The sequence below is a fragment of the Micromesistius poutassou genome (genome assembly GCF_964030765.1).
Source record: "Micromesistius poutassou genome assembly, chromosome: 7".
NCBI classification, from domain to species: domain Eukaryota; kingdom Metazoa; phylum Chordata; class Actinopteri; order Gadiformes; family Gadidae; genus Micromesistius; species Micromesistius poutassou.
The window spans coordinates 6,799,318-6,868,707 of record NC_140277.1 but is presented as its reverse complement, the minus strand read 5'-3'; the positions used below and the strand labels follow the sequence as shown (position 1 = coordinate 6,868,707).

General features: G+C 43.9%; 8 protein-coding genes across 13 annotated transcripts in view; 2 read left to right on the top strand and 6 right to left on the bottom strand.

Annotated features, from left to right (window-relative positions):
• marchf8 (membrane-associated ring finger (C3HC4) 8) overlaps positions 1 to 5,917 on the bottom strand; it is a 64,918-nt gene extending 59,001 nt beyond the window's left edge. For both annotated transcript variants that reach the window (XM_084470089.1, XM_084470088.1), the window contains exon 1: positions 5,817 to 5,917. The gene's annotated coding sequence lies outside the window, so the exon portion shown is untranslated. The remainder of the gene's footprint in view (positions 1 to 5,816) is intronic.
• A 7,385-nt stretch (positions 5,918 to 13,302) lies between these two features.
• Positions 13,303 to 24,841, bottom strand: zfand4 (zinc finger, AN1-type domain 4). 4 transcript variants are annotated; one of them, XM_084470261.1, is made up of 10 exons: positions 24,629 to 24,841; positions 22,886 to 23,236; positions 21,540 to 21,615; positions 20,796 to 20,863; positions 19,680 to 19,872; positions 19,246 to 19,396; positions 17,612 to 18,844; positions 17,310 to 17,364; positions 16,159 to 16,276; positions 13,303 to 14,505 (listed from the first exon to the last, which is right to left on the bottom strand). In XM_084470261.1, exons 2-10 carry the CDS (start codon positions 23,067 to 23,069, stop codon positions 14,370 to 14,372), a joined length of 2,214 nt encoding a protein of 737 aa, XP_084326387.1. In that variant the 5' UTR covers positions 23,070 to 23,236; positions 24,629 to 24,841; the 3' UTR covers positions 13,303 to 14,369. The 4 variants fall into 4 exon arrangements, with proteins under 4 accessions (XP_084326387.1, XP_084326389.1, XP_084326388.1 ...); XM_084470263.1 differs by having other exon boundaries at positions 17,612 to 18,841; XM_084470262.1 differs by having other exon boundaries at positions 22,886 to 23,088.
• Positions 24,842 to 25,198: 357 nt separating this feature from the next.
• Positions 25,199 to 37,045, bottom strand: washc2c (WASH complex subunit 2C). 2 transcript variants are annotated; one of them, XM_084470864.1, is made up of 31 exons: positions 36,927 to 37,045; positions 36,397 to 36,540; positions 35,772 to 35,936; positions 35,517 to 35,585; positions 35,208 to 35,381; positions 34,937 to 35,030; positions 34,789 to 34,850; positions 34,547 to 34,597; positions 34,341 to 34,448; positions 34,131 to 34,215; positions 33,871 to 33,933; positions 33,583 to 33,722; positions 33,409 to 33,481; positions 33,220 to 33,273; positions 32,937 to 33,134; positions 32,678 to 32,847; positions 32,406 to 32,516; positions 32,033 to 32,134; positions 31,836 to 31,928; positions 31,630 to 31,731; positions 31,070 to 31,239; positions 30,647 to 30,758; positions 29,806 to 30,279; positions 29,595 to 29,723; positions 29,352 to 29,450; positions 29,125 to 29,211; positions 28,865 to 28,924; positions 28,073 to 28,303; positions 26,448 to 27,155; positions 26,162 to 26,336; positions 25,199 to 25,921 (listed from the first exon to the last, which is right to left on the bottom strand). In XM_084470864.1, the coding sequence occupies exons 2-31, from the start codon at positions 36,538 to 36,540 to the stop codon at positions 25,776 to 25,778; spliced, it is 4,449 nt and encodes a 1,482-aa protein (XP_084326990.1). In that variant the 5' UTR covers positions 36,927 to 37,045; the 3' UTR covers positions 25,199 to 25,775. The 2 variants fall into 2 exon arrangements, with proteins under 2 accessions (XP_084326990.1, XP_084326991.1); XM_084470865.1 differs by lacking the exon at positions 28,865 to 28,924.
• Positions 37,046 to 38,180: 1,135 nt separating this feature from the next.
• slf2 (SMC5/6 complex localization factor 2) lies at positions 38,181 to 52,776 on the bottom strand. The gene is made up of 20 exons (XM_084470325.1): positions 52,650 to 52,776; positions 52,124 to 52,158; positions 48,590 to 48,813; positions 48,387 to 48,450; positions 46,479 to 47,989; positions 46,049 to 46,128; positions 45,829 to 45,942; positions 44,046 to 44,213; positions 43,484 to 43,586; positions 42,882 to 42,969; positions 42,216 to 42,357; positions 42,028 to 42,115; positions 41,550 to 41,726; positions 40,942 to 41,036; positions 40,729 to 40,816; positions 40,465 to 40,587; positions 40,086 to 40,163; positions 39,527 to 39,613; positions 39,041 to 39,109; positions 38,181 to 38,730 (listed from the first exon to the last, which is right to left on the bottom strand). Exons 1-20 carry the CDS (start codon positions 52,673 to 52,675, stop codon positions 38,533 to 38,535), a joined length of 3,558 nt encoding a protein of 1,185 aa, XP_084326451.1. The 5' UTR covers positions 52,676 to 52,776; the 3' UTR covers positions 38,181 to 38,532.
• Positions 52,777 to 53,212: 436 nt separating this feature from the next.
• On the bottom strand, positions 53,213 to 56,053 carry LOC311350375 (phosphoglycerate mutase 1). Its single transcript, XM_084470383.1, has 4 exons — positions 55,794 to 56,053; positions 55,149 to 55,423; positions 54,031 to 54,211; positions 53,213 to 53,762 (listed from the first exon to the last, which is right to left on the bottom strand). The coding sequence occupies exons 1-4, from the start codon at positions 55,930 to 55,932 to the stop codon at positions 53,593 to 53,595; spliced, it is 765 nt and encodes a 254-aa protein (XP_084326509.1). The 5' UTR covers positions 55,933 to 56,053; the 3' UTR covers positions 53,213 to 53,592.
• A 658-nt stretch (positions 56,054 to 56,711) lies between these two features.
• LOC311350869 (phosphatidylinositol 4-kinase type 2-alpha-like) lies at positions 56,712 to 61,532 on the top strand. The gene is made up of 9 exons (XM_084470961.1): positions 56,712 to 57,146; positions 58,002 to 58,202; positions 58,317 to 58,448; positions 58,795 to 58,948; positions 59,047 to 59,108; positions 59,309 to 59,408; positions 59,915 to 60,048; positions 60,187 to 60,246; positions 60,336 to 61,532. The coding sequence occupies exons 1-9, from the start codon at positions 56,805 to 56,807 to the stop codon at positions 60,495 to 60,497; spliced, it is 1,347 nt and encodes a 448-aa protein (XP_084327087.1). The 5' UTR covers positions 56,712 to 56,804; the 3' UTR covers positions 60,498 to 61,532.
• Positions 61,533 to 65,047: 3,515 nt separating this feature from the next.
• Positions 65,048 to 66,457, bottom strand: marveld1 (MARVEL domain containing 1). The gene has a single exon (XM_084470062.1). The coding sequence runs from the start codon at positions 66,174 to 66,176 to the stop codon at positions 65,676 to 65,678; it is 501 nt and encodes a 166-aa protein (XP_084326188.1). The 5' UTR covers positions 66,177 to 66,457; the 3' UTR covers positions 65,048 to 65,675.
• A 1,009-nt stretch (positions 66,458 to 67,466) lies between these two features.
• avpi1 (arginine vasopressin induced 1) overlaps positions 67,467 to 69,390 on the top strand; it is a 3,121-nt gene continuing 1,197 nt past the window's right edge. Inside the window, exons 1-3 of the mRNA XM_084470270.1 lie at positions 67,467 to 67,613; positions 68,655 to 69,020; positions 69,272 to 69,390. The exon at positions 69,272 to 69,390 is cut by the window's right edge and continues 1,197 nt beyond it. Of these exons, the coding sequence (XP_084326396.1) occupies positions 68,695 to 69,020; positions 69,272 to 69,390 (445 nt within the window). The 5' untranslated portion in view covers positions 67,467 to 67,613; positions 68,655 to 68,694. The remainder of the gene's footprint in view (positions 67,614 to 68,654; positions 69,021 to 69,271) is intronic.

Here is a 69,390-nt window from a genome sequence, read left to right as displayed (position 1 = left end):
TACAACATATATTTCCCAAATAACGATTAATACACGTTCATTCTGCAGACATCCTAGCCTAGAGAAATGGATTTCAGGGTGATACGTCACTGTCAGATAGGTCAGAGAAAACATTTGTACCACAGTGCTTTTCAACAACAGTAGTAAACAATAAGGAGCTAGTAATAACAATAGAAAACAACAAGTAGTTTCCAACTAGTATAAATTGTTTATTTTGTAGACTATATTATTTTGCTATGTTCATTGTTTAGTAATTAATTGTTGAATGGTCTGCAAGTATTACAGCAGTAGAAAACAATAAATAGTTTCCAACTACAGCAGTAGAAAATAATAACAAGTTTACTTCTACTTCAAGTAGTAATACTTCTACTACCAAAGTAGAAGTACAGATACATTTAATTAAATAAAAACAGGAGTGCTGAATAACATGTTAATGATTGAGCGAGGGGCATTCCTCAATCATGAGCGCACGCATACCTATGCGTTTATGTGGAGATACCTGCATGATGAATACAAATTTGTTTCCAAGTAACCTTCTGGTGTTGTCATATAAATACAAACAGGTGGAGCTACACATTTAGCAGAAATGAACACATGAAATGTAGAATAGTCTTTTCCAGTCCTAGTACTTTAGGACTGTCGACAAGGCCAAGAAACTGAAATCCTTTTTATTTCTTATTGACCTCACACCTCCAGCAGACACAATCCCAATATTGGTCCACTTGTTTGTCTACTTCCAACAGATGGCTCGCAGACCAGCATGCAGTAAAGTGTGTGTGTGTGTGTGTGTGTGTGTGTGTGTGTGTGTGTGTGTGTGTGTGTGTGTGTGTGTGTGTGTGTGTGTGTGTGTGTGAGTCTGTGGTTGTGTGTGTACACACACATAAATCTGTACACACACATGTGTACATATTAACCATTAACTAACAGTAGTTAATGTTATAGGTATAAATTACTAATGGTTAACTTGTTTACTTATGGTGTTAGGGTTAGGGTTATGATGTTAATAAAGACATTCATGTATACATTATTTAATAGTGAATGGGATAACTCTGAGCCACCAACCCTAACCCCAAAGCTAATGCTATATAGTAATGCTTATTATTGCATTAACTAATGCTAATTAATGTACCATTAATTGAAAGTGTTACCTTGTAATCTGATGCGGTTTGTTAAAGGATCACTAATTTAATTGTGACCACTAGAGGGCAGAAAGTACGCTCAGAAGAGCAAAAATAAACAACCGCATAGATGAGCTACTACACGCATTTTACTCCATTATACATACGGCCATCAAACCGTTTCTGTTGTCAAATTGTGCCAAAAAACAAAAAGGGGCTTACAGTACCATGATGAAATGGGTTCAGTTCACTATGGTTGCAAAATTGAATGAAATATATATAAAAAAATACACAATAGTATGCAAGACAGCAGAAGCTCAGTTTTTACTTTAATCAGAAATCCCAAATATCATTGCAGTTGTTCTTCCTTAGGATGAGAACAGAAAAATACTGAGCAGCCCAGCTTTTGTAAAATCAATTTTGGTCGGTTGCAATGACACAAAAAACGTTGTGAATATATCAATGCTTCGGGTGTTTTCTATGACGTGTGTATGCATATCATTAGATTGCATGATGTATTATCTGTATTATGTGGGTATACAGAATATGTGTACAAATGATCCTGTTATATTCATGATATTTGGTGGCATAAAAAAAACTAGCCAACCCTAACCCAAAATGCCAAGCAATGCAACACAATGTAAAACAATATGAATGATTATAAAAACAACATAACGTACCACACATTTCAATTGATAGATTGCAACAAAGGCCATGTGCAGTCTCATGTTGACTTCACAGTAAAATGTTTGCCAGAAGTTACTTTTTTAAAGAAGTAAAGTTGTGGACCCCTAGTGTTAATGATCCCCCTGCCAGGAGCCGACAAGAGCCTTGAGGGGTGATGACAGCACTAACGACAACATCAACCATTGGTGGACACTGCTGCTCTACGGCAACACTCCCTCATTTGGCGTTTCCGCTGAGCCCGCACTTCTCCCGGGTTGAATTATATGAACTGCCAAATGCTGTACCTTTATTGTTCATAAATTACAGTCTACTATATAGGTCAGCCGTTGCATACACACCTCCACGCACAAACAATCGCACGCTCCAACTTGCGCGCACATTCTCACACACACACACACACACACACACACACACACACACACACACACACACACACACTAACACACCCTTTCCTGCCCTGCACACACACACACACACACACACACACACACACACACAAGCACTAACAATAACCCCCCCCCCACTGGGGGTCAGGGGACTGGGTCATTTCAGATCCATAACAATACATACATCTGATCCAAGCGATGCACTATAATATCCTGTTTCACTTCCTGGAACTCTTCACTTACTCTTCATTATAATGTATGAATCGAAGCCCTCTGCCCTTCCCTGACATGCTGGATGGTACCACAGTAAACGATAGCGCCGACGGAACACAGGACAGTACAGCCATGTGGTGGGAGTATGACATCATCCGGGGGATGTGGCAGTGGGATAACAGCGGTTTATCGATGTGCTGCTTCCTCTGGAGCCGCCGGAGAGCACAGAGAGAGACGAGAGGGACGAGAGGGAGGTATACCAGGCAGGGTACCCAGCCTGGTACCGGCGGGGCAGGGCAGGGTAACATATAAGGTTACAGCACAGTGGTGAAAGCCAAGCCGCACACAGTCGGTTACTTTCTACCCTTTAATTGTGTGATTGTATTACAGCGCACGCCAGACACCGGCGCGACTGAACTGAACTGAAGCGGCGCGGCGGTTGGAATGCGTTCCAAGCATCATAGTCGAGGGTGAGATGACATCATGGAGCCCGAGCTGACGCTCCTAAGGGACTTGTAATAGTACTTGGAACATAGGACTGGTGCAGTCTTGTCTGGATAGACAGAGAAGACTGTGGTAAATGTACTTTTAATGAGCGGATGATTGGCGTCAATTGAACAAAAATTATTAAATTTATAATGCTGGACTCCCACTGGTGGATTAAGAGGTAACGACAGACATTTGAATGGCTTCTCTGCCGTCAACGGAGTGGAGAACAGAAAGCTATACACATTCCACACGCAGGCACACACACAAATACACACACACACACACACACACACACACACACACACACACACACACACACACACACACACACACACACACACACACACACACACACACAATATTAGTTAGTTGGATTATAGAGCACACTTTTTTTCAGGCTAGTTTCACTTCCTGTCCTCATGAGAAGAATGATTATACTGTTCCACAGTTAGCAATTAGACCAGATTGAGTGACAGATGGGAGAAGGTCAAAGGAAAAGTAGCACTTTTAGGACACATTTCATGACCCTCGTTAACTTTATTAATTCCAGTCTGTAGTTAATTAACGAGAAGAGAACACACCTGTGCTTATTTGAGTCTGGCAAGAGATTGATGTTTCTCAGGATGTATGGGTTTGTGTTTTTTATCAAGATGGTTTAAAGAATGGGTGTTTTCAGAGATACTGAAAATACTAGTCAGCTGTGGTCTATTGTGTGGCAGAATTGACAGCAGCTAATTGGTGGTTGTTCCTAAGTCTTCAGTATAATGATCATATTCTCTTCTCCCCTCCTAACTTATCTCCAAAAACTAAAGTACACAGTAATTTTCCAAACACACAACGATGAAGTCCATGAAGACTCAAAGCCCTTTGATTTTCTATGGTCCCATCTCTGTCAGCCTGCTTGGAATCATAGTCTTAAATTGTGATTTTCCCTTGTCTATGTCACTCTATCTATATAAAGGAGCAACCACCTATAGGAGCATCCACCAATTAGCTGCTGTCAAATATTGTGTGTGTGTGTGTGTGTGTGTGTGTGTGTGGTGTGTGTGGTGTGTGGTGTGTGTGTGTGTGTGTGTGTGTGTCTCCAGAAGGTATGGACATTGCGGTGGAAAGTAAAAAGTCTTTGTGTGAGTGATTCACTTATTGTCAGACGGTAACTTATTTCTTTACACTGCCAAGGGCAATTGTTGGTGGGAGATTACAATGCATGAAGGGGAATCACAAATTATGGTACTACAAAATCTTGAGCCTAATGCTCAAATGCTAATGCAATAAATATGAGTTACTTAAACATCCATAATCCATACTGAATGTATTACATTATATATTCTGTATAGTGTTATATATTAAACACTGGGATTAGCCTGTCTCTGTATGCATGCATTCTTTAAAGGTTATCAATGGGAGCTCCAGTGTCTCCTCTCTGAGTGTGAAAGAGACGTTCAAAGAAAGACATGTTGCAATCCTATGTGGGGAGGAGGAGGCATAGGGTGAGCTACAGACTACACACATTGTTATCTGACATTTTATACACGCATAGTAGGCAGATAGCCCACCGGCCACACAACTTGACAATGAGTCTTCTTATCCTAACGTTAGCGTGAGAGATAAGAGTAAGAGGCTGCGATGACTTAACACTGGTGTGAAGTACAGTAGTTGGTTCTTGCTCATACGTCATCAGTCATTGGTCGTAGGGAAATAGTATGAGATTTGAATAATGGGACAAATCCCATTATTACAACGTTATTGTGAAATAATGGGATTTGTCCCATTGTGGATGAGGTGCAGGTTAATGTGAAAGAGCAAATAAGTTTAAACAAATTCATGCACCTGTAATTTACTTTTATCGCCGCTTCCAATTAACGACATGTGATAGATCTGTCAAACGGTTGCTTGAGCATTAGATGGAATAGTAGAATCAATTATTCGTCTCTAAATCAAATACATGACTTTGTGCGAGCATCTTAATTGAATTTAAATGGTTTTACTTGAAGTTATGCTTTACCGTGTGATTAAGGGAATGCATTGTGCGCATCGTGATGTTTACACTGTGCGTCGATGGAGTGTGAAGTGGAATGTGCTGTAGAGTATCTAGTTACGCGGTGCCCCCCCAGCCCCCCGACTAATTATCTCAGCAACATGTTTATTGTCAGGCAGTAGCCTACTGCTATTATATTTGGTAGGTCATAATCATAATCCATCATACCACAACAACAACCACCTTGCAAATATATCCAACCTTCCTGACCCCCACACAGACCGATATCTGATTTAATCATGAAATAACACAGATTTGTATGCCAAGTAGCCTATTAGGACTGTTTACTGATTATGGTTACAATGTTGGGGGGTCGGGGTGGGACAATCACCTACCTATATATATATATATATATTTTTTTTCATTAACGAAATACAACAGCTCGATTATCAGACGCGGTGAAACCAATGTTCATTCATTACATTGCTTTACAGATAAGCTACAACCTAATCAGAACATATATACAGGTTAGACATATATGAACCTCTTGGTTCCGGAGGATAAGAAAACCAAAAATGGACAGAGAAGGGAGGCATCTCATCATCTCCCATCCGAGGACAATACCAGAGCGTTTCACGGGCTGAATCGCTGCCACGCTCCAACCACACAACGTCCAGTTAAACCATCAAAACTACCAAACCACATCCTATAGTGAAATACAGCGAGGGATTTTAGACCATGCATATCAAATACAAATAACAATAAAATAATGTCATCAATGATAGGCTACCACAACAATCCACACGCGCATCGCCGCCCGGAGCCAACCCAGCGATGGTGCAGCGGGTGATGAACAGCCCCAGTCTAAATAGATGGAAAGGACAGCCGGGGAAAATTCAATGATTATACAATTCTTACTGGCGTGAATAAACGGCTGACACTTACCGCTGTCTCGAGGGCCAAATGGGGACGACGACGTTCCGTTTGATTTTATGTCATAGCGCTGCTCCTCGGCCGTCAGATATAAGACTACAGTCGCCCTATGCGCCACACAGACTTCCGTGTTCAGATAAAATGGGGTGAAAACATGCAAGGATAACAACGACACTAGAGGGCCAGGCGGCGTATGCGAGCTGAAATAAATAAATAAATAAATAGATCAATAATAAATAAATATATATCCAAAAATATATATGTAGACCTACCCTCTTTCATCACTAGTCTTTCTCTGTTCTGCATTCTTGCACATCCCTGGACGAATGGTGGTTGGTGTTTATGTATATATACAGTAGGCTATATATATGCTTTTGGGGTTTTGTTAAAACGTTGAACATAATGCAAATAAAGTAGGATTGCCTATATGACGATGAATGAAAAGTAGGACCATATATTACAGAATCATCCTTTATTAAAATAAAATGGTGTTGGGTGAGGGGGGGATTTAAGATCATGGAAGTCTAAACTGTCCCATAATGGGACTCTGCAGAATCCAATGGACCTCATTCGGCTAATTCTATTGCCAAGAGTCAGAAATGTATTCACTGTGTGTCTGTGTTGGGAAGACTTCACCGACATGAAGAAAAAGAGAGAGAGAGAGAGAGAGAGAGAGAGAGAGAGAGAGAGAGAGAGAGAGAGAGAGAGAGAGAGAGAGAGAGAGAGAGAGAAGCCCCTCTCTCACTGGAGGCCAGGCTCTCTCTATCTCTGTGAAACATGTCATTGTATCTGGGCTTATTACTGATGCACAGTCTGCCACCGTGTCCTTGGGGGTGGAGGACAACGGCTCTTCTGTCTGGGCAGAGAGGGCACCTCTCAGGGACTCGTAGGCCAGATTTACATACATGATGGGTCTGGAACACAGGCTAGCTCCTACCCGGTCTTCCACGGCCCCCCGGATAGTATGAATGGAAAATCAAAGCCCCCTATATACTTTTTTTTTTATGAAGGATTCCACTTTGATGTAGTGCTACAAGCGAAGCAGTGAGAAGAGAAGACCCCAAAACTGAGATATGATACATAGGACTGCTCTTCCGAAGAAGAATGTAGTGTGTGTGTGTGTGTGTGTGTGTGTGTGTGTGTGTGTGTGTGTGTGTGTGTGTGTGTGTGTGTGTGTCGCTAACCTGCAGGGCGGCTTAAGGCATGTCTCTCAAGGCAGATCCGATCCTAAAGTGTCTATGGTATGCAGCAATACATACCAGCCCACTGTAACAATCCGTGTGTGTGCGTGTGTGTGTGTGTGCAATGATTGCATGTGCATGTGTAGGATGTTATGAGAGAGAGACATCTGTATACATGGTGATGTATGACTGCTGCAGTACTTATTTAGAAATAAATATTTACTTATTTCTATTTTTATTACTTTTAACATTGTATACTTATGCACTTTTTACCCTTGAAGGATGGGTTGACTGTAAACTGAATTACCCCTCAGGGACTGTTAAAAGTAATCTTAATCTGAATCTGAATCTGTGAGGGGATAGTCCTATATATGATATATGTGCTTTATTAATGACAGATTGGAAAAAAAAATAAAGAAAGTAATACACATTTTAAAAATGTATTGATAAGAAATGTTTTATTTTGTAACTTTTTTTGGAAGAAAAATGTAGGTAATGGGATGAAAAAAGCTGAGGGAAAACAGATTTCACTTTGTTTGGATCCTCTTTTTATCAAGATGTGTGCAAAGACACAAGATCTGAGGGTGCCCTGAAAGATCTGACCTGAACTTTGATGTCCCTCAGGCTTTATTTTGAAACTACGGTAAAACATGTGATCTATCCAAAATATCCTTTGGGAAAAAGTAAATCTTCAATATCAGCATACACTGAGCAAACAATGGGTCCATTGAAATCAGATGGCGTCCTGTGGGCCCACCACCTGCAGGGAGACCCGCTGGGGTCGGGTGCGCTGCCACATGGGTGGCAGTGAAAGTCGTGGGTCCCGACGGACCAGACCCGAGCGGCAGAAGCTGGCTCTGGGGACGTGGAACGTCACGTCACTGTGGGGAAAGGAACCGGAGCTTGTGAGGGAGATGGAGCGCTACCAGTTAGATCTGGTGGGGCTTACCTCTACGCACAGTCTCAGCTCTGGTACCGTACTCCTGGATAGGGGTTGGACTCTATTCTTCTCTGGAGTTGCCCAGGGCGTGAGGCGCCGGGCGGGTGTGGGGATAATCATAAATCCCCGGCTGAGCGCCGCGGAGTTTACCCCGGTGGACGAGAGGGTCGCCTCCCTACGCCTAAGGGTGGTGGGGGGGAAAACTCTGACTGTTGTTTGTGCGTATGCACCGAACAGCAGTTCAGAGTACTCGGCCTTCTTGGAGACCCTGAATGGAGTCCTGTATGGGGCTCCGGTAGGGGACTCCGTAGTTCTGCTGGGAGACTTCAACGCCCACGTGGGCAACGATGGAGACACCTGGAGAGGCGTGGTGGGGAGGAACGGCCTCCCTGATCTAAACCCGAGTGGTCGTTTGTTACTGGACTTCTGTGCTAGTCATGGATTGTCCATAACGAACACCATGTTTGAACATAAGGGTGCTCATAAGTGTACCTGGTACCAGAGTACCCTAGGTCGAAGATCGATGATCAATTTCGTGATCGTGTCAGCTCATCTGAGGCCTTAGGTTTTGGACACTCGGGTGAAGAGAGGGGCGAAACTGTCAACCGACCACCATCTGGTGGTGAGTTGGATGAGGGAATGGGGGAAGATTCTGGACAGACCTGGTAAGCCCAAACGGGTAGTGCGGGTGAATTGGGAACATCTGGAGGAGGCCCCCGTCCTAGACATCTTCAACTCTGGTTTCCGCTCTGGTCATTCTACCGAAACTGCCTTAATTACAGTGACTAATGACCTGCTACTGACAATGGATTCCGGACAAACTTCACTACTGTTACTTCTTGATTTAAGCGCAGCATTTGATACAATAGATCACAACATACTACTAAGCCGCTTACAACAAAACATTGGTATACAGGGCTCTGCACTTTCATGGTTCCATTCATATCTCACTAACAGACTTCAGTATGTGACCTACAATGATGCTACATCTAGGCCTGCGGAGGTAAGATTTGGGGTGCCACAGGGGTCAGTACTGGGCCCCATCTTGTTCTGCATTTATCTACTCCCACTTGGTAACGTACTACGTAGTTTTAATATAAGGTTTCACTGCTATGCTGATGACACCCAGCTCTATGTGCCTATACAAACAAATGACTCCACTCAACTCAACAACTTAGAGGCTTGTATATCAGACATAAAGAGATGGATGTCTAGAAACTTTTTACTGTTAAACACAGACAAAACAGAGCTGTTAGTTATACGTCCACGGAGGACAAAGCATGCTGAGGATTTTAGAGTCTGCGTCGATGACTGTTTTATAACAGAGAGCAAAACTGTTAAAAGTCTGGGTGTCACCTTCGATGAATTTTTAACATATAGGCCTCACATAAGAAATATTTCCAAAATTGCCTTTTATCACCTAAGCAACATCGCAAAAATCAGGCCTATGCTATCCCTAAAAGATGCTGAAACTCTAGTCCATGCATTTGTTTCATCTAGGCTAGATTATTGTAATGCATTACTTTCTGGCCTACCTGCATGCACTTTAAGAACCCTACAGCTAATTCAAAATACAGCAGCCAGAATTTTAACAAAAACACGGAGAAGTTCACACATAACACCTGTTTTAATCTCATTACACTGGCTACCCATTCCTGCACGAGCAGATTTTAAAATTCTTCTTTTAGCCTATAAAGCACTAAATGGACTTGCACCTTCATATGCGTCAGATCTGGTATCCCCCTACACCCCCTCGCGCCCTTTGCGATCTCTGGACGCTGGCCTGCTGACAATTCCCAGGGTAAAAACAAAATCTGCAGGCCAGTGCTCCTTTGCTTTCAGAGCTCCATATCTGTGGAATAGTCTTCCGTCGCATGTTAGGGGAGCCAGTTCCACAAATATTTTTAAAAGCAAACTAAAAACCTTCCTCTTCTCAAAACATTATGGCCTACCCTATAACCCATGAATTTGTTATTTTATAATGGTTTTCATTTGTTTTACATCTGTTTTATATCTGTTTTATATTTGTTTTATTGAAATCATTTCTTCATTTTAATGTATTACTCTTATTTCTATGTACGGTGTTTTGAGACCATGCTTATGGTGATACTGCACTTTAAATATCAATAAACTTAAACTTAAACTCACACCTCCGGCGGAGCTTTTCTAGCATCCCTGTGGAGGTTGGGGGCATTGAGCCGGAGTGGGCGGTGTTCAAAGCCTCCATTGCTGAAGCTGCGGCGGTGAGCTGTGGCCTCAGGGTCTTAGGTTCCTCAAGGGGCAGTAACCCTCGGACACCGTGGTGGACACCGGTGGTCAGGGAAGCCGTCCGACTGAAGAAGGAGGCCTTCCGGGGTATGGTATCCCGGAGGACTCCTGACGCAGTTGCAGGGTACCGGCGGGCTCGAAGGGCTACAGCCGCTGCCGTGTCGGAGGCTAAGCAGCGAGTGTGGGAGAAGTTCGGAGAGGACATGGAGAAGGACTTTCGGTCGGCACCAAAGTGTTTCTGGAAGACCATCCGACACCTCAGAAGGGGGAAACGGGGAAACATCCAAGCTGTGTACAGTAAGGGTGGGACTCTGTTGACCTCGACTGAGGAGGTAGTCTAACGTTGGAAGGAACACTTTGAGGAACTCCTGAATCCGACTAACACGCCCTCTATGATGGAGACAGAGCTTGAGGTTGATGGTGGTTCGTTGTCAATTTCCCTGGTGGAAGTCACTGAGGTAGTTAAACATCTCCGCAGTGGCAAAGCCCCAGGGATTGATGAGATCCAGCCAGAAATGCTAAAAGCTCTGGGTGTTGAGGGGCTGTCATGGTTGACATGCCTATTCAACATTGCGTGGGAGTCTGGTACAGTGCCAAAGGAGTGGCAAACCGGGGTGGTGGTTCCCCTGTTCAAAAAGGGGGACTAGAGAGTGTGTGCCAATTACCGGGGTATCACACTTCTCAGCCTCCCTGGGAAAGTCTACTCTAAGGTGCTGGAAAGGAGGGTTCGGCCGATTGTCAAACCTCAGATTGAAGAGGAACAATGTGGTTTCCGCCCTGGACGTGGAACTACGGACCAGCTCTTCACTCTTGCAAGGATCCTGGAGGGGGCCTGGGAGTATGCCCATCCGGTCTACATGTGTTTTGTGGATTTGGAGAAGGCATATGACCGGGTCCCCCGGGAGAAACTGTGGGAGGTGCTGCGGGAGTACAGGGTAAGGGGTTCACTCCTCAGGGCCATCCGATCTCTGTACTCCCAAAGCGAGAGCTGTGTCCGCGTTCTCGGCAGCCAGTCAGTTCCATTCCCGGTGGGTGTTGGCCTCCGCCAGGGCTGCGCTTTGTCACCAATCCTGTTTGTGATATTCATGGACAGGATATCGAGGCGTAGTCGTGGTGGGGAGGGGTTGCAGTTCGGTGATCTGGGGATCTCAACACTGCTCTTTGCAGATGATGTGGTCCTGATGGCATCATCGGCCTGTGACCTTCAGCACTCACTGGATCGGCTGGCAGCCGAGTGTTAAGCGGCTGGGATGAGGATCAGCACCACTAAATCTGAGGCCATGCAGGAAACCGGTGGATTGCCTTCTCCGACTTCTCATGAGTCCTTAGCCCAGGTGAAGGAGTTCAAGTACCTCGGGGTCTTGTTCGCGAGTGAGGGTACGATGGAGCGAGAGATTGGCCGGAGAATCGGAGCAGCGGGGTCGGTATTGCGTTCGCTTTACCGCACTGTTGTGACGAAAAGAGAGCTGAGCCGCAAGGCAAAGCTCTCGATCTACCGGTCTATCTTCGTTCCTATCCTCACCTATGGTCATGAGGGTTGGGTGATGACTGAAAGGACGAGATCGCGGCCGAGATGAGTTTTCTCAGGAGGGTGGCTGGCTTCTCCCTTAGGGATAGGGTGAGAAGTTCAGTCATCCGGGAGGAACTCGGATTAGAGCCGCTGCTCCTTTGCTTAGAAAGGAGTCAGTTGAGGTGGTTCGGGCATCTGGTAAGGACGCCTCCCTTGGGAGGTGTTCCAGGCACGACCAGTGGGGAGGAGACCCCGGGGAAGACCCAGGACTAGGTGGAGAGATTATATCTCAACACTGGCCTGGGAACGCCTCGGGATCCCCCCGTCAGAGCTGGTCAATGTGGCCCGGGAAAGGGAAGTCTGAGGCCCCCTGCTTGAGCTGCTGCCCCCGCGACCCGACCCTGGATAAGCGGATGACGATGAGATGAGATAAGTTGAGAAATCAGATGGTTTGTTTTATTTTTTTGTGGGAGAGGTTGAGAGAGAGAGAGAGATCTTCATTCCTATCCCTGTTGTGTGAATTGAAGCTGGCAGGTACAGGTAGTGGTTGTTACTTGGGGTGCCTTGTCAGTAACACAGGAGTCAAACAGAATATCTCTAGATTTGAGTGACAGAGAAGGCCGTTATTGAAGTTATATGGACCTGTAAAGCTATTGAAGAGAACCTTCTGTAGCCCATTTAAAAAATACATGAAGCCGAGGAAATGGGATTTGGTTGGATTGCCAAAATGAATGCGTCTTTTATACTCACCTTGAGTTGTTAATACAAGAATACGTTATAGAGAAGTATAGAGAACATTTTACTCTTAATCATCTCTGAAGCAATTCAATCCGCTGTTGAATGAGCTGTTATATACAGAAATGTTACACACAATGGGAACAAATAGTTTAAGTGTTTTTTTCCCCACAAAGGCATTTGAATGGTACACATGGCATTTTTCTTCCCTACTCAATCATGTTCTCTATCAAAGCCAGATAAGGAGAAGATACATTGAAATGCAACACTGTTTTGTTTGGCTTCCTGGAAAAATATTCAATAACAGGAATAAAAATCTGTATTCACTTGTTGGCAGTATTAAACGAATACCGCCGCATTCAAGAAATCTGTCTCCACTAACCTTTCATGAAAAATAAGAAGTAATTTCCTAACTGTAGACGTGTAGACTTTTCTATTCCTTTTCCTATTCCTATTCCTTTCTCCATGTGTCTACAACCAATGCTTAAGAAACTCTGATCCACACGACAAAAGTCTGTAAGGGCAGTCGTAGACTTCAGTAAAGCGCTGCATCACTGTCTCAGAAACCAAAGGGGTTGAGGGGGGAGGTGAGGGAAGGGGTAAAACCTGCAGACTGACATTACAAGTGTCACAATTCTAGAATAATGAACAGTAAGCGAGGTCTGTATTAGAGAGGAGATATTTAATACAGCAGAAACCCTTTGTTTTGTAGCCCCCGGATTCCTACAAGCTAGAACCTTTGGGACCATACCCTCAGCCATGGCCTTTATGCTTTTGTGAATCAATAAATGGATACAGACAGACACGTACACATGTTTAAATATAAATCACTGAAAAGCGTCCATGGAAACAAACTTAATTTATTAGATCAAACTTCTGTACTTACTGTAAATAGAACAGCACTTAGATTTTGCAACAAAAGCTGCACAATAATAATAATAAAACAAACAAATTACAAAAGATATTATGGCAACCACCTTACTGAAGATACATAATAAATACCTAAAGCTCATCCTCTCATCCAAGAATCGTCTTCCTCGTTAGATAAAAACACATTACAGTTGACGTTCACAACTACATAGATTGCATAATTGCCATTTAAAAACAGATCTTGATAAATAAGTATGGTGTGTTGAAGTGAAAGCTGGAATAGCAAGTATGTGTGTACGCTTTTATGTGCCTGTATAATAAAGAGGGGAAAAGGAGATCCGATTATAAAATTCTCGATGAAATATAATATTAACACTTCATAACAAAGACAAACACGTAAATGTAGGAGCGATCCCCACAATAAGGATAAATGGTTTGTATAAATATAATTCTAAAGTGCATCTCTCAAAGACCGCATGAAAAGGAAACCACAGTCCTAGTCAGAAAAATAATTGAAACAGTCCGAACAAACAAAACCAGAAAAGGATATACACATCTACATATATGTATAAATATATATACACACACACACACACACACACACACACACACACACACACACACACACACACACACACACACACACACACACACACACACACACACACACACACACACTTCTTTTCCAAAACAAACTATATGTACATGCACACATCTGTTTTTGTTTAGGTGTTTTTTTTGCTACTGATAAAGTTCAGGGTGGAAGGGGAGAAAGTAAATACATTTTCTTTCACATCATTCACAGGTGATATCTAATAGTTCTGTGCCCTTAAGAAAATTATTTGTAGTTTTCATACTTGGCTGATCAAAAAGACCACTTGTTTTCTCGTTGACCTTTAAAGCAAACTTAGGTGATGTAAGCACACGGCGGTGATCCAGTTCATTTTGTCCTCTCAATCCTTTAAATTGTTTTCCTTTTAAACTCCTTCTCATTCTCCTTTTGTTGCGTTTGTTTTTCGTCACCTGTGGGTTTGTCCTGGGGGTCGGCCCGTGTCTCTGAGCTAGATCTTGGGCAGCTTGGGCGCGCTGACGATGGGGTGGGTGTCCTGCAGGAAGCGGCGCCCCGCGCCCTTGTAGTCGTAGGTGCAGTCGTGGGCCTCGGCGTAGCGATGCGTTGCGCAGAAGTTGTTGCCGCACCTGAGACGGGACGCAAAGGACAAGTTCCAAGCATGTTATGCTAGGACTCCTGCGCAGGGAGCCAGGGGTTTGTTTCCGGCTCGTTGTACATTATCATGCTTATTATACGGCTACTTGAAAAGGGAAATCAATCGTTTGACACAAAATATAATTAGTTGATACAGTTGGAGAACTGGGTCCATTGCAACGGTTTGTTAATCATAGTCAGTGTTCTGCTTCTGCAAAGCCGTGTAACCAGTGTGGCACAAACCATGACTGGGCGGCCCCTCTGGTAGGCCGCATCACCACCGGGGGTCAATTTTCAACAAAGGCACTGCTCAGAGTGGTTTATCGCACTTACACCACAGTTACCAACAATGATAAGACAGGGGCTACTTCATCTACAAACAACATTGTTTCTCATCTACTTTAAATCAGCTGAAAGGAAAATGTTGTTCTGTGGTGATTTGAGCATGTTTTCTTTTGTATGGTCGGTAGCTGAAGTTCACCGTTGCTGTTAATGTTGGATTTGTATCAGTGCATTGATTCAGAAGTTGAACTGTTAAAGGGAAGAGGTGTCCCATTCTTAAAGTGGGTAGGGGTAGCGCATCATTCTCCAGTATGGATGTGGTGGGAATCATACCCAGGAAACCTTGCAGGTCGAACACCCCAACCACTAGAGCATCCCACTCGAGAGACCCGTCACAGCCCTGCGTACAGTACCCCTTTCATCCATAAACGTTGACCATGAGTCTCATAAGAAAACAACAAGGAAAGGCGGATTTGAGTTACTTCGTAATATCAAATTACTTCGTCTACTACTGCCTCGAGGCGGAGGAATCATGGAGGGATTCCCTCTTTACCCCGCTCCATTAGGTACCAGTGTGACATTAAATACTATTTGCTGTGAAACTGGTAAGCAGAGCCATATAGCAGGACACACACACACACACACACACACACACACACACACACACACACACACAGTTTTAAACTGGAAAAACAATAAAAGTATGTTATGTCAATAATGACCCTGTGTGGCGCACCTATCGTAGAACGAAATATCAGAGTGGCAGCACGGTATCCAAAGCATTCCATCACCAGGTAAACAAGGATTTTGAGCAGAATAAAAACCAAGGAACTTTGCCATATACAGTACAAATGAAAGATCTTCATGTTTCTTTCTTTCTTCTATCAAAGGAACATAACGCTCAGTTGGTACAGGATCTACATTGATAGAAGTCTTACGGTCTTCAGATGACAGCTTTGCATTTCCTGCCCCACTGGATATCCCACAATCTCAACCTACAGGCTTAGATCACGGCAGGCAAGTCAAAGTGGTCTGTTTAGGTGGATTAGTCACACTGGAGCACTGGTCGCATCAGACAGCACTGTGGAGGCCCAAATAAACACTAGCAAGAGGAAGGAACCGTTTAGACTCGAATCAAGCAGGGTATCCTCAGAGAGAGAGAGAATTATTATATATATATATATATATATATATGGTATTTCCCACTCTGTATTTTGATCAGCATTCCATTTGAAACGGAAGCGACAAACAAATTTCCCTCGGGATGAATAAAGTGCTTGAAATCTACTTTGTGAATAAATACGCACAGGGTACGCATGAGGGTCGCAGCCACAGAGCCAGAGAACACACTAAAGTCTGAGTACCTGCACTCATAGCTGCTCGCCAGGCCAGTCTTCTTGCCACAGAGGAGGCAGTGCTTGGAGCTCTTCTTCTTGCTGCCTGTGGGGGCCTTGACTGGAGGTAGGTGGTATGTTGGAGTACCTGATTGAAAAGAGAAAAATAACAGTTTAATTTGCTTTCAGCAGCCTGCGCACACTGGTCCGTTGTGGTAAATAATAATTTAAAAAGGAAGGGAATTACCATTCCTCAAACTTGTGCAGCCAACAACAAAAATCACATAAACCTGTCATTTTTGTGTACACTCTCAGTGAGAAATATTCAGATGACGCATTTAAGGGGGAAAAAAAAAAAAAGTATTTCGGACTAGAGGCAGCCACCCGTGTCCAGCGTGATGTGTTTGTGTCATACACACACACACACAAAAAGCAGAACTTGGTGGTAGACGGGCGTAAACGGCGTAGATAAATCTGCCAGTGGCTGTGATGAAGCGCTCTGCCGTCGGGTGGCGGGCCATGAGATTGGATTTTGAGTTGTGTTTTCCCCACACGCTCGCTTTCATCCGCTACAACAACGGGGCACACACACAAGTTCTGCAGTAAGTCCTGCAGACCACCCGGGGAACTGGTTTGAGGAGAATCGGAGCGGGATTTATTATGCATGAGAAACCCAAGGCCAGGATGTGGAGGAGATCCGTGGGTTCTAAGAGACACCGAGCAGGGATCACCGCGGTACCACTGTTGTCATCGTCGGGTATTTAAACTCGCTGTCCCGTGTACGAGGGAGACATGGCCCAATGAGGCCTACACTATGAATATGATCCATCTGGGATTACTGTCACGCAGACACCACCGCACCAAGTTGTGGCGTGTTAAATTACTATACCGTATATGTATAAAAAAAATGTCTAAAGTCGAATGTGTGTATGTGTATGTGTGTAAAATAAAGAGGGGGAGGAAATCTGGTTGGAACACAATCATAACAGAGACAAACATGGAAATGTAGGAGCCTTCCACACAATAAGGTGCGTGTTTGCCCTTTTCTTCGCTTGTGAATACTATGACTCAAAGCTTAACAGTGATCATCTGTTCTCCATCACCGATACAACTAGGTATGGAGCCAGCTCATGACAGTAAACTGACATTTGCCGTCTTGATTGACGTGTGACTGGACTTACCGAGTCTCCGAATGGACGTGGTAGCCCCGCCCGCTGAGCCAAGACTGTTGGATGCCTGAATAATTGACAATCACAGCCGTCAGACAACAGCCAACGAACACAGCAATTATGGAGCACTACAATTAAATACATGATCACCATTTCCTGGCCTCGACAAGATTTTTTATTTTTTTTAACCCACTGATAGAGTGACAGTACAAAGAAAACAAATAGCCACTTATTTTCTATGGTTCAAACTGCAGCAAATTCACATGCTACAGTCAACTCTGCTTGTATACAGGGGTCAGCAAGAGCAGGCTCACCATGTGTGCTGCGGCTCTGTGCATGGGTGAGATTTGTCTCAGAAGGTCATCCTGAAAGAGCTGCATGCTGGTCGCCATGGCAGGGGGCTTGGACCCCAGGCCTGCCTGTCTGGAGTTGGGAGGAAGCCCCGACGGACGTCTGTCCACCGGGCTCTGACCCGCCGCCTCCCCGCGGCCCCCGGAGGCCCTGGAGGCTGCCAGCGAAGCCAGGAGCTGGGAGTTGCTCAGCGTCCCCAGGGGCTCCTTGCAGGCGTGGTTGGCCAACTTGGTGATGCCCCTGGCCTCCTTCTTGGAGATGATCTCGGGCCTCTTGCCCGGCGTGTCCACCTTGATGCCCCGCAAGCGCAGCGGGCGGGGAGGGGGGACGCCGGCGGAGGACGGCTGGGGAGGTGACGGGCTGCTGGGCTCCATCAAGGCGGCCAGTTGTGCTTGAGGGTTGCAGTCGGAGTAGGAGTAGGAGGAGGAGGGGGTGGGGGAGGGGGAGCCTGTGAACTGAAAGGGCTGAGGCAGCGCCCTGTCCGAGGGGAGGGGCTTTGACGCAGCCGAAGGCAACGGTGGGGCCGGGCCGATGTGCACGGAGCTGCCGAGTGGCGTCCTCCTGTCGCTGGGCCCTATTGCCCAGGGGCTGAGCAGGGAGGGGCTGGGGGGAAGCTCCAGGGAGTGCAGTCCTTCTCCTCCAACTCCCCGGGCCTGGCTGGACATGTCCGCCACGTCAGGCTCCGTCAGGCCCGCACTCTCCTCCAGGAAGCCCAGCTGCAGGGCCTCTGCGAGGGGCTGGGCCGCCTCCAGCCCGGCCTCGGGAGGGCGCGGCGTCCGGGCGGAGAGCGGCGGGAGCTGCGGGTACACGCAGTCCCTGACCAGCCGGCTGCTGCCCACGTCCAGCCGGGACACCTTGGGCGGCGGGCGGATCCTGGCCAGCGGCGGGCCCGTCTCCCAGGGCTCCTCCTCCTGCAGCATGTAGCAGGAGGAGGAGAACGGGGGCGGGGCCCTCCTGGCGAGCTGGGACAGGTGCAGAGAGGAGGAAGAGGAGGAGGAGGCGGCCGTCGCGGGAGGGGACGGGCCGGCGGTCTCCCGGTCCCGGAGCGGAGGGAGGTGGGTGTGCGCGTGCCAGGGATGGTTGAGTTGGGGGAGCGAGCGGAAGAGGCGGTGGTGGTGGCGGGCGCTGGGCGGCCCCTGGGGACAGGGGCCCGGCAGGGGGGCGGCGGGGGGGTGTGGCTTCAGCTTGGCAGACTTCTTGGGATGGGGCAGGAGAGAGACGAGGAGAACGGGGAAAGAAGAAGCCATTTTAAAAAAATGACTCCTGCCGTCTCTGGAGTGAAGGCGGCAAGAGGCGGCTGGAACATCAACGCTTTAAACTAGTGCAGAATGAGGAACTCCATCGTAGATTACCTCAACTGGTTGAGGTAGACGTTGACATTCAGCATTTACATTCCTAGTACTCCTACTGGGTGAAATCAAATACTGAATTCTATCATACATTCTAAATGCATTTCAGATCTTAGCATTTTGTTAAACTGATGTGTTATTTATTCTTCTTTCTGTCCTGTTCTTCCCCCTATAACACAGAGCTTTCCCATCTGAGATTCTTAAAGCCCCTCTGATCCCATAGCGAGTGCCCTGCTGGAGCCTCCTACCTTCTTGCTGAGGTTCATGTCCTCCATCTTGGCCTTGAGCAGCTTCATCTTGCTCATGGTGATGGAGTTCTCCAGGCTCTGCTGGGCCGCGGCGCAGCACTCCCCGTCCGCCTCGTCATCGCCGTACACGTGACACACAGAGCTGCTGGCGCTGGGCAACCACACACACACACACACACACACACACACACACACACACACACACACACACACACACACACACACACACACACACACACACACACACACACACCTATTAGCCATCAAGTCATGTGGCAGTTGCAGTAATTCAAAGCGACTTGAAAGTGTTTTGCTTTTTGGTGTCTTGAATTGGAGGCTGGGATTGTAACCCTACATACATCCATGAACACATGCAATAGTCCCTGGCAGTAAGTATAATTTTAATAATTAAGTCTGTGTGAGAGTCGCCCTACCTCATGGACTCTGAGAGGGGTGTGAGGGTGCCGTCGCCCCGGTCCACCACGCGGAAGAAGTTGAGCTGGTCCCCCTCGCGGTACACCAGGAAGGTGACCTGCTTGTGGCCCGTGCCGCCCCGCGCCCCCCAGCCCTCCTCCCTGCTGCCCTCCATCAGCTCGGCCACCTCCTTCATGGGGTCCTCCATAGTCACTGACAGACGGACGGAAGGATGGACAAAGAATAGCAGAATGAAGAAAAGATAGAAGGAAAGAACAAAATATAGATAAAAAGAAAGACAGAGAGACACACAGATTTAAAATGCATGATTTATGAGGAATTGCAGGCCTATTAACCTTTCCTTGAGTAGAGAGTCTATTATCCAAGGAGTAAGAAATGCATATCACAGCTAAATATATAAATTCTTATCGAAAGTAGCCTGCTCGTGAATGGCACATTAACTGGCAGGTGAGTGACAAATTTGTCCCCGAGCGGGTGCCCTAGTTCTGAACTTCGCAACCACTTCCCTTTCCTGTGAGTAGCTTGCAGAAGCTCATGAAACCTTTGGTGAACAATATAATTTTTCCATTAATAACCAAGGTAACACTAACGCTTTCCTTCAAGCAAATGGTACCTTCCTTAAGTGGCAATTATCGTAGGCCCACAATTAGCACGTCTCACATTGATGCAAATTCCTCATGTATTCAATGCTTTACATCAAACCAAAACCTGAAGCATAACTGAAAGATTAAAATATCTTTCAAGCTGCAGGTGGCTATCCCACACACACATTGGCATTGCAATCAAACGACACGCTCACTTGCCTGTTTCGCACGAGACTGATGTGATTTGTAAGAGAGTAACACAGCCTCGGGGGAACAGCCTGGGCTGATTCATAGCCATACCATGAGCTACGTCCTGGGACGGCTGACGGGAGTAGTGGCATCCCCGTCAGACCTCAAGGACGGTTGGCTGCTTTAATACTGGAGTGTGCCCACTGTTCAGGGCTCACTCCAGCACTTCAATCACTCCCAAGAGTTACGTTGTCAATTCAGGTCAAAGACTTTCCAACACGATGGTCAGTGTGTGTGTGTACGATGTGCATTTGAACGTACTGACCGCCGTGGTTCATTTACCTCTGCGAGTGTTGATGGGTCCACCCCTCATCGCCAAGACCAGCTTCAGTGTGCAGCCCTCTGCAATGCTGCACAACCACGACAGACGGTTGATGGAGAAGCTGGAAAAACGATATTGCCATGCTACCTCCCACCATGCTCACCACCACCGCCCTCCCCCTACACTAGCACCTTCCACCATATGTGTATTCACGTCAAAAGGAAAAGAGGAAGGAGATGACAGCCGGTAAAGCAGACCCTGCTGGGATGCAGTGCCTTTCAATTGCAATGGGAGGGAGATGGGGGAGTAGATTCTTATCTACAATTAAAATGAATTTGAAGGATGGAGAAGAAGGAAATGTGGGCCCACTACTGGGACCTCCGCTACCGCTAAATGAACCGTGTTTTTGGAAACAGAAACGCTGACTGATCTGGATTGTTCTTGAGAGAATTCAAAACAAGTCACAATTATAATGTCACCTGCGTCTTGCAAGTGAAAGGGAAGAATTTGCATCTCTTAGGTTTGTGCACTCATGGGATGAGCAATCTTTTAGTGCCAATATGTTACTTCTGCTTATCCAGTGGTGCCTGCATTACTATGCTTGACTGACATTTTAACAATTTCAGAACACACAGAAAGCAATGCCAAAACAGTAATTAAATGTGTTCTTCGTGCCAAACAATTGCTATTCTCTTTTTAAAAAGGCTTTGTACATAGCTCAGAAAGAACACATACGAGGAGATTCAGGGAGGAACGGGCTTTACCCATAGTCGTGCAGACAGTAATCGTCATCCAGCTCCAGATTGTTCCAGATCAGGTGTTGCTGGGCAACAGGGATGCCTTGGGAGACACACAGAAAAACGAATAAAGAGATGTGACCATCGAGGGAGGAGAAACTGGTTCCAATGACCAGTCATAACACAACCACAGATGATGAGACAAGACAGACAACTCTTCACTGCCCCCTATAGGAATTATTCCAATAATCACAGAGAAAAAATAGTCAGAACGAATATACACCATCAGATGGAAGTATTGATGTTCTTTTATTGCTTGCCAGTTAAATATCCCATAGATTAAATCATGAGTGTGAAGATGTTATCAACGTCAGTGGTAAAATACTACAGAATTAAGCTGTGATATGATTAAAGGTGTCACTATGTAGGCAATCACTACTTTGATTTTCAATGTGGATACTTCATCGAGACTGCATATCCAATGGATCTCATTAATCTTGCTTGCATCAGCATTTGAATATAAAGTCCATCAATCTAAACCTTGATATTCAAATCTAAAACAGAAATGGTCATCAAAAAAACTAAACAACCATAAAACCATCTGCTTTATAGCCAAGCTGTTGCTTGGAAAGAGCGAGCGGCTCTCTCCCACCAGGGCTGAACTCTGCCGACCTCCATGTGGGAGGTGAGCCAGCGCTTGTGAGTAAGCAGCAGCCCCGCCATTGTGGAGCGTAATGCCACACACACACACACACACACACACACACACACACACACACACACACACACACACACACACACACACACACACACACACACACACACACACACACACACACACACACACACACACACACACACACAGGAGAACAGCAGCAACTAAAGCTGGCATTGAAACCCAGTGAATAGATCTTAATGTGAATTGAGGAGACTTGTAAGAAGGATTTCAGACAAAGCCCCATAGTGAGTTCAATAGCAATAGCTGGATCTCTACCGGAAAGGATTTGAGAATAAACTCAAACAAGGAATGGGCCAGCGGACTGTCTAACGAGGTGAAGTTCAACCTCTTCCAATCCGATGAACAGATAATGACATCAAGGCAAGTTTAACTTGGCTGAGAAAATGGCATCATTTTTGGGGAAATTTTTTGCATGACTACAATTCAACCCACCAACATAATTTGATTCTGAATAAAATTAGATTGGACGGGAGTCTGGACATGAATGCGCTGAGTAGGATTGTTTATGAGTCACGTCGTGCCACGGTAGTGAGCGTGGTTTGGAGGTTTACCGCTAGTCAATTGGCCCGCGGGCACACCGCTGAGTCAGGGACAGAAGGGCCGAGTGGTGTACCACTCATGGTCGCTGTCGTACCTTCCAGCCTCTGGATTTTAGACTTGACCGAGAGGACGGCCTCGAACGGGGACACGCGCAGCTCGAAGCAGGTTCCCGTCAGCGTCTCTATGAAGAGCTCCATGGTCTCGTAGATGGGAAGCTTGTACTGGAACGGTCCTGGGCTGTGGTCATCGTAGAACGGCGGCTCCTTTCTGTCGGCCATCTTGTCTGGAGCGGGGGCGCTGGGGATTGGTGAGGAAGGGGAAGAGGGGAAAAAGGGGGGCTTTAGGGAGAAGGGTGAGCTGGCAGGCTGGCCCAAAAGGACGGAGACAGGAACAGGTGGTGCTGGCTGGCCTGGATGTGGTCACGCATCATGTAGGATGACCACAGCTGTATTAAAAAGATTTAAATACACCTTCAGTTTCCGAAATATACTAATAGCTGGTTATCTATGTGCATCAGGCCTGGGCGATATGGCTGAAAGGCATATCACGATATAACTTGATCATATTGATCGATATCGATAACTATTGATCATTTTAATGACCTAAAAAGACTAGGAATTACCTTGCTGGATTTAAACACTTCCGTTTAACACTTAATATGACCTTCCACTGTTCTTCATTGATAAATACTCCAATGTAGATACAACAATGAAAAACACTCAAATATTGTAAATAAGTATGGAACCATGTTTGTGTAACAAACCCAGCTGCTAGATTTGGTAGTCCAGTATCTTATCGATATATATTGAACATGTTTTATATTGATATTGATCAAAAGTCTATCACGATACGATAATATATTGTTTTATTGCCCAGGCCTAATGTGCATTCCTGTTCAATTAAAAGAGCAGAGGCTGAAATAACATAGCATGTTTAATTGCTTCTGATCCGATTCAAATCCCAATTTTTACACATTCCCAATGTAACTCCTAGACCCCTATGTACCTGGCAGTAACGCACCCAGTAACCCAAAGCACATACAAATCCATGTACAAAGGTGGTCCTAGGTCGGTGTAATTAAGGTACAGTGCGTTTGTTGGAGGCTACAACAATACGAACCATACAACAATGGTCAAAATGTACAATCTCAGCACAAAAATAATCCAATTAAGGAGCCCGGTAGAAAGACACCGAGATGATGGATTGGAAACATTTACAATTTCTAGATTAGGATATTTTTTGGATGGATGGATGGTGGATCTCCATATTTGTGATAATTAACAATAACTTGATGGACTTTGCGGGTCAAATTACGCATGGCCTTTTGAGATGCCAAGCCAAAAAACACAAATTGGAGAACATTTTTGGCCAAGGGGAAAGAAGGGACACTACATTGAAAAGGGTCACCTGTGATGTTGGTGACGACAGTGAATATGCCACAATGTCTGCTACAGGCCCTTGTTTTTAGCCATAACTCAAAGTATGAAAGGTTATTGAAATAGAACAAACACCAACAAAAACTGAAGACACCTAGTACATCTTTTAAGTAACAAACATGAAACAGTTTGCGGTGATTCGCACATTTGATATTGATAGAAGAAGACGCTATCCACCACGACCACAGGAGTGCAAGGTCAGGTCGGAGCAGTGTTGTATCGCTTAGTTAGGATGGTCCTCTCTAGTTAGCAAGCATCTTAGAAGAAACGCAGCAACAAACGCTAGCACAAAGCAATAACCAAGCAACTTATTTTGTACACGATAAGGTCAGAAAGCAGCGACGACCGGACCTACTAACGTTACCATGTTAACAAACAACTCAAACAATGGCTAACGTTACCTTTTTTTCGATGGCTAGCTAGCCTGACTTGTTAGCCAGGTCCCTACTCCGGATCCCCTGTTCAGATTATAGGGTTAGGTGGTGCACAAACCCGTCCGTCATTTATTTGGGATTCGCACAGAAAAACGGCGAATGAATGTTGTTGGAGAAGGAATCATCGCGGTGTTCTGGACACAGTGCCATCGCACCTGTCGTGCTAGGACGCTGAAGAAAACCTTGGCGACATCTTTCGATTGACAACAAAGACACCGTGCAACGTCATTTGGAGGGGGTTCCAGGTGTCCAATCAGCACGCAGAAAACGAATTCTCACCCTTGGGAAATACAATAATAGTATTATTTTGTAAATGCATGATATGAATATTGTGGTATTAGATTACCACCACATATCTATGTGTGGATATCAATTACATTAATAAGTAACCAGGCTTGAACACCAGATCAAACAGTTTGCTACACTGCCTAATATACTAAATGAGTCATCACTCTTTCAGGGTAATGTATTTGGCCAATTAGTCAACAATTATCTCAAATGATACTGTAATTCATTGTTCCAGTATTTATTGGAAGAGTACAAAAAAAATGAAATAATCACACACATTTCAGGTAGCATAAAATACGTTTCTTTAGTTAAAACAAATCTCTCTCATTTTTTCACAATCAAAGTTAAGAAATAGGCAAATTTCGAAATAATAAAAACACTGCCGAGAAGCAAGTGGCGTGAAGTAAACACATTGATGACAACCATGAAATTGCACAAACTGAATGACTTGGAATCTCAACATGGCAAAGCCAAATAAAACAGGTTTGTTGAACAATGGTTTACTGTTAGTTTCTGCAATGAGGCAAAGCATTCCGTATGCTTGTAAAGTGCTATGTATATTACATAAAGTGAATCGTTTTTCCATAGCTGTTATATACTTTGCTATGCTTCTGAGATGATTTAACAATGCGTGTTGGACGTTGATTAGAATCACTTGTGTTTGCTCCTTTATTATCCCTCCAAAAATAAGCCACGATATTTCATATAAATAGTCTATTAACAGTGTTGTCCTTCAAACTCTGCTTCTTTAACCTTATTTGTCTTCCAAAATAGTTACTGCACAATTGTACAAATCTACTGCAGGTAATCAAGTAAAAGAAGATCTTCAGTTCCCGCCAAAAGCGTTTAGCGGGTCATCAAATATGTTTGCCGACTCTGCCGTCACACTATTGTCCTGGGTCGGTTTGCTTTTCTTGGATTTAGGAGGAGCCTTCTTCACCGGTTTTACTTTGTTTGAAGAGAAAATATCGTCTGTGGAGGAAAACAAGTAATTATTGTTAACAGTTATCAGTTTAAATGGTTTTAGGTAAATTAGTGCAGTGCCAATTTTAAAAGTGCTGGTTCAGAACATATTGATCGTTTGGCGTACGGAAATGCTCCTCTGAGCAACTTCACGCGTCCACAGAGTCATCCATACAGAGACTAATTATAGTCATTTGGAAATGATCACACAACACACCTCTGAAAATGTTTTGTTTGCAAGTGGCTTACCCATATCATCATCAAATATCGATTTGGTGTCCATCTTCTTCTTGGCCTTCTCTTTTGGTCCTGAACTCATCGTCAAATCAGCAAAAATATCAACATTGTCATCAAATAGGCTGGCCTCCATCGTCTTCTCTTTGTGCTTCTTGTGACCAGCTTTAGGCAGAGTGGTTTCATCGTCCTGTGAAGAAATACAAATAATGGAATGCTAATCAGATCGAATCCTGAACGGGGTTTACACAATTTAGTATTGTCATGAATTTTCATTACGAATCGCAAATAACAGCTGTACCTGAAATATATCCAGTTTGGCAGGACTGGAGGGGGTCTTGCTGTCTGAGGTTGAACTCGGGGTGGAGCCAGTGCTCATTCCAAAGATGTCCTCATCATCATCGCCGTCATCATCAGCGTCGTCTTCCATGAAGGACGGTGCCTGTGCTTTCTTAGCCCTCGGCTTCACCTTTTGGAACAGGTCACTAGTCGCCTGGTGGTCGAAAATAGACACAGGGGCGTTTCTCTCCTTGTCGTTCTTTGACACCGTGGGGCCCCCGGCCGGAGACGGGTCCGGGGCCGTCTTGGTGACGCTGGGGGCGGGAGGCGCACTGCTTTTGCTGACCGCCACCGAGCCGAACAGGTCCTCGTCGGAGGAGGAAAGCAGAGCCTGGGTGTCGCTGCTGACCTCGCTTGAGTCAGTCTCCCCGGGGCGGGCGGACACAGGCAGCGAGAGGACGGAGGGTCTGGTGAGGGACTCTGTGAAGGACAGCTGGGAAGGTGAGGGTGTGGGGAACGCACTGGTTCCACTGGGTTTAGGCAGCACGGGACGGGGCACGTTTAGGTTCGGCTTTCCCTGGGTCGGGAGGCCCAGAGCGGACGTGGTGGGGTTGAGCCCAGGGTTTGGCTCCACTGCGCTGTCCTCTGGGTCCGTGACCGACCGCTGGACAGACTGCTGCCTGGCTGCCCGAGACTGGGGCCTGCGCCGCCCCGAGCCTTTCACTCGACTCTGCAGGAGGAAATGGTTCAACGCCTTCACATTAGGGAGGTTAAGGGTATCGACAATAGATAAGTGGTTCACTGCATTCACATTAAAAAATAGGGTTAACTCTATTCAAGCTAGGGTAGGCAATGTATTTTTAGAATCATATTTTTTTACATATTTGTGAAAATTCTCCTTACATCCCAAACGGGCAAACAAAAAATGTAATGCTCTTAAAAAATAAAAAAGCACCAAAAATAAATCAGTTGTCTGTGGCTGTCGCAGGCCTGTAATAAGCCCATGCAATCATTTCATTCAGACAAAACTAAATGATGCTGGCCTACCTGTCTGTCTACCTGCTGCTATCTGCCCGTGAATTGATTGCGAATGACCAGAGTCTTCCACAAGGCCAGGCAGACCTATTGTAAAAGCTAGTGTGCTAGTCATATATTTTGGGGGAGGGGCTTTGTAGGGAGTTGTGGTCTTTTTTCAGTTGAATAGTGTCAAAATCTAGCTTGCTTTGGCTGGGTTCTTTAAAGTGCCTTCCCATGCTTTCCCATGGTTGATTGCATTCATGTTAAACACAAAGACATTCCCAATGGGTTTATTTAATTTACATTAGTAAAGAAATGTCCTAATAGAGTATAAGGCGCTCACAATCTCACAATAGTGAGTGGTTTACTGCCTTTACAGTAGAGAATAGGTTGAAGGCAGTCACATCAGAGAAGTGATAAAAAAAGAATCAAATAAGTGAAAGGGTTTACCTAATTAAATAAGAGAATATTCAAGAGAATATGTAGTTACACATACATTTAAAGTATGAAACATTTCCAACCAACTTAATCTGCAGAGGGTCTTTGAACAGCTGACTACTTGAGACGTTGACCTTGGCTCTAGATTTGTTATGTTATCTTCCCCCCCCCCCCATCCTTATAGCAACACACCTTGTTTGTGCTCTGCAGTGTAGCGACCTGGAGTGGGCTCTCGAAGCTCACCCCCGCCTCCATGCCAGAGTGGGTGAACCCCAGGGGCGTGGTGACGGGGCTGGGGCTCAGGCTGGAGCTGGAGACCCCAGAGGAGGAGCCGGTGGTCATTCCCGGGAGGACGCCGATAGCCCCGGGGATACGGGGGGCCGCACCGGGGAGCAATGCCTTGGGGTTGATCACGAGGTTGGCCTGGATGGTCAGAAATAAGACAGAAATACCCTGGTGAATGCTATTGTATAAGGGGTATGGTTATACATATGAACAACATATGTAAAAAAATATATATATATGGATACGTTTTTCCAAGTTGGGTACATACTACGTGCATGCATGCAGACCTAGAGCTTATTCCATTGTGCAACTACAGTACTGGTGCAGTTGGAAATGGAATAAAGGGAAGCGAAAGAGAAATAAGAGGAAGGGTGAGGTTGAGCCAACAAAAAAGTTCCCCATAGAAATTTTGGCAAGAAATAAAATAAAGAAATAAAATAATAATAAAAGTTGAGCCAAATAATACATGCTTTCAGTCTGGCAAAGAGCTGAAGTGGGATCAGGGTCATGCCACCGATTGATTTCCTAATAATAATAAAGTAGTTTTTTGTCAGTAGGCAGAAACATTCACATAAAGTCCAAGAAACCTTACTGAGAAACAGCACAGTAGGAGTGTGAAACGTCTTTTAGGGAAAGGAAAAAGAGTTAAGATTGGAAACCAAAAAGTATTGTTGGTAAAAAAACAAAAACTAAAATTACTTGTAGTTTTCCGATCTTTGACAATGGATCTTTGGCCTTTACAGGGCTTGCGGCTGTCCTCTGTATAGTTGCATAAAAACACAATACATTTCTCTTTCGGTTCATTCCTCTCAATTGGGATCCATGCTGTGGTCATCACGGCATACAAAAATATTTGGCATAAATACAAAGAAACTGAAAAACTTTTCACAATAAGTCAGTGGTAAGTAAGTGATGTGAAACTGAATTGATTAGGGAACAGAACCAAACCATGACATTACCTCGCTGTCTGGTGTGGAAGCAGCGCTGATGCCTTTCCCTGACGGTGTGGGCTCCTCTTTGGGTTTGCTGGGTTTCTTCGCTACTTTCTAGATATGGAAAAAAGATACACCGTTTTATCGTTTACCCTTTTGGGGAACCAACATAGCGGGGTCATTATAGTGATGTGCGTATTGACGGGAAACACGTGAATCAACAGAGATTTCAGCCGCTTTAGGAATCTCATTACCGGATGAGGAGGTTTGGGCTTAGTGGAGCTGAAGAGGTCATCGTCGTCGTCTGCGAACAGGCTCGGCACGTCCGTCTTCACGGAGCTTGGCTTCGAGCTCTGAAAACACAAGCACACACACACACACACGTACTGTATCTTAGCACACAGAGGCACTGTACCTTTCATTGACACCTTCAGACACACACAGAAGATTGCCCACACACAGGACAAACACGCTCAGGTATACACACGAGGACTGACCACAGTTTTCCCTGAGGTGGCAAACAGGTCAACATCAGGGTCGTTGTCCTTCTGCTGCGTGTCGCTGAACAGCAGCTCCTCGTCCTGGAACACACCTGTGCTCTTTGTGCGTTGCTGCTCCCTTGCAGGCTACACACACACACACACACAATATATTTGTATATTCCCAGATTGAATCATAATGGGTAATGTATACTGTGTCGCAACACACCTGTATTGTGTTTGTAGTGATGGGTGGGCGGACAACGGAACCGGAAACATTCCAATCGCTGTCCTCTTCTTCATCGTCGTCGTTATCATCCTCATCAAAAATACTGACAGGGTTGGCTTTCGTCTTCTCCTTGGTCTTCTCCTCCTTCTCCTCCTCCTCCTCCTCTCCTACATCCGGAGGCGGCAGGCGATCCTCAGTAAGGAAGTCCCCATCAACTCCTTCTCTGCGCCTGCTGGCCAGTACGTCGATGCCCCCGAAGAGGCTGACCGCACCCACGGGCTTCTGTTTCCTGGGCTCGCGGTCAATGGGTGGCAGAGAGGAGGAGGAGGGGGGCTGCCGTTCGGGGACCTCCCCAGCACAGGTGTCCTCCGTAGGCTTGGCCTTCTCGACCACATTCCCTGAGGCAGAAACCTCCTTTTGGGGCTCCTGGTCGAACAGGGACGGGGCTGGGGCCTTGGGGGCCACAGCAGGGGCCTGACAGGAGAGATTGGGAGGGGAATGATGAAGAGGGAGTGAGAGAGACGTTAAGATGACCGAAGAAAGATCATGCTGCAATCATGATGATTGCAGCAACACTTTCTTGTTAAAAATTAATTACCACTAGACCTGTGAGGACCAAAGATAAGGCAGGATAGTTTAGTGGCAAGGGTGCCTTTCGACCTTAACATACTGGGTTTGATCGCCGATGTCCACAGTCTACCTGTAGGCATCCTTGAGCCAGATGCCTAGCCCCTACCAGCTCCTTAATGACATGCATCTTCAAATGTTCAATGTAAGTCGGTTTGGATTGGAGCTTCTGCTTAATTGTGACTTAATTGTGACTGAGAGTGGGTCTACTCACTTTAGATGCTGAGGCTTTAGCACTGGAGCCGACGGCAGGTTTGGAGCCAAAGAGGAATCCTTGGTCTTCGTCGTCCTCAAATAATAGAGCCACCCTCTGAGACTTCAATGGACTGGATCCCAAAAAACAACAACTATGAGCAGAGTGATTGCACACAGGGATTGCTGTAACATAACATTCTTCTAGTCCAAAAAAAATAAGAAGGAAATTCCACTCTTATCATTTACCAGTTTGAGTCTCACTGTACTTCCTTAAAACAGAGAGAACAGTTTGTGTCTTTGTTGGTGAGAACACGGTTCACACCCACATGTCTGTGGTTGTGTTTACCAAGACACAAACCAAAATGTAACCCAGTGCTAATTTGGAACGGAGGGACAATGAACAAAAGCCTTGTTTTTACAGATGAGGAGGAACTAAAACTACCTGGATGTTTTCGTAGTGGTAAATAGGTCTTCGTCCTCGTCATCGAACAGGCTGCCCTTGGCAGGGGCTCTAGCGCTGGGCAGGTTGGACGGGGCGCTCACACTGGCCTTCATCCCCCCCGTCTTGGTGTCCGACGTCCCTGTGGCGGGCTGAGAACCCAACCACTGGTCCTGTCATTCAGACATTGCCCCAAAAACAGACACGGTTTCCTGTTAGTCACTAAGGAAATCACACTTTACTCACGTATGTATATAAGGTCAATAATGACATTTTAAAAAAATCAATAATTTAATTTTCATTCTCATTGAAATAAGATCACTTAATTTGTTTTACGTTCTACAGGGACACTCTTATTTCCACCATGGAATAACAAGCTTCAACTTATCTCATCTGATTTTGGAAAATTAAACCCACTTAAAAAAAGGAACCTGGCCCTTTCTGACCTCCAATGTTCCACACAGAGCCTTATCTGTCCCTCGATCCATTCAAAGTGCTGTGAATAAGGTGCATTCAACCGCTCTTGGCTTTTTCATTGGCTCAGAGTTCAAGGGTTCTCGTACCTCGTCGTCACTGAAGAGGGACAGCGTCTTCTGGGGTTGGGGTGTTATGGCTTTAGCTTGGCTGGGCTTTGGCTTAGATTTAGCCACGGATGCAAAGAGATCCTGACAGGGGAAGCACAGGGTCACGTTGACAGACAGAAGTGTAAAAATAAAACAGAATGGACGGGAGAAGGGAGATAGAAGTTACGCTTGTGACAAATAATCACCTCCTCTTCCTCATCATCAAACAAGGACACTGGGGCCTTGGGCTGTTTTGCAGGCCCAGGCTTGGACTGGCTCTTAGAGGGGGTTGGAAAGGCCTTAAAGAAATAAGCAAAGATTATAAAAACAATAATATGTCATACATCCACTGCTCCTTGTTAGTGATGATCTTGATCCCCTATAAAAGGCTCTTAAAACATACCTGCGTATCTTCGTCGTCCGAGAAGAGACCTCTAGCCTGGGGTATCTGCGTCTGGTTAGCAGGTGTGGTATGGCTCACAGGAGAATCTACAGGAGGGCCATTCTGAAACAATACGGAAATGTTAATGATCCTGTGATGTGCACGTCTGGAAAAATGAGGTTAAATATTACTAGTTTTCTACTTGTTGTTGAAACTAGCTTAACTTCTTGCAAAAACTCTAATTTGATTGAACAATTTACTCAATCTAAGAATAAAATACACATTTCCATCCGATTGACACTGGTGTAGAAAAATAAACACAACTGTAGAGCAGCGTTAACAGGTGAATAGCCTGGGAGCCAGAGACGGCAGGACGTGTACTGTGCATTCACACCTCCTCCGATTTCTCAGCGCCTTCGCTGGTCGATGCTCGCCGTCTTCTCAAGCTCTCTGTCATCAGGCTCTTAGTTCCGGGGCCGAAGATGGAAATGGCCCCAGCAGGCATCTGAACACACAAATCAATAATCCATTACCATATAATCTCCTCACTGGAGACTACAGAACTACAGAGTGCACACGGTCAACAAACCATGCCATGGTTGTGTACCAAATGCAATCATTAAAAACAATATTTACACGCACGTGTGTCTGTGTGTGGATGTTCACCTTTTTCTCAGGGGGTTTAGCCACTTCCTCCACGGCTTCCTTTTTATTGTGCACCGGCGGTTGGACTGCCGACTTCTCACTGAAGATATCCCCCTCATCCTCTTCATCTTCATCGTCGTCTCCCAAGAAGAGATCCGACACCTTCTTCGTTTTGGGTTTCTCCTGTCCAGCTAGGGGGGAAAGGGACATTGCGGTATTCAGTTGAAGTGGATACTGTGAAATGCACCAAGAGGGATACACACTGTAAAGACTCTCTCACCGGAGCTGGACGTTTTCAAGCTTCTCCCACTGAAGAAGTCCTCTTCCTCCTCGTCGTCAAACAGCCCGCCCCCGATTCCACTGGCTCTAACAGGGGGCTGCTTGGTAGATGGTTGGGCTTTGGGTTTCCCATGGGTGCCGTTCTCCTTGCCCTCCGCTGAAGCAGTGCTGTGCCCTGAGCCAAACAGGCCATTATCAGCTAGGAGAAAAGCACAATTTAGTTTAGCTGCATTTAACCATACAATAAACCAAAGATACAAAGACACACACATGCACACCTTTACCTGGGAATAATGAAACAGCACCTGCTGGTGTCTTCTTCTCAGGCTTGACAGATTCTAAGTAGGGTAAAGTAAAGTAGAATAAAATGTCCACAAACACGTCAGAACATTAATGAGGCCTACTATGCAGACAAGATCATGTTATCCCCCCATGCTCTCATTTGAATAAATGTAAATGAAAGCCTGCCTTACCAGCCATGTGAGCAGCGCTCTTGGATTTATCTTCCGACGCAGTAGGTTTAGGTGTGTCGCCGAAAAGATCACCCTGAACGACAAACACAACAGACAGTGTGGGTACGGTTCAAACTGGTCTAGCTGCTGGCCATGATCTATGAAGATGTCTTTGCCTTAAAAGATGAACCCTACCTCATCATCGTCATCAAACAGCCCTCTCCCGCCACTGAACAGGCCGCCTTCACCGCCAAATGGAGAGAACTCTTCCTCCTCCATCCTGGGAGGCTGGAACATGTCATCGCTCTCCTCTCTGACGACTGCTGCTGCTGCAGCTGCAGTGTTGAGAACATCCATAGCTCCTTAACAACAACCCATGGGACTTCAGAGAAAACTACAATGACCATGAAGGTGGAGTATGCCACATATACACACACACAAGCATAGGTGATGGGGACAGGGGATGGTAAATGAGTTTCCTACCAGGTGACTTTTCAGCTTTGGCCACTTTCTTGCTTTTAGCTCTCTTCTTGGAGGATGCCAATGCTTTAGACATATGATGTGGAATACATGAGAAAATGAAATAACAGAAACAGACAGAAACAGTGTGCGTGTGCGTGTGTGTGTGTGTGTGTGTGTGTGTGTGTGTGTGTGTGTGTGTGTGTGTGTGTGTGTGTGTGTGTGTATGAATCATTCAATGGTCAAGAACTGGACACAAATTGGAAATGGGTAGAAGGTCTTACAGGCACGGTCTTCCTCCCCTTTGCTGACTGGATCCCCTTTGATTCGGGCTGCCAACTCATCCACAAAAGAGGAAGAGCTTGCAATCTAAATGGGAGTAAATAAGCAACAAAACACTCAAAAGCTCACAAAAGAACGAGATTTTTAAAAAGTACTCAAATAGCCAACAGTGGTTATTGTTATCAAGCAAATAAATATAATGGATTACATACCTTTCTCTCATTTTCGTCTTCATACTCCTCCTCCTTGTCGGATTCTCCAAATATGTCAGAATCCTCATCCTCCTCTTCGTCTTCCTCATAACTCAACACTGAAGACTTCTGAAGAACAAGGGTTCATGGTTCAACATGATTCATAACGTTTACAATTGGACTGCAGAAGAAGAAGCCATGTTTGGTAGAAGTAAAAGCTAGCTCACCTTGTTAATACTGCCGCGACCCTCCGCTTCCTCAAACTCTTCATCCGACTGCTGTCAGTTCACACACACACACACACACACACACACACACACACACACACACACACACACACACACACACACACACACACACACACACACACACACACACACACACACACACACACACACACATTGTTTTTGTATAGTTTCCATGCTTTGGTTTGAGGTTTTGGGAGCATAATGGGGAAATGTATTCTTACAACTTCTTCTTTGCCATCTTCACTTTCGATAACGCTGTCGCGATCGCTGTCGATTGACATCTCTGGAATGGGAGAGAACCATGACAAATGAGAACAAAGCACACCTTTCATTGCAGAAATGAAGCAATGTAAAATGAGGTTGTTTCACCGTCGCTGGAGAGGTCGCCGAGTCCAACATCATCCTGCTCCATGAAGGCTTGTGAGCCAATCAAATATGGCAGAGGCCTGTCCACATACAGATCCTGAGAATAGAGATAAACGTTTTAGATGTAGATTCCATGTACCTGTTCATATAAGACTCTGTGTGCAACATCGACTGAAACACATCACGGAAAGTTGGACAAAATGAAATTGATTTCCGCTCTACCAAATCAGACCAATTATGTTATAGTGGTGTATGTGTTGTATGTTACCAGCACCTTGGGCTCCAGTATGGCCTCCACTCTGTCCAAGGCCTCCTCATCCTCAGAGTCAGAGTTCCCTGCTTTGATGTCCAGCTGCTCAAAAGCAGAGTCCAGGACACGCAGACCATAATTCACCGCTTCCTGCATCTTGGGAATCAGCTCGGCTTCTTTTTGCTCTCGAGTCTTCTCCTGACGACACACACACACACACACACACGTCAGGTCACTGTTATATGTATTAAAGGAGTGTATTGAGCATGCTGAAATAATCAAGGACCCTGAATATTTAATACAGAAACAAAGACGATAAAGAAGTGTTTGTACCTTTTCCGGGTGCTTCACTGCACTCTCCACCTTGGCGATGGGCTCCTCCACCTCTTCATCATATACTCTCTGATACAGATAAAAAAATGCAATTTCTATATTATATAAGAATCACAAACCATCTCTTATTTCCACTGTAGGGTACTCAGAAACTACCCAAGTAACCAATGCATAAAAATCTGCCATAATAATATGATACAAACAAAGATAAAATATGTAGAAAATGGCAAACTAATAAATAAAATGGTACATTACATTTTCTATGAACTGTGTGTTCGACAGCATGAGGAAGTCATTGAAGACTGAGTGCAGGCAGCTGTCTGTAGCTTTAGTGTCTCGCATCAATCCATCTAGCTGCTTCTCAATGTCGTGAGTCTTCGACAGCATTCTCTGGGAAAAGTCTTGTAGGAACAGGAATAACTGTGAAAAAACAATTATTTTTATCATTAGTCACAGCTCCGGCACGCAGGCCATCTAATTAAATACCACCACAGTCCACTCCACTAGTAAGAAGGAACACTTTATTCATCTGCAAAGGGAAATTCAGTTACCGGTAAAAAGAACAGTGAGAATCAAACTTGATACAAAATATATATAATACAATAATAATGATTATGATTGCACTGCAAGCAAATGATGGCTGGAAGGCAGGATAGTATAGTATAATATTACACACAGCCCAAATATTCAGCGTTCGGTCCACACTGCAGTCTACCTGTACGCATCCATGAGCCTGACACTGACATGCCCCTTAATGCCACCTTGCTGAACTCACGGTCACCTTAGATAAAAGTGTTGACTAAATAGTAAAATTACTAGATGATATTAAGAAACAAACACTGCCTTTGATTAATCTGTTAAAGGGTAGGTTTTGACTTACTCCTGAATCCGCTGCAAGAGACCAATTGGCACTGGCTTGGCGCATCTCCCCAAGAGTCCACGGTCTCTCCCAAACTTGGTTGTCTTTCCCCAGATGGTTACTTAGGCTCGGGACGTCCGCCCCTCCACCGGGAAAGTCGCCCATCTGTAATAAATGTCGACGTCGAAGTCAACCACTTGTGTAAACATTTAGCTACAATCAACATGAGTCAACAGGTTTGATTTACTCATTGACTGGACGAGTGAAACAAGCTAGTCAAGTTGTTTGTGTTTGTGTTTGCTACGTTGATCTGCTTACCGAAGTTACACAACATCTATTGGACATATGATACATTTAAATCGAAAGGCATTCTAGTTTTGATTGAACGTTATTGACAACAATACAACCGATGTAGCTTGTCTGGTTAGGTAAGGTTAGACAGACTTGCCAGCTAGCCCAGCTAACGAGCTAATAGAGTAACAAACTACAGCACAGCTAATGCGTAAGAATGCACGCAACACGCCAAGATCTAGAGTGGTTTAATGTATTACCTTGAGCGTTTCGGGTTATTCACGAGGAAAATTGTGTTCAGAAACGACGTAAAATGAAATCGATTATGCTAAAATTTGGCCTTTTCCTCATTGGTCTTCTGACAGATCGGCCATGTTCTGTCTGCAGACAGTCACCTGACCTGCATAACGTTGCCTAGCTACCAGAGAGGGGCGGAGCAGAGTTCCAACCAATGAGCTTCAAAGCGCCCATCAAGACAAAGACGAAATTTTATTGCTCTTCTAGCCTCTTTCTTTCAAACTGAATTTGATTCATGAATGATACTGATATCTTACTCATCTTACTTGACCTTTGATCAGACCAAATGTTTTATTTTGCTGATAAATTTGATTTAATTGTATTTTAATTGTAACGTATGATTTGATACTGAGTCAATAAAAATATAAAAAGTTATTCTGTTATATTGTTAATAGCATACTACGTATAATATTTATTGAGTATGATTTATTTGAAGCCTCCCTTAGTGTTGAATAATAGTGTGGATGAGATCCAGTGTAACAGTAATGGGCCTATCAGTTATTGAAGGGCAGAAGTGGAAGTGGTAGGCCAGTAACCTGTCAACTGATTCATGGTTAGCGTTTTAATTTAGACTACATTTACTGTAGTGTTAAATAGTGAGAGATGTTACAGTTCTATGCAATAATTCTAAGTCAATTCAATAATAACACAATTATCATCCTACTCACGCCCTCAACCCCACTCTCCGCCCCCACTCCCTTCATCAGACTCATCACTGCTGATCTAGGGTCAAACCCTAGCATACTCAATTTGAACCCTAGCTGTACGGTTTGTCTGCTGTTCTCCTAATTTTTACTGTTTCTAGTGTTTTCGAAGAGGTTGATTGAATTCAGAAGGACATATAATTGATCACCAGGTGTAAAACAAGAGGGCCATGAGCCGTCCTTCAAGGAGGTACGGGACTGACCAAACCCATTAGTTAAAACATGCAAGTGAAATAGTGTAGGATTATCCTGCATGTCACACCATCAAGTCACAAGGTGCCTACGAGAAAAACATGAACATCAAACATACTGTTGTCTAATAAATTAATTTCAAATTGTAACATTACTCTTACACTCTTGAGTTGACAGTCTTGACTGTCTTATAAAAGACAAACCGAAAACTTCATTCTGAGCAGTTCCATACTCCTTGTCAATAAAAGCCAAACTCCAAATCGGTCAAGATGAAATTGAGTAGTTGTCATTTAATTCACAAAACGTCCATAACAAGACATATCCAAAAAGTATTTTATTTAATGTATCAAAAAAAATAGTAAAAGGTACAAAGATTTGTAATAATCTAAAAAGTGCCAAAACAAACACCCAATGGAAATCCTTGTAAGAAGATAAACTGTAGTGCAAATAGAAAAGAGATTAAGGCAATTATTGATAAAACCCTGAACACAAAGAGATCCCTGCAAGTCCACTGGGCCGGCAGTTTTAGGAGCCAAGTGTCTAGTGCCAACCGAATGTTCAGGTCTTCCACTAGAACCTCACGTAAAAACAAAATCACAAATTTTCCCTAAGATCACTCCATTACACCTGCTGTGAGCGCCTCTCCCTCCGTTGGTCCATTCATCTGCTCCGGTTATTCATCGTTTTCCATGGCACAAGTGGGCTCCCCTTCAGCCATGTCTTCATTTATTTCGTCCTCCCTGTCTGACAAGAGCCCTGGTTGCTCCGTGGCACCGCTGCCCTCCTCCTCTGACATCTCTTCTGTTTTAACGCTGCTGCTGCTGCTAAGCATGTCCTGGGGGGATGGCTTCCAGAAGTCATGCAGCTTGTCCTGGGTGGAGGAATGGGGGCGTTACTGACAGCAACAGCATAGTAGTGCAACAGTGCAAACCTGTTTTGTTTCTTTATACGCAACGTGTTTCACTTCTGCACACAAAGAGCTATGCAAATAAAGTTTGGCTGATTGATTCGATTACACATCTCAGTTCCTAACAGCTGCTTTGTAAATATAATGGTTTTATTTATCTAATGAAACCAATTAGATCAAATGAATGAATCCAATTCATTTGATCAATAAAGCACATTATTTGGAGACAGAAAAACCAAGGCCAGTGAACAATGTAAGAGGGAATAGACAGTACGTTGAGCGGTCGGATCCTTTGGATGAGCATCCACCACTTGGTGTAGATCCTGGCCACCAGGTCATTGACCTGCAAGGAGAGGACTCATTTAATATCATGACATCCGTCACCACACCAGTTTTTACATTGAACATACAATACCTTGCTCATGTTAAAAGTTGAATACCAATACAATATTTTCAATATGGAATGTAACAACTGTTAACCTTAGTCCCACAAGAATTAAGATAAAAATCTACAATCTGATAGCAATCATGTTGCTGGAGGCACTGTGTGACTGTAGAAATCCACTCATTAAAATCCACTTCTGAAAGCTTAATTTGAGTTTGCTTTGGTAGAATATTTAAAAAAACAGGGAACGTGTAGGTGTAACTAGGCCACTTGCCGTCCTGTTTTCCGGCTCAGGCTCTGTGCAGTCTCCCTAGAAGTTCTGCTTTAATGTAGCAGAACTACTGGGTCTGAGATGGGTAAAACCTTAACACCAACCTTGTTCCGGTACAGACACTTGTCATTCTTTTTCATGTCACGCTTGATGTGCCGGTCCAGTTCAGAGCACAGCTCCAGGAGCTGCTCCTGAGGTTCAAAGGAAGATAACTTATGAAGTCCTGCACACTCTTGACACTTTTTCATTTAGGGCCTTGACTGCTGGTCAGGCTTTCATTGTCTTGCAGAAGTAACTCCCACTTATGTCAATCAGATATTTTTGGGGGTGTAGCCAGAATGTTTCATTGGCGTTACTTTGCAACACAAAACTGGCAATAACAAGTAGTGCATGCAATAGAATCGTTTATCCTAGCGGGCAATGTGAGTCCATATTTACATCATATCCCACGTTTTTCAAACTTTGAGGATTTCAGATAAGATTTAGACTAGTATCATCCCTACTGTGTTCTACTATGTAACCCACTGCATCACTAATGGTTTTCCTTTAATAAAATAGTACAAGATCGTCAATGATCCACCACCATAGTAATGCTAAAATTTTCTTCATTCATCTCAATTGGCATCAAACATAAGTGTTCTCTTTGTGAGAGTGAGGACATACCTTTTGAAGAGGTTGGAAAAACGAATAATTGGATGCTTGATTGACCAATGTCAGCAGGCTGTAGCAGAGGTAGTAGGTCTGAAGAAAACAACAGATTACATCAGACTAGAATAAAACACTGGCTCAAGGTGACCTCACACACTACCACCTAGCAATCTAATGCGTGTACAGGAACCAGACTTATTTAAATAGTTATCCAACCTTAATTCATTAAAAAAAATAAAGATTATCCTAAAAAAACAGTTCTCACCCTGAGAACTGGACAGTTATAGCAATTAAATAAGAGATAGATAAAGAGTAGAATAAGAGTAGAAGCTACACAAATAGCACATTGCACAATAGTAGTAGGAATAAAGGTAAAACAGGGGCATGCACTGACCTGTTGGTCTAAAGTGTCCACGTTGTCCTCTCTTCCCTGCTTGGTCCCACTGCAGGCGGAGAGCATGCTGCTGCGGAGGCTGGAGGGCTTCATACGGGATAGGTAGGGCTGCAGATAGGACAGCTGCACCAAGACACACACACACACACACACACAATATTAATTTGTTATATCTATCTATCTATACTGTATGTATACACAAAATGTGAATTAAGAGCATGCACTGAAGAAATTGATAACCAACAGTAAACTCCAAGAGCTCACCTGAAACTCTTTAACAGATGGCTTGTAAGTGCAACTTCCATCCAACAGTTTGGAAATCATGCAGACACTTAAGTGTCTACGGATTTGCCTGAAGAGAAAACAAGAGCACTGAACCTATTCCTGAACAACTATATCATATAACTCTGGTGACGACAGCAGAGGGGGTCATAACAGAATAGTGGGTGGAAAATATGGATGACGCAAGATACTCACTTTCCCCGCGCGTGGTCGGGCAACAGCTGGACCAGACAGCACATGTTGTGGTGGTTGGCCGTCAGCTCAGTGACTGCCAGACACATTCTGGGTAGCTGGAACAACAACAACAGCCCCATTAGGTACAACACGATCAACCCTTGCAGCTTACCCTCCATTAAAAAGTTGGTCACTAGAACAAGAGGAAAGACAGACCTCCTAGGTGTGATGGACCATACCAGCACATTAGAATTAACATTCAAAGACCTGCTAGCCACAGGCATGTGAAATGCTGTTGAGAACCTTATCCATATCGTAAAATAGTGGTTACACAGATCATGCAAATATCAATAAATAATAAATGACAGACAACGTATAGTAAAAGCTAAAGTAGTAAGAAATTTATGGAGAATTAGGTAAAAACTATTTGTGAAAGAAACACAAGAAATAAATATAGAAATAAAAACATAAATCCAGCTTCAAATGTACAGTGTGGAAATTACCATGTTCCTCCTATAGGTGGTCCGAGGGAAGTAAACTTTCTTTAAAACTGTAGATCTCACAATTGGGTCATAACGCTACGCATGGCTCTCTCTACAGGCTCAAACGGTGGAGGACTTCCTACTGACCATGTCTTCCCAGTCCCGAACATTGCTGATGATGTGGCGCTGCAGACAGCGCAGGTCTATGTGGGGCTCCAGGGCGAAGTGGACCTCCAGACCCAGCCTGCTGCTCAGGGCCAGGAGCAGCAGCAGCTCTGGGTCGCTGAAGGCCCGCGGGCACAGGTCCATGCAGTACGACAGGTACTGTGTACGGAGGGGGGAGGACGACATGGGCATGAGCCAGGGGCTTGGTTGGTGACGTCTAAACCAAGACTACGCTCTGGTGTCTAGAGTGCAGTGCTTCACCTGTGGTTTGCTTTTACCTCAATGTTTCATTGTTCATTTCTGTTTTGTATGGGGAATGTTTTCCTTTTTTTGTTGTTCACCGTTTTATTCTGTGTGGAGCACTTTGTAAAACTTGTTTTAAAAAAGTGTGATAAAAATAAAGGTAATTTTTATTCGATTATTTGTATTAATGTTTATTTGATTTATATTAAATCCTCACCTTGAGAACGTTGCTATAGTTGTGCTTAGGGAAAGTGCTCCGTTTCTTTTGGCTGGATGGACTGTCACTGCTGATATCGTTGTCCTCCCTTTCAAAGAAAAAAACAAACAAACACACACACACTTATTTAAGAAACAAGTGATGCCTCGACATAAGGTCAACACGTGATTAATGAGGTTGCTACTCACAGCAAATCTCCTTCACTGAAGGGAGGTTGAATCTTCTCCAATGGGAATAGGGTGACAAATGAAGCGCCCATATTTAGCAGGACCAGCGTCACATCTGCCACACTGGGCACCCACACTTCGAATTTCTGGCTGCTGCTCTTCACTGAAACAGGAACACAATAACACTGTAATGGAAAATCCCTTTTTAGCTTTACTTTGTCCTTTTCAGCTTTTCCCATCAACAACCGGTTGAATGATGACAAGGACCTCTTGACTTATGTCCTATTGCTACCTTTACTATCACACTGGCACATCTGCTTTCCTCCAAGAATCAAGTAGCATTCCTGCAAGGGCGTGAAACTGTTGAAATACTCTGACACTATGAACGGGGCTCACTCTGCTAGAGGAGACTCTTGTATGCACACATTAAATACTCAACTGCTGCATTTAGAAGTCTCATCTGTCCTAGACGCAATATCTCATTAAGAAATTGCCATGATTCCATTCTTATAAGTACCGGTCAATAAGGATGACTAGAACACTAATATAGTCTTATCTTTCTACCCTTCACTCTGTGTTCTCCCTTACTCTCACACACACACACACACACACACACACACACACACACACACACACAAGTTTCCTGTCATAAATACAGAGTGGTGCGTGAAGGTTGCAGACAGTTACCAATGTGGTTAGCAGCAGAGCGTGCAATGACACAGAGGGCCTGGAGGATCTTATCAGAGATCATTCTCTCAGTGTGAACGGACATCATCTGGGAACACAGAGATACATGGCATTTACACTTGAGAAGCAGACAGGGTTCTAACTCTTTTCAGCCAAGTATTTTCCAGAACGTTTTCTATAGCCTTTCTGTGCTCACAGAGGTTAATATTTCATTGTATAAACCGTCAGTAGCTGTTACCCTAATCTCTATTGAATGAGTAGCATGATACCACAATTTCTTTCATCTCTGAATCAATTTGCATTAAGGGTTATAATAACCCTGACATTCTGTCACGTATATTTTGTTATAATATCTAACATCTCAAACCAGTATCTCCTCAAAAAGCATTGCAAGCCAGTTCCTTAGCTTTGGAAGACAACTGAATATAGAATATGGTGACTGGATATAGCCCACACAAACACAATATATATTTTGTAAATCAATGTTCAAGCTTTTTCCAGGATATTTGATAAATTTGGACATTATCCATATGTTGTTTCCAATGATTGGAAAACAACATTTAAAAAATCCAGGCTTTCCAAGACAGCACACCAGAGCGTACCTTGAACAGGAAACATGTGACCTGGGGCGGGCAGGGGGAGAAGTCAAATGCGTCCTGAAACATGCCGATGCGGACATGTAAATTCAGCTGAGCAGGGCTGGACCTTCAGAGAGCAGGGCGAGAGAGAGAGCAAACATTACCATGGAGCCCCAACATTCGAAGGGTGTAATTTTGACAACCAACCATTGTTGAGATTTGAACCCTATTCATCATAAACTAATGTCTATCTTTGAGGCAAATGAGGTATGACGCAAACCAGATTTATGCAATCCATAAAAAGGAGGCGGTCATTGCCATGTGGGGTCACGATGTATAAGCCTTATATGAATTTGTAATATCTGGGGGCAGTTTAGTCTAGTAGTCTAGCGGTTAGTTAGTGCTTGACACCTGGCTGCGTGGTCGTTTGTTCGGACCCCAATGCCTGCAGTCTACCTGTAGCTCTCCTTCAGCAAGATGTTTAACCCCCAACTGCTCCATGATGAAATGGATCTGTATTCACTGTTGCCTTAGATCAAATGTGACTGACCACAAATACAAATGACACACACACGCTTCTACTCACCAGAGAAGGGTCTTCTGCGTGGTTCCCTGAGGGTCTGCCTTGCAATGTCTGAGTTGCAGTGTGTGCTGGCTGAAGAGGCATCCACAACTTTCCAGGTTGAACACCACCTCTCCTGGATGGACATCCTTGATGGTGCTGGACACCACCGGGAACCGCTGCAGGAATTCCCTGGATGACAAGGAGATTAGGTTAGGTATGAGTGATTCTACAGTGGAAAATAATAAAAGAAACAAAAATAAAAGCATTACACGTTGGTATCAACACAGTCAGAAACGTTTACATGCACAGCTTAATCCGATTAAAGCCATAGTTCGAATATGCTCCGCAATTGGACAACTGCAATTGGCTGTATACATGGAGGTGAGTAAACCGATTCATTGGCCGAAGCATGTCATGCCCCGATAGGTGGCGCTGTAACCGATACGATAGGTGGCGCTGTAACCATTTCAACTAGTGGTAATAGCGCCACCGGCTGACCTCTTTACGTCACCAGCAACAACAAACTCGAGAAAGATGTTTTCAGTGGACAGCTGTCAGTTCACTTCGTTTCCATATAATTTCTCCGACACGCCATTGTTCCGACCTCTCGGTCGTATGCAGAGTCCAGCCAGAGGAGCTGGCTCTGCTGGCGGAGGAGTCCGCATACGACCGAGAGGTCGGAACAATGAGCGTCTGAGAAATGATATGGACCCGAAGTGAACTGACAGCTGTCTACTGAAAACATCGCTTTCTCCTCCATGTCGTGTTTCATAATATCAGAGAATATCCCCGTCAGTTCGGCCCCGGCGCAATGAATGAATAAATCGTAGTTACTACTTTACTACTTTACAACCTTGTTGATGAGCAACATTTAGAAAAACATGTACTTTTAATTCAGCATTGAGTGAAATCGAAGAGTAGTGTGTACTGAATGCATGTTGATGATGATACACTTCTACATTGTGTATCATCATGGGGTAACTACATTGGCACGACACCGGCTTCCTCCATCTTTTGCGCCAGCTTTTAAATAAATTGCCGACCCGAAGTGAGTTGACAGCTGTCTGCTGAAAACATCTTTCTCCCGCCGGAGCAGCCCCTCCACCGCCCGTCCGTATACGTCATTCCCCCAATTCCTTCTCCCCCATGGCCGAGATAACCCACACTACGAGTCTTTACTTGTTGTGGAAGTACCCGAGAGCCGGAGAACCCGATGCGGTCTTTAAGAAACATAATATCAGAGAATATCCCCGTCAGGGGACAGTTCGGCCGTGGCGCAATGAATGAATAAAGATCGTAAAGACGTCGGAAGAAAAAAACGTTTATTTTGACACATGTGCCCGAAGTTACTACTTTACAACCTCGTTGATGACCCACATTTAGGAAAACATGTACTTTTAATTCCTTGGGTGAAATCGAAGCGTCTCCTTCTACTTCCGGCTCACAGCCCCCGGAAAAGATCTCAAGCATGCGCAGAACGTGAACTCCAAAACGATGCTGTTTATATGCAGGTAGAGACCAGACTATGAACGACTTATCTAGGTGTTCTTATCCGATTTAGCTTGTCCGTTCACGTGCTGAATTTTGTGCGAATTAGATTGGATAAAGGTGTTTACATGCATTTTACAATTCCTGTTGAGGTCTTATTTGTTTAGTTACCCGATGTTACCCGATGACTCTGCATGTAAACGTGCTGAGTATCGTGGCAGAGAAGCCAAAGTCAATCAATCAAACAAATGTATGAATACAAGTAAAAATGTGTCATGCACAAGACAAATGCCTCAAAGGTATCCTTCTCACTCACTGCTGTTCAGACGTGATGGCCCCATCATGTGTCTCCTCGTCCTCCTCATGCTCAACTTTCCTCAGGTCGTCGTCTATGCAGGAGGAGAGCAGCACCGTCTCCTGCTCTTTGGATCTGACGGAGGGGGGGAGACAAAAAAAGGTGGACAACATTTCCACCATCATGGTCCAGATGGAGTAGTTGGCTGGTGCTGAATGGGAGAAAGATCCCAGTAGCGTACCTCTTAATGCTGCGGATCTCCTTCAGCATCTGGTCCAGGTTGTTCTTGCAGCCAAGTGATGTGGTGGTGGACTGAAGTGCCTGATGGGGGTGAACAAAAAAATAAAAAGCACAGGGTCAGTAAACCAGTAAACCATGTTTTTTTGTTGCCAGGGTCTAGAGTTTACTATTATGATTTTGTCTATTTAGAACCAATAATCTACTGGCAAAACAAAAGTTCCAATACTTTCAATACTACTGTTTCAATAACTTAAAAACCAATAGAAAGCTTAAATTACCCCAGGGACAGCATCAAGCACAATTAGTCCCAAGTACAGTCCCATACCACCACTTTGAGTTTTGTTTGGTTAGCCCTCAAACATTTCTTTATTCACAGTACTGCTTAGCAACTTAGCAGCAGTAGCATAACGCCACTGTGTAATACAGCTTACATTGCTAGGGATAGTGTGTCGCTGGGATAAGATGGGCTCCGGGAAGGCCCTCTTCTCCGGCATCTTCGGCTGTTTAGCCACGGGCTGCATCATCTCCTGCAGGGAAGGCAGCTGCTCATCATCACTGCTCTCAGAGCTCTGTGCTTCACCCAGATCCATTCCAAAGCTGAGGTCAAGGCCCATTTCCATGTCATCTGCGTCCACCATCTTCCCACCATGATCGGCGTCTTCCTTTCTGGATGGAAGTGAGGAGGTCGAAGGGTCTTTGGAAGTAGAACTCTCCACTGCAGGCACTGCGTCTCCCGTGGTTGGTGTCCGATTCTCTGGGTTGAGAGGAGTTTTGTGCACCTCCACCTGTTCACCGTTTTGTTTATTGAGCTGCTTATTCGTTAAAGAAACTGGGATTTTTAGTCCACTGGCTAGTGATATTGAGTTGAAATTCAAACCCATATTCAACCTTTCCACTTTAACAACGAGTACGGGTAGTTTTGGACAAGACGTATATTTGGCATCCTTCACAGTGACCGAGGCAGATAGATGTGCAAAGTTAGTTCCAGTGGAATGCTGTTTTTGCTGACAAGGTGATTCAGCTGAGGGCGTACAGGAGGTGGCTGCCACCGAGTGAGGAACACAGTCACCCTCCGTGGTGTGGGGGCTCGGTTTTTCCTGCTCTGCCGTGGGCATTACTACTGCTTTATGCTTAGGGTTTGAGAAATATATTAGGGGGTCGGGGGTGAAAAGGTCACCTATGTCATCAGGTATTACAGAGGGTCGCCTGGTCAAGGATTTCTTTTGCCCCTTGTGACTGCTCAGAGGCCCAGTAGGAGTGGATTTTGTGGCTTGTTTGGGAGTCCTACACACATCACCAATCTCCAGTGTGGTACTTTCTCCTGATTTCTCATCCTTACAGGGCAGCATTACCTGTGCAGCAGGGATATTGCGCTGAGAACAGTCTATCTGGTGGCTTTCCAGAGGGCCAATACTGCTGATGCTGCAGCTGCTGTCCTTGGAGTCCTGGACGGTTGTGCTGCCGTTCTCCAGCCGAGGCTTATGATCCTGGCTTCTGACACCTTCTCTGCTCTTTGCCATCAGTATCCTCAAGCGTTGTTCAAAAGACTTGACTGGGGACCGTAAATACACATAATCCTCTGTGACTTTCACCATGTGGGCTTTCCGCACCCCTGGCAACCTGGGCGGAATATGACGGCTTGGCAGAGAGTCAGCTGGCGATGGGGGGTTTAATAGCGGCGGCGGCGTCATCGAGTGTACCGACGGGCTACTGGTCGGTTCGTTGGCGAGATTCGTGTTGGTTTTCTCTGGTGACAGCTCCAACCTTATCAAGGCACTCGGTGAGGAGCTTGACAACGCTGAGATGCACTGGGATTGGCCAGCGATGCCGTTTGGGGTCTGAACTGGGCCTGGAATGGAGTTTTTGAGACATGGTTTTTTCAAGCTGCTGTCGATTACTTCAGAATCCTTGCACCTCTTCAGCAACGAACAGTTGCTCCGAGCTGGAGAAAAGATACAAAGGAAACTGCTTATTTGGTCAGTTATTGATATTTACCAGCAATTGCTTTCCTGAGAATAATCCAGCATTTCAGTAAGAGGTACAATAAAACCCTTAGTTAAAAACTGCAGGAAGAAAATAATTGCAGATATAAATTAAACTTTAAAGATAAAAATGCAGGGTGGCTGACAACTTGAATTTTATTTTTTTCCAAAATAACAAAAGTTGGGACACATTTTCATACAATGATTTTATACAAATGAGCAAAAATAAATAAATAAAGGGGAAAGTCATGTGCCATCATGTGATTTCTACTGAGGGGGTAAGGGATTACAGTCAGATATATTATTGAAGATATATGGAAGATATATTTTTGGAGCGATCACGTGAGATAATCTTACCTGGATGTAACTTCACACTTGAAGAAGTATGTGCAGTTTGTTTCTGTACTCGGAAAGCATTGTTCTAGCAAAGGAAAGGAAAGTCTTACAGAAGTTAACATTCAATAACATTGACGGTTCTCAATTAGAAAGATTGCTCTTATTGGAAACTATGTATACAGTACAAGTTAAGATCCTGATGAAAACCCAACCGAGACCTTTACCTGACAATTTTCCACTGGTTTGGCCACTTTGGGAGAGGAGAGTGAATCTATAGTCCGGTTGTTGGGTGGGGTAAGAGTCTTGTGGCTCAGCAGAGGTAACATCCTCTTTTGTAATGATAATGAAAGACGGTTTTGAACCTGAGAGGGTTTCATGGGGGTCTCCTGGAAATAGGGTAGCTGGGATGGAGAGTACTGCTGCATTGGACAACCCAAATAGTCTTTCACTGGAGAAAAAAAAATAATAATAATAAGGATTATTTTTTGGAACTTCCTTAAAAAAATCCAAACAAAGTGCATGGATTTCTTACTAAAACTTTGCAGACGCAAAAATCTGGAAAGATGCTGCGCACAAAAAAATCTGGATGTAAACATCCAGATTGACACTCACACATCTTGACACTACATGACACTCAAGAAAGTCGACTTATTGGCTTAGTCCAACTATGATTGGATTACTAAGATGCATGTATGAGTCGAATTAAGAGTCGAATTAAGACCCCTAGATAATGCGATTCATAGTCGAGTTAAGTTAAGCGTGCATGTATGGAGTCGAATTGGATTATGCGTTGAATTGTGTTCTGCGCATGCTCGAGATCTTTTCCTGGGGCCGTGAGCCGGAAGTAGAAGGAGACGATAGTCGTGTTGTTGTTGTCGCCGTCGGAAAACGAGAAACGGCGATTTATTTTAAAAGGTGGCGCAGAAGATGAGATGAGATGAGAGACTCTTAGCTGGATATCTGATAGATACGCTGCCTGTAGAGTTTCTGCCCTCTCCTGCTTGTGTGCGCTCGCTAGTACTTTGGCAGGCGTGGCCTCTATGACGTGTAATGTGCTCTGATTGGCTAGTGTTGAGCGCCCGCCTCCTAGTGTATTATGTGTGCTGCCATCTTGTGGCTATGTGCGGTTAATACAGCTTTTATACATTTGGTCCTGTTCCCTTGTGGCTATGTGAGGATATTACTTCCTAGTGCTGATATTCGTCACAAAGCCGGTGAATGTAGTTAGCCCCTATAAGAATTGTGTCCCAGCCGCGGGAGCATGCATGGCATGCATTCATTAAAGGTGGAAGCACGCAGACACTACGCTTCGATTTCACCCAAGGCTGAATTAAAAGTACATGTTTTTCTAAATGGGTCATCAACGAGGTTGTATAGTAGTAACTTCGGGCACATCTGTCAACATAAATGTTTTTTTCTCCCGACGTGTTTACGATCTTTATTCATTCCTTGTGATGCGGCGGGGAATGCCGTATACGGACGGGCGGCGGAGGGGCTGCTCCGGTGGGAGAAAGATGTTTTCAGTAGACAGCTGTCAACTCACTCCGGATAGGCGATTTGTTTAAAAAGCTGGCGCAGAAAATGGAGGAAGCCGGTGTCGTGCCAATGTAGTTACCTGCATTCAGTACACACTACGCTTCGATTTCACCCAAGGCTGAATTAAAAGTACATGTTTTTCTAAATGTTTCTCATCAACGAGGTTGTAAAATAACTACGATCTTTATTCATTCATTGCGCCGCGGCCGAACTGACGGGGGTATTCTCTGATATTATGAATCTTACAGACTGCGTCGGGTTCTCCGACCCGGTACTTCCACAACAAGTAAAGACTCTTAATGGGGTTTTTCTCGACCATGGAGGAAAAGGAATTGGGGGAAATTAACTTTGGCTTAGACTCTCTGAAGTCCAGATTGAAACGAACATGGAGGAGAAAGCAATGTTTCAGCAGACAGCTGTCAGTTCACTTCGGGTCCATATCATTTCTCCGACGCTCCATTGTTTCGATCTCTCAGTCGTATGACGGAGACAAAATGATATTGACCCGAAGTGAACTGACAGCTGCCTACTGAAAACATCTTTCTCGAATGCCGCCTGAGTTTGTTGTTGCTGGTGACGTAAAGAGGTCAACCGGTGGCTCTATTACCACTAGTTGAAATGGGTACAGTGCCACCTAACGTACCGGGGTATGACACACTTCGGCCAATGAATCTATTTACTCACCACCATGTATGAATGTAGTCGAACTATGGCTTTAATCAAATTAAGCTGTGCATGTAAACGTACTGAATCCTTGCGTAAGCACGATTTCACGCAGATTCTCTTTGTACATCCCAATTAATATGAAATTGAGCGCACATGCACGAGCCCGACTCTCCGCCCAGTCTCCTCCCTCATTTACGATACGATACGATATGATACTACTTTATTTCTCAGTTTGCACTGAAATTCTTTTTGCATCCCTGGGTAAACTCATTTAAGAAAAAGGGAGGACATACAGTATACATACAGTACATGTAGACATATAGCATAAATAGACAGACATGTGGGCATACAGTACATGTAAAACATAGCGCATCAACAGACAAACAGAGCATTAACAGACAAGCATGAAACTTATAGCCACAAATGACAATATCAAGCATGACAGAGGACAAAACATACATATACATACATCACTTGGAGACATTATATACATGAATAAATAATTATTGCACTAGATCTTGATGTTGCTGGTTTAACAAAAGGATTGATTGACTGATATTCTTGGTGTAGAATGTGTGAGATGTCAGTGGAAATATATCTGGCCAACCTGAGCATGCTTTTGTTGTGGGCCTCCTGGAAGAGGTGTATTATTTATACTAATTAGCATTTAATATGCTAATTAGTATAAATAGGCCTGCAGTAGTGCCCTTGTTAGGAGAAATACATAGTTCCAAGAGGAAAGCTCTTGGGAATCTGAATCGGCTGATAAGCCAGTCATCATCATGAGCCAAAAAATCATAATAGTCGCGAACACCCGTTCATTTCGAATGCGACCATTCGAGCCAAGACCAACCAAGATCTTCTAACAAGGCCAACACTGCTATTGTCAACTTATCGATTATTGCCACATTTTGCGCATGCTTTTATATTCTATATTAAAATTGCACAATTTGCAGTGATCTCTGCACAAAGGGTAAAAAAAGTTGAACACATAGGCCTACAAATGGAATAACTATTTAAAAAACATTAGCAAATGTATACACACCACTAGCCTGAAAACAGGGGTCGTGAAGACAGATCAACACAAAGCAGAAACAATTATTGAAAACTAAGGGAAGTAGGGACTTCAACTAGTTTTGAAGTGGCTAATAAAGGCAAGGATTCTTACTCTCCTGTTCCGTATGCTCGATGTACAGGATGTGCAACTATACACTTACAGGACTATACTGCACAAGCTACTGATCGAATTGATATCACCATGTAGCAATAGCACCGCCCAGTGTGATCATAACTGTCGTTTAAATATAAATATAAAACAGGTAGCATTGGAGATTAGAGAAAAAACCGAAGCTCTCTCCTGGAATATTAAATAATTGGTTGTGCCTTCCACAGCAGTAGATACACAAAGTAGATATAAAACAAGTCATACATCTTTCTATGTCAATAAGCACACAGATCACAACGCTAGGCTATAGGCACCATGTGTCATGTTTGTAGTACCTCCGTAACGTTACTAAGGTCCGTATCGCCTGTCAAAATCCTTCTGTTTGACCTACCTTTACCCGTTGGCGAGTAGTAGTCTGCCATGGTTCTGTAAAAGTTCAGAAACATAACATGTTTATTTCCTGACCTTGTGACGAGCTATAAAAAAAAAAAAACATGTATACCTCACAAATTACATTGGTATACGAATTATTGGATGACGTGTTTCAAAACACGTCATTAGTTTGTGAGAAAACTAATGACTTATTACATTGACGTTACTTAAATCAAACACCAAAGTATGGTAAATGTTAGCCAGCAATGATGCAAGTGTGTAAGGTCCAAGCAGACAACTCCGGAAATGCTAGCTACAGATCATAGATTATATTATCATAGACTTCGTGTAGTTGAACAGTATCATGAGCTTCCTTTAATGTACAAGATGCATCGTCGACATCGTTATATCGAAACATACATTTAGGAGCAGTCGGCTAAGCTAGCTTCTGTGTTCTATAAGGAAATAATAGTAATGTACCATGACCTAGCTTAGTGAAGTGACTACAACCCTTATGTGTGATGCAAACAATGCGAATGTCTTACCGTGGGTTCCCTTGATTTTCGGACATGTTTTTTTATGTTTCAGAACACATAGACAGTTATAATTCCCCATATGTCTGTAGGTCCAGAAGATGTTCAGAGTTCGGACACTTCTCCCGCCTGGTGGTCCACTGCTAAGGTACAACGCATTGCATTGTGGTAAATGCAGTTCAGATCTATTATCAAAACCGAAACCATAACAACATCCTGAATTTGAGAGTATCTTCACGATTTCCATGTTAACAGAATATTAGATGTAAAGATGTTAAATGTTACCCTTCAAATGTATGATTCTCACTCCATCTTGCGTGAAAATAATAGGCTAGTGAATAGGTATAGCCTACAAAATATAAAAAAAATATATAGGCCTATTCATGTGTATGCTCTGGTTTTAATAAAAATACTACTATAAATGGAAAACCTACCACAATGTGAATACAAATAAAATAGGCTGTTTACAATGAGGAAACCATGTATCTAACCAAGAGGAAACATTTATGGTCGATTCATGTCATGCAAATAATAAAACAAGTTAGAAAAATGTAGACGTTGTTGACATGTGTAGATTGTCTGTTCAAACCATACATTTATTAGGAAAATCCAACACTGCACTGAACATGCCTTGCGTCATTGAAATATATATTTTACTTGATAAAAACAGTTTGTGATGAAGACAAGATAGATAATTCAAGCACACATATATCGCAAGACACAATTTAACAATAAACTAGTGCTTAATAGTGGAAAGTATTACTGCCAGTCAAACAAAAAAATTACTATTGACATTTTCTGACACTATTTGTATGAAATGTATCATCAAACTTTGTGTTAGGTCATCTGTCACCTGAGAAAAATAAAATTCCTGCTCAAACCAGTGATCTATAAACATGTAGTTGGGGTTCAGCTGTAGACCACAGACAGGATTAGCACCTATCCCTATGCTTTTTCACTTCTTTGCTTTCCCCTGAGCAGCCACTGCCTCCATGGCCTTCCTCACAGTCTCTTTATCTCCCAGGAACTGCATGGGCTTCACAGGTTTCAGGTTCTTGTCAAGCTCGTAGAGGATGGGGATACCAGTGGGAAGGTTTAGCTCCATGATGGCCTCCTCTGACATGCCTGGGTGAGAGGTGAAAGGAACACGGTGATGTGTTGCATTATGATTGGTTGTCATTACCAAAAAAATGATGCATAAAAAAAGATATTTACGACTATAAGCTGGGATCAATTATTTTGTTCATATATTTAGGAACCAGTCCCAGTAACTTTATTTTGAGTTCATTACAAAGAGCAAAGTCGGGCATTATCAAATAAGCATTTTTACTTTTTGGTTCAAACCTCTAGATATATAGGAAAATATATGAAAATAAATTCCTCATTTGGTTACCTTCCAGGTGTTTGACGATTCCCCTTAGGCTGTTGCCATGGGCAGCAATGAGGACCCTCTTGCCCTTTTTAATCTGTGGCACAATCTCCTCATTCCAAAAGGGAAGTGCCCTCGCAATGGTGTCCTTAAGGCTCTCACAGGAAGGAAGCTGGTCTGCACTCAGGTCAGCATAGCGACGATCCTACCAAACACATACCAATGGACACACTTTGGTACTTAAAACAAAGAGAGAAGTATCAACTGACAAAGACATAACATAAAAGTTTGGACTTTTCTTAGCTAGATTATTTTCAGGAAATAATGATAATATATAAATAACAATTTGTGAAGTTGTGAATTTGTTAAAAAGTTTCAGAATGGCAAAATATATAATGTTAAAGCAAAACACATTATATTGTAATAAGCACAAGACAATCTTTGTGATTTAGAAAACAAATTGCATCATAGATCAATGCATGTTTCTTTGCTGTTCTTTTGCTATATCTATGTATGGGCAGAATCCAAAGAGCCTACGCTCTAAAAGGTTAATAATTGTCCACATGATGACACCACAGTCAGCTCACACTGTTCAATAGCATGCACTACTGATCTGAGGATGTCACATTGCTTCCCTACGGGTCTATCAATACAGACAGACCTTTGATCTATCCAATCCGATAGTGACTGAACTTTGACTCCCAAAAAGCCTTACAATACATTTGTCAGTCGTAGATGAAGAATTGAACACAGATCTAGAGAAAGTATATTGCATGAGGAAAAGCCAAGGGTGTGCGTGTGTGTCTTTACACAGGCAGAGTTAAGTAAATTGTTCTGATGTTAAAGATTCATTTACGTATTATGAATGGCTTTGCTATTACTGCACATGATAAGAGCACAGACATAGCAATTGATAAAACAGCAACCTTGATCGGGTAATTAAAAAAAATGAAAGACCCAGTACTTGTCCCTTAACTGCTTCTTATTTGAACACAAGCAACACAAGCAACCAATGACCAAACAATGTCAATTTCACAATTTCACAGATGATCAAGCGTTTGAATGGATTTCCCCTTGAGTAACTCCTCTAAGCATAGGCCTACTAATTCCAACTGAAGGAGGTCGAGTGACGGACCAGTTACCTTGCTGATGACAGTGTAGAAGTCGTGGCCCGGATCCATTGGGGGAGGAGGGATGTCGAAGGAGCGCCTCCATACTTTCACCTGGGCTTCTCCGTGCTTGGCGGCGGTCTCTGACTTGTTCAGCCCCGTGAGGCCCCCGTAGTGGCGTTCGTTGAGCCGCCACGTTCGGTGCACCGGCACCCACATCTGGTCAATGCTGTCCAACACCATCCACAAGGTGCGGATGGCCCTCTTCAGCACGGAGGTGTAGCAGATGTCAAACTCATAGCCGGCGTCTGTAGCAGGAGCGGGTCAGTCAGTTTAGATGACAGTGGAACTTCTAATAAGCCAAAATGAATCATTAACTACTGACTGCACACGCACACACACACACACACACACACACACACACACGCACACACACGCACACACACACACACACACACACACACACACACACACACACACACTGTGTTGATGTAGGATTTTGGCAATAGAATTTTGTCAGTGTGTACCTTTGATTGTTTGTGTTAAATCCAGACCATGATGTAAATGTAAATGCAACTATAATCACAAAATGATCATTCTGTAGCATAAATGGTTGTCTGTTATCTGAGTGTACAATACAATACAATACAATGTAAATACAATACAATCAATGAATACCTTTTAGTGCTTGTCCACCTCTCCTTGCCTCATGTTCTCCAGCTTTGCTCAGATCTGCGTCAAACCACCCACTGAAACGATTCTCGTCGTTCCAGTTACTCTCTCCATGACGAATCAAAACCAGTTTGTACACAGCCATTTAACTAGTTGTACTGGACAAAGCAGATAAGGGCTTACAGCAGTGGCGATGAATGAGCAGACGTGCAGCTACAACTGTCACAGCTTCTGGTGCAAGTTGATTCAATTTTACTGTAAACCCGGGTTTGGATTGGTTACTCTATCCCTATTATGTATTCCACGTCGTCCAATGACAGAGGTGGGCGTCGGCGACCTTGCTGCTGACAGCTCGCGGCGTGGCCTGCTCGTGCACAGTGGATAGGGTCACTTTATTACATAAACATATTTGATCCACATTCCATTAAATTAATGCTAATGCGTGTGTGTGTGTGTGTGTGTGTGTGTGTGTGTGTGTGTGTGTGTGTGTGTGTGTGTGTGTGTGTGTGTGTGTGTGTGCGTGCGTGCGTGCGTGCGTGCGTGCGTGTGTGTGTGTGGGGGGCGGCTTTGTGTGTGTGCGTGCGTGCATGTGTGATGATTGATTGATATGATAAACATTGACAAATCATACACATATATCTTCCAACCCATGCATAATCAGATAATTAAAATTAAACAATGGGGAAATACAAAATCGAAATGTAGGTTACTCAGGTAGCATACACTCTGCTACCTGACTCTACACACTGTTGTTGGTGGCCTATAGCCTACTCTGAGAAATGAGGAACTTGTCACAGAATCACAGCAGAAGCGCTGAAAAGTGCACCTATTAAACAACGCGTAAATGCCTAGACGTAGACGTAGCCAATAACAGACCCGGTGTTGCCAGTAGGTGGGGTCTGTATGCGGAAGATACAAGGAGTCGCGTTTGTATGAGACTGACATCACAGTGCTGTGTATGCTCCCTTTAAACTATTTGCCAATCGGACCAAGCGTCGTCTCCCAACCCGTTTGGGCATGGATGAAACAAGTCCGCTAGTTCCTTCATTTCAAGATTCACTGGATACAAATTATTGTAGCGAAACCAATCCTCGTGGTGGTGGTTTTGGAGCGATCGCCACACCGGGATCTGTCATTCGTGTACCTGCTGAAATCCCGGGTCGCGGTTTTGAGCGACAGCCTCTTCTGGACCGAAACAGAGCGAACTCCTTACGGGACCATCACAGGAATGATTTCTCTGACGATCCCGAGTTCAGGGAAATTGTGAGAAAAGCAGAACAAGCCATTGACGAGGGGATCTTTCCGGAGAGAATCTACCAGGGATCCAGCGGCAGTTACTTCGTTAAAGATCCTCAAGGGGTGAGAATATTAGAAGCCTCAATTATTGTTTGTTTGTTTTGTTTTGTTTTTTTGTTAAAATGATGGGATGAAGTTGCAGAATTGGTAATGTCATTCATCTGTCGGCCCACATTTTTTTAACGGTTTTAGGCTTATCATATTATCACATAGTCACAGCCTATGTGCAAATTACTAACATTGCTGCAGCTGTAAAACCCAGTTAAAATTTGTATATATTATCTCCAACAGCCCTGTTAAAAAGGTAGGCTACCCTTTGAAATCCAAAGTACTTTTTTTTACAATTATTTTACTGTGGCAAAGTCACCATCAATAGCCATCAAAGTCATGTTATTTGGCGGTAAATGTTGTGTAAAATGTGTCTTGAGATAAGTCAATGTGTCTTGGGTTCTTTGATAAGAAATATTCTGCAATGCATTCTGACCTCAAACATATTACATTTCTACCAAATCAATTCACATACGGCTATTGGAAAGCACCAAATAAGCACCTAACTTGGACTGGTGGTCTCTTACTGTCGTGACCGTGGTCCTGACTCGATAAGTCTCCATCACAAGGGATCATGTGAGATAACTTAAGATAATCTAATTGACATAAATAAGTTGCGAAACAAGTCCAATAGATGCAGAAATCATCTGCTTAGTCCATGAATTGACTCCTTTGATGGCAACATGGAAGGTGGAAGATATGTGGGTTCAAAACTTGTTATTGAATGTTCTGGTACACACTGAGAATCCACAAGTGTATATAAATGGCATTCCGCCCAATTTACAAAGTAGTCTGTTTACAATTACATGTTTGAAAGTAGTGAGGCCCTTTGGAATTCAGAATTCACAGTTCGTCTGTTAATGCTTGCAGAAGATAATTGGCGTCTTCAAGCCTAAGAACGAAGAGCCTTACGGCCAGCTGAACCCCAAGTGGACCAAATGGCTCCAGAAGTTGTGTTGTCCTTGCTGCTTTGGCCGAGACTGTCTGGTCCTCAACCAGGGCTACCTTTCAGAGGCCGGTGCCAGTCTGGTGGATCAAAAGCTTGATCTGAACGTAGTGCCCAAAACCAAGGTAAGAAAACGGGAACAAGTTTGTAGAGTATGGATGGAAGATTCCTACACGCTTCTCATCATCTACTCTACTGTACTGTGAATCCTTCATTTAGTTTACTGTTGCCCTTTGCAGGTGGTGCACCTTGGGAGTGACACATTCAACTACAATGCAATAGACAGAGTGAAGTCTCGCGGCAAGAAGCTAGCCTTGGAGAAAGTGCCCAAGGTGGGCCAGCGTTTTCACAGAATAGGCCTGCCCCCAAAGGTAACTACTACTGCTACGTTTGAATTATGTGTCATTTGATACTGTATGAACTGTAATGTACACAGTATCACAATGGGGCATATGTGAATGACATTTAAAGATTTCTCTGTCTCTCTGTCTATCTTGCTCTTATCTATGTGTCTCTGTCTCTGTGTCTCTGGCTCTCTCACTCTGTCTTTCTGTATATGTGTCTCTCTTGACTCTGTGTGTCTTATATGTGTGTCTCTCTCTCTCTCTCTGTTTCTGTCTCTCTTTCCTTCTCTCTCTGTCTCTCTCTGCCCTTCTCTCTCTGTCTCTGTCTCGCTCTGTCTCTTTCTCTTTCTGTCCTTCTCTGTCTACATGGCAGGTTGGGTCATTCCAGTTATTTGTCGAAGGGTACAAAGATGCAGAACATTGGCTCAGACGTTTTGAAGCCGAGCCTCTACCAGAGAACATAAATCGGCAGCTCCAGATCCATTTTGAAAGGCTTGTGGTCCTGGATTACATCATTAGGAATACAGGTTTGTTTTGGTTTTTACTTAATGCTGAGACAGAACGTAATACATCTCAGTGGATTGTATGGCACTGACACACATTTTGTTGTTTTTTCTGCTTGCAGATAGAGGAAACGATAACTGGCTGATAAAATATGACTATCCTATGGACAGTGGAGGCATTCGTGTGAGTAAACCATGACTAAATATGACCCAGTAGCCAGAAGATAGATATTCGTTGAGAAAGACATATGGTTCTATTTTAAAGCATCTTGCATGCTGGTGAGGTCACCTGGTGTGAATCCATAGTAAATTCAAAAGTAAACCATTAGTAGCTCAGTATGTGTTTACAAGGAGTGTTTACTTTATTTTTGTGTGCTTGTGCAGGATACAGACTGGGTAGTGGTGAAGGACCCTATTGTTAGGCTGGCTGCCATTGACAACGGCCTGGCATTTCCCCTGAAACATCCCGACTCCTGGAGAGCCTGTGAGTCACAACAACTCTAGAAGCACAGTTACCTCACACTAAAATGAAACCTCAGTGACAGCACCATCTCTTGTAAAGCAAAGTTATTGCATTAGCACACTGTGATTGGCTTGAATATTGCAATCTATTGCACTTGCCATAAAAACAAAATTTCACCTTGATAATTTGAGTGGTATCGGTCTGATATGTGTATAATCGGTAGAAAATAGCTAGTACCACCTGATATTTTTTTTTTGGTGCTCTTTGATAGAAAACTCCCCAATATTTTCACCTAATGATGATGTGTTTATTTTCATCAATGTATTGTTATTGGAATAATAAAGATGTTGGCCTATTATCTTAAGAACATCGCTATTGGACAATACATTTGATATAGGTGCCACTGAGTGGTGCAACCCTGAGGTTCACTATTTAGTGTATTCAGTCTTGTGTCAGTCAGTGTTGACCATTGGCGTATCAGGTTCAGATCATATTATAAGATATTTGTCCTTCTCCTCCCACTGCAGACCCCTTCTACTGGGCGTGGCTCTCCCAAGCCAAGGTTCCCTTCTCCCAGGAGATCAAGGATCTGGTGCTTCCCAAACTCAACGATCCAAACTTTATCCAAGACCTCGAGGAGGACCTCTATGAGCTTTTCAAGGTACGCACACGTTTTAGTGAGGAAACAAGTATTTTATAAACCATGAAGATCCATATGATTGTTATGAATGTGTGTCTTTAGCATGAACATGCACAATGTTGAATACTGTGTGTGTGTGTGTGTTTGTGTGTTTTGCAGAAAGACCCAGGATTTGACCGGGGTCAGTTCCATAAGCAAATTTCTGTGATGCGAGGGCAGGTGAGAGAATAAAATATAAATAAGTCATATACATAATCAATGCCTCAACACCATGCATGTCTCATTTGGTTTCTCCCCCGCCCTACTAGATCCTAAACCTAAGCCAGGCTCTGAAGGAGGGCAAGACGCCCCTCCAGCTGGTGCAGATGCCCTCTGTGACCGTAGAGACAGCCAGGAGTCCTCAGAGGTCCAGCAACCAGGCCTACACCCATAGCTTCCAGAGCCGCAGGCCGTTCTTCACCTGGTGGTAGCAGACGGGGTACTGCATGCTTGGAGCTGGAAACATGGACTATTGGTGAATCAGAATAGGACAAGACAGAATACTGAGGGTTTGTCGGTAAGAAGTAGGGGAGTCTGATTGAGTTTCAAAGTTGAAGTTTTAAGGTGCTGAGATGGAACCCATGACAGCCAATCAACCTCATCAATATCTGGTGTGTTTCAGCAAAGCATCCAGGGAGATTAACCTTAAATGGGCTGTGTGCTGAACCCGATTAATGCTTCTTGAATCCTAATAACAATGTAGTCTATTTCATTGATGTTGTGTACCTGCATCTGAGACCTGCATACTATTACAACTATCCCGGGCCAAATTGTTAAAGGACAGTAGATAGAAATATCTGTTTGGCTTCCGCCTGCTCCCCTTGCAGGCTTATGCGTAAATTAATTAGTTGTGCACTTTTGCAATTTTGTTGATTACATGTCCAGATTCTTCAATCTATCATAAACTATATATTGCTGTTGACGAAACAGGGGTGACCCGCTATTGATAAGAGTGGGAGCTCGATCATTTGCTAGGACAGTTACAATTGTATTGACCTGCTGTTGAAAATGTGTTTGTCTCTCTCTATTTAATTTATCCTACCTCTAACTCCTGAAAGAAGTTGCAGAATTTGTCAAAGGAGTGTGACCATGAGAGAGGAAACAATGGTTGAATTGAATTGATCTGTGGCCGTGTTAGCGTTTTTGTGTAGCAATAGTATGCTCCCTAGTGGGGACATTCTGTCATAACATGTTTGAAAATGCCAGCTCTGAACAATGAATGATAAGGCCATGCATCTACTGATCTGTGTTAAAAAATGTACATCTACAAAGAGAGGGAAGGGTAAACGCAAGCTATAGATTGGCTTGTCCCCTGATTTGATTTACTTTTTTAAATCGCAGTGCCATGAAGTCCTCCAGAAGAACAAGAACACCCTACAAGAACACCCTTGTAGTAATTTCATTTTTGTTATTTTTTTTTTTTTTTGCTTTAAAGTGTGTCCTCACTGCATATGTAAATGTATGTAATTTATTTCCGACTATGCAGTATAACAATTATTAATATTAAATATTGCGTGAAAATGTAACCTAATTGTGGTCTTGGTATGTGTGGTGTTGTTTACTAAACTAAGTTATAAGGGGCAGTAAAACACGTTGTGCTTTGTGTCTCCCTATAGTTGTATACACAAAGAGCTGGTAACTCTGGTCAACCACCACAGCTACGGCAAACCATAAACCCTCTTCCACAATGTGGAAGTGCTACTGTTGTGTGTGCTGCTTGTGCTGTCCATTTCCTTCAATCAAGGTTATACTTATCGTTGCACTTCCTCAATTTAAGGTTTTTTTTTGGGTGTGTTTCATTTTGTTTTGCAAGAGAGGCTAACAACTGAATTGCAACCAGAAGGAAAGTGCACATCCAATTACTGTGGATCAGGAATTTAATCTTTTTATTGTCTGACTTGAATGTTTTATTTCCGAAGGCCCACTAATCCCCTCTCACTCCCACACTCTGGTTTTCAACGATTTAGGAGTTTAACCACAGCGTTTGACTAGTTTATGAACTACTCCATGACAAGGAGGCTGTCTGTGGTAATTTCTGGTTTCTATAAATAGCGTTCATGACATCCCACCAGTGGCATACTTGCCCTCATTGTGTTGTGTGTGTGTGTGTGTGTGTGTGTGTCACATATCAAGGAAAAACACTGCCCCCATTCACCACCACATAGTCTAGGCTGTGAAGTGGTGGCCGCAGAACAGATGTGGGGCTGATCAGACCCGCCCCTCCGGTCAGTCAATACGGACAATGACCGATCCGCGCTATCAATGATGTCACCAATGAGGTCATCAATGACATCAATACCTTTTGTGTGGAACTGGTACTTTAGCCTCCAACCTTCCACTCTTTCACTTGTTCTTGCGCACCCCCCTCACCCCTCCTCCTCCCCCCTCTCTCCCTTCTTCTCTGTCCTTGAAATGCTTCTACTAAGCAGTCTGTGTGTGTGTGTGTGTGTGTGTGTGTGTGTGTGTGTGTGTATTTTTAACAACTTCTGAGATATTTGTACATATTTTAATTTTGCTGTGACTCATAGCTGTCATCTTCCTAATGGACTACGATGTCATTTGTTTACTATTATACGTGCATCCACAATATGTGGTATTATACATCTCTGAGTTTATCCTAAAGGTAACATGATGTACAGTCCAGGAAATTAGGGTATATGAAGTTAGTCATGCTGGGAGAGATGGTATCCTTGTGATTATAGCTTCTGGTGCTTGTGCTGAAAGGGCGGGAGAGAAATAAGTTGGCCTACAGGAAATGTCTTTTTGGTTGAGCGGCTAAAGTAAATATTACACATTTTCTCATCCAGAATAGTCTCTGGCTTCACATGCGCTCAAGTGCCTTTATACCCCATATTTTTCCTGCCTGGGACTATAGACAAAGGAAAAACTCCACTTTTAACAACCTGCATCTTCTATTAGTGGAAGCAGATAACACCAGTTTCACACTCATGTTCTAAAGTCATAATAATTCTTATTTTTATATTGATTATAGTACTCAACACTCTTTTTTTTATTATTATTTTTTATTATTTTCATCAAAAGGAAATACATATACCATCATACAGTGTAATTTCATACTTCAATCAGCGTACAATTTAACAGTATTCCTCTACTCCATATGGTTTTAAACCACACTCATGCATGCTCACACATCCACATATATCTTTCACCTTTTAAACACACAAATCCAAACACACACCCACACGCACACAGTTTGTAACCCAAACCCACCCACCCACTCCCACTCCCACTCAACACGCATTCTCACACACACACACACACACACACACACACACACACACACACACACACACACACACACACACTCAGTCATCACACCTAGTCCTTAGCTATTAAATTTACAAGGCTTCATATAAGTCCTGCCACACCTTGTTCAATTGTTGCCTTCTGTTCCAGTCCTCAAACATTGATTTTTCTATACTTAAATAGTATTTCATTAGTCCCTTCCATTGCTGTAGCGATGGGGCCTCTGTACCCTTCCAATCCTTTAAAAAAAAAAATATATATATACCAAAGAGGAGAAAATGACCATCCATCCAATGGGGTATTTCAGCGTGTTTGTATTTTGGAAGATACTGCTGAAGACAGTGAATTCAATTTAGGTCATCCATTTTTGGATCTCTGACCAACCCTTACGAACCTTCTCACATTCCAGAAAGCGTGTATTATTGTCTCCTTGTGTATGCCACATTTTAAGTGAACCACCAGTACATTTTTCTACTTTTGTTTTTGTTACATGTGTTTGTGGTTAATAGTGTGAGTAACCCAAAGTACCTTTTAAATTACTGCACAATAATTTGCCTGTGTTCTATTCACATGACGGTGTATACCGACATGCCAGTTAAGCTGTTTGGTACTGACTCATCGACAACACAGTGTTCAGTGTTTGTGAGCAGGCATGTGCATTAAAGCAGGATAACACTTTGAAGAGAAAATATTTTGGGGGGAGGGGTTGGTTGTGGTGATGATGAGAGAAAAGCATGGGTCTGTGTGTGTGTGTGTGTGTGTGTGTGTGTGTGTGTGTGTATGTGAGGGGGAAATGGGAAGAGGGGGAGGGGGGGGGGGTTGTGCACCTTTTAGAAGTGTTGGATTTATGTCCCAGGACTGCAGCTGTTTAACATTACACACACACACACACACACACACACACACACACACACACACACACACACACACACACACACACACACAAAAGTGATATAAATCTCAACCAAACTAATTCTGGTCAATTTGACAAGGTATTTCCACCCCAAATGCTGATTACATAATGAACTCTGTCTAAGTCTATCAGCCCGACAGTCATTACAAATAATTACATTCAGTCAGCCTGAACTCCATGGGGAAGAGGCTACAGATTGGGATTAAGGGGACATCATTGTTCCCTTGGTCTCCACTGAAAGGAACCATACATGGTGTTGCCTAGCACTGGGCTCTGGACAGCAGCAGTGTTTCCTATAAAACGCCTGTTTGTTGGGAGTGAGACTATTGAATCATCTCCTGCTAGCTCTAGCTTCTTTCTGATTGGCTGGACCGCAGACTACCTCCCAGGTCCCCAGTAGCCTGTTCCGGTAAAGATGATTCCACCAGATCATAACCGATGGACACACACACACACACACACACACACACACACACACACACACACACACACACACACACACACACTGTCTTCACATTATGCACACACACTGTTTTTCTCTTTATGGGAGTTGGGAGTTCCACTTTCATCCTTGATTACAACGGGAGATTACATCCAGAAGCCACAAGTGAGCTTTAGGCCCATCTGTGGTAGTGTTACACTTAAATAGTTCCTACTGAATCTTCATAGCTTTTATCTCTTAAAACAAGATTCCCCAGGGCTCTTATTTTGTCTCTCCTAACTAGATCTGTGTATAATTTCCAGAAGTCATCAACACAATGATGAGATACAAAACATCAGACAGAATTTTACAGATGCAAACCATGGGAAGAGTATTCTGTTTAGCAGCTTGTTGAACTGCCTCTGGTGTGAATATTTCAGTTGGTTTACAGAATGGAAAATGTTTTTATGGTCTAATGACATGAAATAATCCTCTCATGGCTACACACTGACTTCTTTATTTGGAGACATGGATTTGGAGCTTTTACAATGATACATCAAATGTATTGCAATAGAAGTACCACCGATAACACTTTTGAGACAATTTTCAGACAACATTTGCTTGTTGTCTGAAGGTTGTTGCTGTTATTAAGCAGGCTGCCCCTTGACAGAAAGGCACTTCAAGGTCGTAGCAGGTGTGAAAATACTGTTAAAGTTGTTCAAAAGGTTTTCAACCACACTTGAGGAGTTGCGGAGCACCGCTTATTATACAAAAACATGGAGAAAAAATACAATACAAAAAGTAAAAAATATATATACTTTCATTTGCAAAAAAGAAGTCAAGATAAAGATTGACCTTAAATTATACGATAATACAAAAACTCAGGCCTGAGGGGTGGACTTGACCAAAAGAACAATCTCTCCACGTTTGCTTGTACCATTTGAGTAGACCCCCTCCCCATCCACCCTTCAACCCCACTCCCTGCTCCTTTTAAGACGTCACAAATCATCAAAATACCGTTTTTTCACCGCGACACTTTCTGCACCCGTTAAAGATAGCCGACAGCAGGTACACCACGGCGCACAGGCACGCGAACACGGCGGCCGTGAAGTAGACCTTGTAGAGGCAGGCGAACTTGTACTCGGTTAAGTTGCAGTAGGAGTTTTTATCAGTCTTGTAAATCATCACTCCGATCGCCGGCAAGTAGAGCACGGCGGCTGCAACGTCGTGCAACAGGTTACTCAGCAACCAGTGGTCTCCGCCGAGGATGGGAACAAGGTCCTGCTTGTTCAGGAGAGTGACGAAGAAAAGGGCGAGGGTCAGGAGCCAGAAGAGGACAGCCACGAACAGAACAAAGTGGATCGAGCCCTCGTATTTGTTCGCGGCGATGGTGACCCACAGCCCGGCCCCGAAGATGATCTGGAGGATCCGGATGATGCCCAGAAAACTCTTCAGGAAGCCCACGATGTTCTTCCTCACCAGCGGCTGGGGAGCTGCTTGTGGTGGCATCTCTCTCTCTGTCTCTCTGTCTCTCTTGCTCTCTTCCGATCGCTCTCGTCTTGTTTTTCAACCAGGGCGGGTTTTTACTGCCAGCTGCCAACAGCTGGGGGAAAAGGCAAAGAAACCGTGGATCAAAAAATAATGAAACGTCCCAGTTGTTGTGAATATGAGACAAGAAAAGGGGGTTGGTTTTAAAAGAACTCGCTGTTCTTTCCTCGGCTCCGGGCTTTTAAATTTCTTATGTTTCGTCTTTTCCGTTTCCTCTGTTCAGTGTAGCGTCCGTACAGTGGGGGCGGTGGGAGAGGAGGTGTCCTGTAACACGCTCCTCCTCTCCATCCCTCACTCACTCCCTCTATCTCTCTGTCTGTCTGTCTGTCTGTCTGTCTGTCTATCTATCTATCTATCTATCTATCTATCTATCTATCTCTGTCTATCTATCTCTGTCTATCTATCTATCTATCTATCTATCTATCTATCTATCTATCTATCTATCTATCTATCTATCTATCTATCTATCTGTCTGTCTGTCTGTCTGTCTGTCTGTCTGTTTGTCTCTATCTTTCTATTCGATATTTATTGTAATAATAATATAATAATAATAATAATAATAATAATAATAATAATAATAATAAAACAACTTTGCGTGGAAAAACACTTCGGCCTACAACTCATCTCTCTCTCTCTCTCTCTCTCTCTCTCTCTCTCTCTCTCTCTCACACACACACACACACACACACACACACACACACACACACACACACACACACACACACACACACACACACACACACACACACACTGATAGTGGACATACAGACAGACAGATGTAGCCTATTTTATGGATTTATAGATTTAATCAAGTGCCAAGGTTAACAACAAAGCTGGGACCTAAGGTATAAGCATTTAATAACCCATACATCCAGTTAAATCAAAGCCTCCCTACATATTTAACTCCGATGGTCCCTGGAGCAGGATGTGAATCCACGAAATGCTTAAATCGTTGCGTTTTCTCGAAAGCATATGCGTCATTCCCACACTGGCAACGTTTTACCTCTCACATGATTGACCAATGGCTCACGTGGATTTCTGCGCCAGGTTTATTGACGTCAATGGATGTAACGTACTTAGGAGGCGGGTTCAGTTGTGCAAACACTGGGAACTGATTGGTCAGGAACGAGCCGTTGTCCAGGCCGGGAGGAGGGATTTATGGGGCACCTCCGCTCCCATTGGTGAGTTGACGGTGGTTGCACGTCAGTGGAAATCGGCTCAAGGCTAAAAATTAAGCATGGGTCAGAAAAGAACGGAGAAGGAAAGACAATAAACGGATACCTGAAGATAGTGAGCCTCAGTAAACTATTAGGAAACAAGCAGTCGGATCGTCTTTAAGGAAAGGAAAGGACGATGTTATAGAGCGGATTGCAGTCAACAAATCCGTTATTTTTGGGGGTAAGACGACATAAAATCCTAGAAAATAGCTTTATTAGATTACACTGTAGGCTAGGCTGCTCTTGTCAACTTTACATCTTTGCAACATTAGACTCAAGACAGTCTCTAAACGCTTGTTAAAATAGGTTGGACAACTGCAGAGTCTCTTCTGCACAATATTATCTTCTGCATTAGTAACACGGAAAACTTAAACTTGGCAATAAACCGTAAGGTAGTTCCTCAAAACATATGCCTTTGTTCAGAACAAGAAATGACTCCTTAATGTTCGTGTTATGATACAATGTTTCAGATATTGTTACATATCTTCGGGTTTCACTCATCTGTCTAATTTATAAATTGTTTATATCGTTATTCATCTTGTTACTCATCGTTATATAATGGTATATGGTCTGTCTTATTTACTATAACACACAGGTCCCAAAACAAAAAGTAGCCAATGGAGATGTTTACTGATCAATAGGTTATCGATACTAATCGGCTTACCCTTAACACACTGCACCTTGACATATTAAAGACATGTAATGCATGAAGCCAGGGTGCAACCCATCAACGTTCGGCAGCTTTTAAATAGTCAAAGTCTTACGGGTCAAATACAACAAGCGGGACAACTAATTGATCCACAGATGACATACACAGGCCTGCTCTTCTGTAGCCCACTCAAGGAAGCACAGACAGCGTTAGAGACACGGTACTAGTGGTGGAGGCTGATCTCCTTCTAATTCCCTCAAGTGGGATTAAAAAACCGGGAGCAGTAAAGCGACAGCTTCCCAGCAGCTCATTTGGCCACTTAGTCAGTCCATCATTCAAACCCTGACGTCAATCTTAGGGGATGTTGTCAATTTCCGAAGGCTTTTTCTCTGCCAATGGCCGAGCAGAGTCGACCGGTTTTCTTGTAGATCATAACTTATTTTTCAGTAGCCCTATACAAAGATTACTGCCAGTTAGTTATATATAGAGCTAGTTTACATGTATGTTTTCTTTATATGCTCTCTGTACAGGTGTCTAAATGTAATGTAAAAATAAATGTTGACATCCCTCTAGCTTGTGTGTGGCCACCGCTCTGGTGCATCTCCCTTCTGAGATGGATGCTGAGGCGGCAGCGCCTCCAACCCCCAGCAGCGCTGGCCGCGCCCCACTGTGGCGGCTTGAGGAACGGCGGGTCAGGAAGCCGGCCTCCGCCAACATCTTCGGCGGGGTGGCGCTCTGGCAGCTCCAGAAACTTTTCCAAGCAGCGGGCGACCAGGACGCGGAGCAGAGGGCCCAGCTGGTCTGGGGCCAGGGGGGTGAGGCGGAGCTGGCCCAGGCCCTGATAGGGCTGAGGGCCCGGGGTCGGCGTAGAGGGCTGAAGACCCACCGCAGGGATGGTCAGATGGGCTCCCGCTGGCTTAGGGCCTTCCATCACATGAGGTAGGAAGACGGTATGATGACGCACACAGGCACACAGACTGACTCAATGTCACACATACAAACACGCACACAGACAGACAGACAGACGCACGCACTGAGTAGACAAACACACACAAACACACACCAACACACACACTTAGGAATTGCATTTCAAGTCATTAAACCTTTCCATTGGACCCCATGTTGAATCACCTGACATGTACTTCTTGGAACAAACAGCTCTTTTCTCTCTTTATTATTTTCTCTCCCAGGATTCGCGAGGCTTCCCCAAATAGTCTTGGCGTCGGTCCAAATGCAGACAGCATCAACAACAACAATGACGATGAAGACGACGATGAGGATTCAGATAAAGAAACACTCTCTACTGTAG

Excerpts from the sequence above, each read along its gene's own strand:
- zfand4 (XM_084470261.1), bottom strand. The coding sequence starts at position 23,069 with ATGGCCGACAGAAAGGAGCCGCCGTTCTACGATGACCACAGCCCAGGA. Across the intron at positions 18,845-19,245 it reads ACATGAACCTCAGCAAGAAG|AAGTCTGCCAAGCTGAAGCC; the intron begins GTAGGAGGCTCC and ends CCCCATCCCAAG. Across the intron at positions 17,365-17,611 it reads ACAGAGCCGCAGCACACATG|GCATCCAACAGTCTTGGCTC; the intron begins GTGAGCCTGCTC and ends TCAATTATTCAG.
- washc2c (XM_084470864.1), bottom strand. The coding sequence starts at position 36,540 with ATGGGCGACTTTCCCGGTGGAGGGGCGGACGTCCCGAGCCTAAGTAAC. Across the intron at positions 31,929-32,032 it reads CGGACGACGAAGATACGCAG|GCCTTTCCAACCCCCTCTAA; the intron begins GTATGTTTTAAG and ends TATTTCTTTAAG. Across the intron at positions 28,925-29,124 it reads CTTCCACACCAGACAGCGAG|AGGACAGCCGCAAGCCCTGT; the intron begins GTAATGTCATGG and ends GCAACTATACAG.
- slf2 (XM_084470325.1), bottom strand. The coding sequence starts at position 52,675 with ATGTCCGAAAATCAAGGGAACCCACG. Across the intron at positions 46,129-46,478 it reads GACACACTATCCCTAGCAAT|GCACTTCAGTCCACCACCAC; the intron begins GTAAGCTGTATT and ends CACCCCCATCAG. Across the intron at positions 42,970-43,483 it reads TCACATGTTTCCTGTTCAAG|ATGATGTCCGTTCACACTGA; the intron begins GTACGCTCTGGT and ends CTGTGTTCCCAG.
- LOC311350375 (XM_084470383.1), bottom strand. The coding sequence starts at position 55,932 with ATGGCTGTGTACAAACTGGTTTTGATTCGTCATGGAGAGAGTAACTGG. Across the intron at positions 55,424-55,793 it reads AGGTGGACAAGCACTAAAAG|ACGCCGGCTATGAGTTTGAC; the intron begins GTATTCATTGAT and ends CTCCTGCTACAG. Across the intron at positions 53,763-54,030 it reads AATCGTCAAACACCTGGAAG|GCATGTCAGAGGAGGCCATC; the intron begins GTAACCAAATGA and ends CCTCTCACCCAG.
- LOC311350869 (XM_084470961.1), top strand. The coding sequence starts at position 56,805 with ATGGATGAAACAAGTCCGCTAGTTCCTTCATTTCAAGATTCACTGGAT. Across the intron at positions 58,449-58,794 it reads GAATAGGCCTGCCCCCAAAG|GTTGGGTCATTCCAGTTATT; the intron begins GTAACTACTACT and ends TCTACATGGCAG. Across the intron at positions 59,109-59,308 it reads TGGACAGTGGAGGCATTCGT|GATACAGACTGGGTAGTGGT; the intron begins GTGAGTAAACCA and ends GTGCTTGTGCAG.
- marveld1 (XM_084470062.1), bottom strand. The coding sequence starts at position 66,176 with ATGCCACCACAAGCAGCTCCCCAGCCGCTGGTGAGGAAGAACATCGTG.